General features: G+C 44.5%; 1 protein-coding gene across 1 annotated transcript; it reads left to right on the top strand.

Annotated features, from left to right (window-relative positions):
• The first annotated feature begins 2,863 nt into the window (after positions 1 to 2,863).
• TBL3 (transducin beta like 3) lies at positions 2,864 to 59,898 on the top strand. The gene is made up of 22 exons (XM_068246714.1): positions 2,864 to 2,981; positions 7,565 to 7,616; positions 7,717 to 7,812; positions 12,265 to 12,312; positions 12,821 to 12,962; positions 15,295 to 15,379; positions 17,874 to 18,044; positions 20,788 to 20,863; positions 21,405 to 21,501; positions 22,131 to 22,339; positions 33,311 to 33,452; positions 38,585 to 38,643; positions 40,614 to 40,720; positions 40,947 to 41,097; positions 46,508 to 46,738; positions 51,132 to 51,202; positions 52,738 to 52,894; positions 55,070 to 55,128; positions 55,211 to 55,314; positions 56,823 to 56,894; positions 57,739 to 57,897; positions 59,350 to 59,898. Exons 1-22 carry the CDS (start codon positions 2,950 to 2,952, stop codon positions 59,505 to 59,507), a joined length of 2,478 nt encoding a protein of 825 aa, XP_068102815.1. The 5' UTR covers positions 2,864 to 2,949; the 3' UTR covers positions 59,508 to 59,898.
• Positions 59,899 to 61,063: the final 1,165 nt, after the last annotated feature.

A 61,063-nucleotide genomic window follows, 5' to 3' on the forward strand; every position in this document is an offset into this window, starting at 1 on the left:
GTGCACACCAGAGCGGTTCTGGAACGATTTTAAAAACGCTTGCAGGCTGAAAACTGCTTGGGTAATTTATTTCAATGGGCTGGTGCACACCAGAGCGGTTTGTTTTTCCACAAACGCAAACTCAGGGGCTGCAGCATTTTTTAGATTTCTGAGGCGTTTCTGTCTCAATGTAAAGTATAGGAAAGTGGAAAACCGTTCTGAAAAACGCTAGATCAGAGCGGTTTTCCAGGTGTTTTTGTTACAGAAGCTGTTCAGTAACAGCTTTATTATAACAATATATGAAATCTGCTACACAAAAACGCTCCAAAAAACGCTAGGCATGTTTAGAAAACCTCTCTAAACATGCCTAGAATCACTCTGAAAATCTGCTTCAAAAACCTCTAGCGTTTTGCGGTTCTGCTAGAGGTTTTTGGTGTGCACTGGTGCTTCCTCTCATTGGCTACAAAATCTCCACAGTATAAAAGCTGCTCTCCTATTGGTGAGAGGAATTCTCCATCTAGATGTAGGAGGGAAAACTGCAAATAGCAAACTATGCAAGTAACAGTTTCAGAGTTGATTTCTTAGAACTACGAATCCCAGATCTGATTACACAGAGAATACACTTTGCACAGGCACTGAATAGCCATGCTGGCAGGATGGCTACACAATGTTTGAGGTAGGCAGGGCTAGGGGCAAACTTAGGAACTCCCCCTCCCAGAAAAAGTCAGCCCCCTCCAATGGTCTCTACCCAAGCGCTGCAGGGCCCTGCCAAGTGGTCTTTCCTCACTTCTCCTCGGGGCCAATGCACATGACATCATGTAGCTGCAGATTAATTACTCACCTGTCCTGGCGCTGCTCCATCCGTGCTGTCTCCAGCCATGCTACCTTCCTCTTCTCTATGACCCGGCACAGGTTACACATAACATGTTCTGGATGGAGAAGAAACAGGCAGCGTGGCTGGAGACAGCAAGGATGGAGCAGTCCCGGGAGAGGTGAGAGATTAATCTGCAGCTACATGTAATGTGCAGGGGGCACGGGGAGCAGTGAGGGAGACCACTTTGTGGAGTCTGTAGTCTGTCAGTGCGGGGGCCCTGGGCAATTGCCCCCTGTGCCTGAATGGCAGCCCCGGCCCTGAAGATAGATTTGGTCCTAGGTTGACCCAGTGTATCTGTATCCAGTTGTGTAACTAAGGAGCTTGGGGACCCAGTGCAAGTTTTACATGGGGCCTCAAGCACTATTGATATTGAGCGCCAAAACTTAGCAAGGGCAGCTGCAGTGTCAGAGAGGTGTATTTAGAGTAAGGTGTATTAAACAGTATACAGAGGCGCCAAAAGGTTTATAAATATATATTTTATATATATATATATATATATATATATATATGTATATATATATATATATATATATATATATATATATATATATATATATATATATATATATATATATATATATATATTTAAAATTATAAAAACAAGGGGAAGTAACATTTACCTCCCCAATGACGAGTTTTAGTCAATGTCATCAAAAAATATTTAATATGTACACCAAAATGTTGTAACGCGACTTGTGGGTTGCAGTCCACTTCTTCAAGCAATAAGATCAGGAGCAGCTTAGATCAAACTCATAGCCAGTGTGGCAATTCCTATTTAGAGTAAGGAAACAGTTTGTTAAGGATTACTACTTTGTAATGCACATAAAGAGGTGTTCATTACCAACATAGCACCAATGAAAAGCTAACAAGATGGATGAAAGTTCACTAACCATATAGAGAGACACAGGAAAAGCAATTGACTGTTGCTGTGCACATCTACGTCGAGCGCTGTAATCACAGCACAGGAGACTTGGGCGCACACTGAGTAACTTCAGCACCCTCAGAAGACAGAGCGCAGAAGTTACATTTTAAAACACTACAATTCGGCCTCTAGCAATAGCTGGAAGCCGAATTATATCATTCCCCACGTGGACCTAGAGGGGGAATAGTAATTAACATCGCCGGGACTTGTGCTGCAGCAGGATAAGCCATATACTGGCTGTATAGTGGGCCCAAGTCTCCCGGCGGCGATTACATATATACGCCTCTACGAGGTCAGTGTAATGACTGGCTGTTACCATGTCACCCGCGTGTGTGTTCCCCTATGTGGTCAGTGTAATAATTACCTGTTCCTTTGTCCCCCTACATGGCCAGTATAATGATTGGTTGGTCTTGTGTCCCCTTATGTGGTCAATGTAATAAAAGAGGGTCTCTAGTGGGCTCCTCTGGTCCAGGGGCACCAGTGCGGTCGCAACATCTGCATCCACTATTACTATGCCACTATCACATAGGCAGCACAGTGGTATAGTGAATGGCACGCTTGCCTTTCAGTGCTGGCCTGGATCCCTGTTTGCACCCCAGTCAGGGTGCAAAAAATGCAACTGAACAGAACTTGAATGTTGCATGTCTGCATGGGTTCCTTTCCAGACCCCAAAATCATACTGATCCCCTCAATGAGCGCTAGACTACAATAGACATATGACTATGGTAGGAATTAGACTGTTAGGGACAAGTAGTGACAAGACTACATTCTGCCAGCGCTATATAAATACGTATATTATAGAATAATAATATATAAATAAAATATATAGAATAATATCCAGTTCAGAGTCGACGTATTATGTACTTGTTACTTTAGTTCAGACAGCTATCAGCAGTCTCTCATTTCTGCACAGGGCAGTCTGTGTATATATGCAATGCAACATGGATGAAATTATAGCAACATAAGTTGCACACATATTATCACTGAGAGCTAGTCCTGGGTGTAGCAAGATGGCTCAGTTATACCTCCCTGGCCCTGCACAGTGCACAGTGCACATAGCGTGACGTCGAAGCTAAGCGCCGGAAGTGCCGACTGCTGAAGGGAACACATGTGTTGTTGCTGTTCGCATGTTTGAAGATTAGGGGGAACCGGGAGAAGACCGGGGCAGGAGACCATGGCGCCCCCCACTGTGCAGTTTAAGACCAAGTAAGGAAAAAGGCATGAGGAGACGCGCTGAGCTGCGTAACAACAGAGGGTCTCCATTGCTTGTGGAACTACAACTCCCAGCATTGTGCGGAAAGCACATAATGTGGACTGGAGCTGAAAACCACCTATGCTGGGTTTTGTGTTTCCTCTATGGGAGACATCTATAAGCTTGCGTACTCATCCTGCATTTAATCCTTGTACATCCCATGATTGTCCTTGTACATCCCATGATTGTGCAAAACTTTTTGTAAAAAAAAAAATTAAAAAAAAAAAATCCAAAAAACTTTTGTGTAGTACAGAAATAGCATTATATGGCCATTTATTAATAAATTGTTAGCAATTACTTGTTGTTTCTTGATTATTATTTTTTAGTATTATTTATATCTGCAGCTATGTACAGAGTATATTGTCTTGTCACTTAAAGGGGTTCTCTGGGCGGAGCAGTGCTTTTCAGCGCTGCTAGATTTGGGAGCAGCCAGCGCCGCCATAGACTATAAAGGGATTCAGTCTATAGCGGCGCTCAGTGAGTAACATCGGCGCCGTCAGAAGACGGAGCCGAGGTTGCTTAAAAATCATAATAATTCGGCCGAATTATTTCATTCCCCCACTATCCATGGCAGCCTGGAGGGGGAATAGTAATTAATTCGGCCCGGACTTGTGCAGAAACAGGACCAGCCATATAACAGCTGGATCCTGCGCCCAAGTCTACCGGCGCCAAATTCAAATGTACTCTCTCTGGGGGGGGGGGGGGGGGGGGGGGTTTGAAAATAAAATCTGACACTTAACCTGGGGCTTCTGTCAGCCCCCTGTAGCTGTCATGTCCCGTGCCGTCCTCTGATCACCCGTTCCCTCGCCACCAGCACTGGGCAATTATTCGTATAACAAGACGAATAATCAAGAAGCTTTAAATCCGCATGATACCATTTATTGGCTAACTAAAAATGAATAAAAATGAGCAAGCTTTCGACCTTGCAGCCTTCGTCGGGCTTATATCCTGTTAGTTTGCAGGCTGGTGGTACAGACAGCTTATATACATGCAACATCAAAAGGGAAAACAGATATTTTTTTCAAGCATAAATACATGTCATTAAGATGCCTTAATTCAAACAGACCATCTGAATGGGGTTAGAGGTTATTAGCTAAGATAAGAATAAGACGAATAATGCGCATCATCGGGAGCTTACTGCGCAGGCGCAATACAAATTTTTCTTGTACTGCGCTTGCGCAGTAAGCTTCCGATGACGCACCGGAACGAACACGCGTATGGCCGCGCAGCTGCAGTTGTATGAGATGCCGCATTAGACTGGGGCCGGCGGCAGGGAAACGGCGGATCGTTGGAGGGCGGCGTGGGACATTACAGCTTCAGGGGGCCGGTACAAGCCCGTTTTTAATTTCACCCCCCCCCAATCCCAGAGAACCCTTTTAACTGTCCCTCACAATCTAATGTCTATGTATGTATCATGTAGTGTAATTAGCGTGGTCCAGGTCCAATTTAGGTGGAAACTAATTAACTTATCTGTATGTTTTTGGGATGTGGTAGGAAACTGGAGTGCCTGAAGGAAACCCACACAGACACGGGGAGAACATACAAACTCCATGTAGATAGTGCCCTGGCTGGGATTCGAACCAGGGACCCAGCGAAAGCTAACCACTTCACCACTGTAATTTGTGGTGCTTTATAAATCAATAATAATCTGTCACAATCCTCCAACCTAGAATATAATACTAACTTTACCCTTTATATACCTACCCTTATCTATACTCCTACCATAGGCCCTACTGTAACTTCTAAACATTCAGTCTAAACTACTATCCCTACACTAAATACCCATACACTTAGCACTGTCTTGCCACTCTGCCAATGAAAAACCACCATTCATGATTGTTTAGCTGGAAGCCCTGTGACAATCCTAGAAACTTGACCTGGAGCATGTATGGAGGTATGAGAGAATGGGAAAGCAGGAGAATCTCTGTTGTGTCACAAAAATGTTCTGCCATTTGATCATCTCCATATTAGAAGGGCACAGAAGTTGAGCAATACCAGTACAGACATTGGACTGTTGGCTAAAATGTACACAAACACAATTATTTTCACCTGTAATGTTGGGCATACACTGTTCGTTTCTGCCACTCGATTCTCCTCTCGATCGTCTTTGCTGCTCGATTCTACAGTTGATTCTCTTATCTTCTGCTCGTTTTTCGTATCTTTTTCCATTCACTTCTATCACAAATCGAGCGGCGAAACGACAGAACGGGGGACCGGACATGTCAGAAATTATCTAACCATCTATCTGCCTCAAAAACGAACTGTGTATTCCCAGCATTAGGGTCAGGACTCATTTCATCAGGCAATAATTTGTTGCTGAGTTCAGTAGACCGTAACAAGCCTGCAGGCTAGCCATGTGTTCTGTTGCTATGGAGAGGGGCGGTGGGACCGCGGCAAAATTGATCGATAGAGGTAAGGAGGAAGAACGATGGACTTGGCTGGCACTCGGACTAATTAATTTGGCAGTCTGGATTTCACATCAACACATTTAGTGGGGGATTGGTGGGGCCACTTTATAAATAATAGATTCTTGGTAAAGGTGCTTCCTAAATCATCTAGCTTGTGTATACGGTTTTTATTTGGAAGTGATTATTATCTTTAAATTGGTGTCCTGTTCATTAAAGGGAACCTAAACTGAGAGGCATATGGATGTTTCCTTTTAATCAATACCAGTTGCCTGGCAGTCCTGGTGATCTCTTTGGCTGCAGTAGTGACTGAATCGCACACCTGAAACAAGCATGCAGCTAATCCGGTTTGACTTCAGTCAGGGCACCTGATCTGCATGCTTGTTCAGGGGCTGTGGCTAAAAGTATTAGAGACACAGGATCAGCAGTAGAGTCAGGCAACTGGTATTATTTTAAAAGGAAAAATCCAAATCCTTCTCAGTTTAGGTTCCCTTTAGACCAGCGAACTTGCATTAATGACTGGTCTAAGGCTACACGTATTCTTATGCAGCCAGCAATGATGTGCTGTGTTCTGCCATTTTTCTCTCATGGGCAGCCATACGTGTTTTTTGGGGGGGGGGTTTCAGTACTTTTTTTACTACAATCGTTCCTCTGTGGGATTGTATACACGAGGTAAAGCAGACACCTCCTGCTTAGAAAAATAATCTTTATTGCTTCCAAAAAAGCAACAATGAATCAATGTTTCAAGCTCACACAGGGTCTCTTTTTCAAGGCAACATACCAGTAGTAATCTCAATGGCAGTAACAAATGTTCACAGTTAGGAACTTTAAGACCACATGGAGTTGCCTCTAAGCACTCGCTTGAGCAGTGATGGCCTAAACGGCTGCTGCATAGTGCAAGTAAAGACTTGTCTGTTAAGTTACAACTTGTTCTGAGTTTTGTTTGTTTAAATAAAAATTCAGGTTTGGTTCGTCACTTTTTGTATTGCTGATGGATGTGTTTGGAGATCTCTGGATCAGTTAATCAGGTTGGTGGGATTTGAGCCTAGGACTCTATAGCACTAGCCCCCTAACCATGTTGTTGTCAGCAGGCTGTGGGACGAAGATCCTGGGGCATTTGCCTCCAAATGTGACTCCCTTAACCTATTGGCAACTTCAAAGGAATTAATCTTGTTTGAGATAAGTGCACTGCTTTTGACCTCAGCCGTAGAACTTGTTGAGCTGTAAATTCTTGGAATGCTTTGATGTCTCTCTGCTAGCAGAGGATATATAGAAACTGAAAGTCATCTGCTATTGTCTCACACTGCCCCCTAGTGACATGTGGCCATAAATACGCATTACAGCAGTACTAATAAGTAGCAAGGAGATGTAACAAATAAGAAATAAATAAAAATGTGCTAAAATAAATTTGCCTGGAGCACTTGCAATTCTGTAAATTGGCTTCTAAAGGGTTAAATGTCATCTGAACTGGGCCTACATTTTGAATTGTGGTTAACTTACAATCACGCAAAATGTGCAGTCATATACTGTATATAGTCACGTATAAGCCTAATTTTTCAGCACAAAAAATTTGCTGAAAAGTTACCCCCTCTGCTTTTATGCGAGTCAGCGGAGCAGAACTGATGGTGGAGCAGGCTTTGTAACTGGCAGAGGAGTGTAAGGATCGTGCACTAGTGATCCTGCTCTTATCAACTTGCGCCCTGCTGTGTCTGTGCCACCATTCCTGCAACATGGTGTGCAGAGTGCGCTGTTCAAGACTACCTGTGTCCCCTGGCTTGTGAATCGGAAGCGTGCAAGCAACATGTCAGTGGTGCAATGATCAGGGATTCTTCCTGTGTGGCAATCGCTGTCTCTCATATCTAGGAAGCCATCTGGTGTTGTCTGACACAGCTGTATCATCCTTTGGGCACATCTGGCTATGGAGAGGGGGGCTGACTTGTACTGGGGGAACATCTGGCTACTGTGGAGGGGGCTATACTGGGGAGGGGGCTTATACACAGGTCAATCACTTTTTCCTGCTTTCTGTCAGAAAAGTGGGTACCTCGGCTTATACACGGGTCTGCTTATATGCGAGTATATACAGGTAATTTGTCTGTACTGTATTCGGTAACTGTAATGTTTCTCTTTTCCAGTTATGCCGTGGAGAGGAAAATTGAAGCTTTCTATAAAGGTGGAAAAGTTCAGGTAATGGAAGGAATGCTTTTGTCCATCAGCTGAGACTTGGGAGAGTTACATGCTGCTCTGAGAGTTTTCTACATGTTTTTTTTTTTCCTTTTTCCTGCAGGTCAATAAAGATGGGACCCACCTGTTTTGTACCTGTGGGAATAAAGTCAATATTTTAGAACTTGTGACCGGTACAGTTGTGCGCTCCATAGAACAGGTAATGTATATGAATTCTGAAATTAAAAGAGAGCTCTGGCCTCAGCCACAGATGTCAGACTAGTAGTTTATATGATGCCACAAAACGTCTGTGAGGACCTTGGACTGGATACAAGTTTAAGGAACAATTGACCCAAATGAATACCATAAAAATAAACATATTAGCATAATACCCTCTGCAGATTATTTTTGCCATCTTCTTTCCTCCCTCCTTTCCCTGTTCGGCCGTGGCTCTGCTATGAAAACCAGCACCTTTTAAGGCAAAATGGCACAGACTGCAGAAGAACTTCACGATCAATGCTTCTTCTGCCCAATGTGGATGTGCACAGATTACATGGGAAGGCACCAGGGCTGTGGAGTCGGTACAAATATCATCTGGCTTCTCTGGTTATGAAAACCTCCAACTCCAGGTACCCAAAATTGCTCTGACTCTCCGACTCCACAGCCCTGGAAGGCACTTATTGGGATGGTCAGGGGGCAGGGAAGGGACGAAGTAACGTCACAAGCCAGCCTTTTCCTCTTTCAAAGTTCAACTTTCTCTGAAAATCAAAGTTTTCTGTCTGTAATCATAGAGACTGGGGGAGCGCACCAGTATATACAACCCTCAGTGCTTATTTTATATTATGTAGTTTGGATCAGGTACTACATAAGTCACAATACTAAAGCTTGGTACACACCATGCAATTTCCTGTCGGATAGATGGGTCGAATAGATAATTTCCTGACAGGTCACATCTGATCGGATCTGTCAGAAATGATCTATCGACCCATCTATCTGATGGAAAATTGCATGGTGTGTACCTGGTTTTACTCTGCTGGTCAGTAAAATTACACTTGCATTTCTTTTGGCATTAAAGGGACACTGTAGAAGGGTCAGGGGAAAATGAGTTGAAGTTACCAGGGGCTTCTAATGGTCCCCCACAGACATCCTGTTCCCGCGCAGCCACTCGCCGGTGCTCCAGCCCCGCCTCCGGTTCACTTCTGGAATTTCAGACTTTAAAGTCTGAAATCCACTGCGCCTGCGTTGCCGTGTCCTCACTCCCGCTGATGGCACCAGGAGTGTATAGCACAAGCCCTGTATGGTCTGTGCCTGCGCAGTACACTCCTGGTGACATCAGGGGAAGCGAGGACACTGCAAAGCAGGTGCAGTGGTTTTCAGACTTTAAAGTCTGAAATTCCAAAAGTGAACTGGAGGCGGGGCAGGAGCATCGGTGAGTGGCTGCACTGGCACAGGATGTCTGCGGGGGACCATTAGAAGCCCCGGGTAAGTTCAACTCCTTTTCCCCTGACACCCCCCCCCCCCCCCCCACAGTGTCCCTTTAAGTACCAAGAGAGAACCAGTATGTCCTTTAATATATGCTAGGATTTTTTCTATGTATTTGTTGATACGTTAGGATGTCCTGGCCATGTTTCGCTGTGAGGGTTAGTGATGTGTGACGTTCTTTGTAAAGTGATGAACGTTGGCATCATAGAAATGAAAAATAATGATTCCTCCTAAATATGATCTTGAACAATGGCTTGTCTATGGCTGTTGCGATAGCCATTGGGCTTACTTCATTTAGCAGCGCAGGTTAAAATGTCAGCACGCATGCAATGAGCGGTATTGCTGCGTAGCGTGCACTGGTAACTTACGCACGCTCCTTTTAAATAACTCCTTTAATCCTGCCCTGAGGCCTGTCGGGTTCAGTGGCTTTTCTATGACGTAATCCCTGCACTTTGATTAGCCCAATAGGCTGCCTGTCACTTGACCTTTATGTGGCCCAGGAGTAGGTCGGGAACAATTTTTGTTTCGTTAAAGGACAACTGAAGTTAGAGGTATATGGGGCCTGCCATATTTATTTCCTTTTAAACAATACCAGTTGCCTGGCAGCCCTGCTGATCTATTTGGCTGCAGTAGTGTCTGAATCACACCAGATACAACAATAATGTCAGAAACATCTGATCTGCTGCATGCTTGTTCAGGGTCTATGGCTATAAGTATAATGCTAGGAACACATGATGACAGATTTACTGTCAGATCAATTATTTCCAACATGCCCGATCTGATTTTCTGATCGATTTTTTTTTTTCAATTTACCATGCTTTTTTTTCTTCTTTTTTTTCCTTTTTTTTTTTTTTTTTTATGAAAAATCGATCAGAAATCAGATTTGACATGTTCGAAATAATCAATCTGACAGTGAATCTGTCAGAAAATTGCATTGTGTGTACCTAGCATTCGAGGCAGAGGATCAGCAGGATAGCCAAGAAACTGGTATTGCTTAAAAGGAAATAAATATGGCAGCCTCCATATCCCTCTTGCTTCGGTTGTCCTTTAACCAATACTTTAAAGGAGAGATGCAAGGTGATTAAAACCCAAAAATCTATTTACCCGGGCTTTCCTCCAGCCCCCGGCAGCCAGACTGTGCCCTCACCGCAGCTCCGATCCCAGCCGCAGGTTCACCTCCAGTGCAGATGCCAACAGGAATCTACTGCGCCTGCGCAAAAGCCACTCGCGGTCGTGGTGATATCATCTGGAGTGGTCTGTGCAGAACTACTGTGCCTGCGCAGTACACTCCACACCACGTCAGTGGAACCGCGAGCGGCTCTCGCGTATGCTCAGGAGATGCCAACCTGGTGAGGCCGGCATATGCACCGGATTTTTTTTTTAATTACCTCGGACCTTCCCTTTTTAAGTATCCCTCTCACTCTGTGATCACGAGGCCTGTGACCTCCTCCATGCACACAATGCTTTGTATGTGAATATACAGTATGTTGCTATATCTAGTTTAACCGATGATTGATGTTATTGCTCAATGAAGCCTAGCGTGAAGCCTCAAGTTTTGTAGCGATGCCTCTGGCTCCATGAAATGGAAATAACCCTAAAGCTGTGTTCTAGTCAGCTTTACTTACCAAGATGCAAGGCTGCCAGGATCCTTAAAATATTCTGTCCTGCTCCCCAGCTAGTCTTCTGTAGATGCATCTTTAGACAAGCGAGTCAGCCAGGGCTGGATTTACAATAAGGCACTGTAGGCACGTGCCTAGAGGCCCCTGATGATGGAAAGGCGGCTAACTCCCTTCCCCTGGTGCCTCCTTCCCTATGCAGAGACCTGAGCAGAGAGTAAATTAGAGGTTAATTGCCCAGCTCTCGGCATTCCTCTGATGAGATCTACTTTGTCGGGGGCACCACTAGCCACTTACATTAAGTAGCTAGAGGTACCTCAGCATTAAGGGACAGTCGTAGCTATGATGGGCAAAGGTGAAGTGACACCTGGGCCAGGCAGCACACTTGTGGTGCAGTTAGGCGGGGGTTTGTAGGCTCATGGAGGGCGAAGTCTAAGGTGCCAGGAAATCTGTGTCTATAGCAGGGGTCTCAAACTCAATTTACCTGGGGGCCGCAGGAGTCAAAGTCAGGTTGAGGCTGGGCCGCATAAGGGATTTCACGTGTCCCCGCCGTAAAACGAGGGCTGCAGAGCCCCCAAATCGCCCGGGGGGCAATCCGCCGGCATTTCCTGGAAGGGGCAGAGCTTTCAGCTTCAGCTCTGCCCCTCCTGAAGTCAATCGCGGCGGATTGCCGCCTCTGCCCGCCCCTCCCACTCTTCCTTCACAGAGAGGGGCGGGGAGAGGCGGCGATCCGTGCGGCGATTGACGTCAGGAGGGGCAGAGCTACATCTGGAAGCTCTGCCCCTCAGTGCATTCGTGGATGTTTGCCCGGGGGATTTGGGGGCTCTGCAGCCCTCGTTTAGCGGCGGGGATGCGGCGGATTACTTGGGAGCACTGAAGCGAACTATAAGGTAAAATAAGCAAAAATAGTTTGCTTCCGTGTCTTTTACTTTTGCCAGCAGGGCCACAAAATATTGTATCGAGGGCCGCAAATGGCCCGTGGGCCGCGAGTTTGAGACCCCCTAGTCTATAGGCTCCTGTGATGTAAATCCGGGCCTGGAGTCAGCAGATGCCAAGCCTTATGAGACCATGTTCAGACCTCTACATTGGTGCAGAGGTTATCGTGTAACGTGAGTGAGGGCGGTGCCCTCACTCAAAATAAGGTGCAGGCAATTACAACACTTACCAGTGCTCAGTGTAGTGGTGTAACAATAGCCCCCAAGATCCCCGCTATCGCAGGGGGGCTAAGGGGGCTCATTTTTGTGGTCGGATGCATAGCGTGGCAGCGGAATTGTCATATATTACTTATTGTTAGGAGATCTAGCAACAGGTCCTCTTAACTTCTCCACATCCGCACCTTACAATGTAACTCCTTACGGCTCTCGTCTCTCTGTGTCATGTGATGTGCATCAGGCACCACAAGGAGTTACACTGTACAGCGCAACTGAAGAGAGCGGTGAAAAGGACTTGTCACTAACTCTGCTGACCACAGGTAAAGTATGCCGCTGGGGGTGCAGGAGCCCAGACAAAATTTAACTTGTACTTGAATAATCCTAGTTTACTGGAAATAATAACCAACTGTATCTTTTTCTCAGGATGACCAGGAAGACATCACATGCTTTGTTCTTAGCCCTGATGATGAGGTGAGTGTAATTCTACTTTCTTTAAACCTCTCGCTCTCTCTCTCTCGTTACTGATTGGGATGAAGTTCAATCCTTGGTTATGGTTTCTCTTTAAAGCCTCATCTACACTGTACAATTTTCCAGCAGATCCAGATCTATTAGATCTTATAAGAAATTGCATAGTGTAGATGTCCAAATAGTTTAAGATTCAATTTCCAATAGATTTTGCTTTAAATACCCAAAATCTGTTACAACCGTAACATGTAAAAATTCACTTGTTGATGGCTTCCTGCACCAGCAGGAATGCGTAAAAATGTACGCATGGCGGCTGGCCAACTCCCAGTCAGCAAAAACAAAACTAGCTGGCAGTGGGAGACCAGAGGAACCATGAGTGACTACGAGGGCACAGGATGGCTGCAGGGGGCTGGTAGATGCCCCAGGTAAGTAAAACTCATTTATTTATTTATTTTAGAGTTAAGGTTCCGTTTAAGACTTTACTGGACTGATAGCCTGGTTGTGTCTTCCACAGATCCTGGTAACAGGTAGCCGCGCTTTGCTGCTAAAGCAGTGGTGTTGGCAGGATGGTACCTGTTCCCGCACGTGGAAAGCCATTCATACCGCTCCAGTGGCCAGCATGACCTTTGACCCCACATCTACTTTGCTGGTTACAGGTAAGTCCAGCATTAGAAAAAGATTGCAGCTGCTCTGTCAATTTATAACGCTGCAGAAAGGTGGCATAATGGCAGGATAATATACAAGTGTGAAATCAACTCTTGCCCATCATGTTTGTTCTTTTTTTTTTTTTTTTATCTGAAATGTGGTCTGTTTGCTGTTTGTCTTTTGCAGGATGAGCAGGACACGGCTTTAAAAATCTCTGAAATATTCAATTTATTTAAAAAAAAAAATGTAAATACAAATAGCTGTATACAGCTTACAGATGACTGCTGTTCTGTCTCATGTGAGAGAGCAGCTGAAAGAAGAACTGTCTGTGTTGTATGTTTGTAACCTGTACTACGTTAAAGGTGGATGTAACATCCATAAATAAAAAAATTGTCAGAAAATAGTTAGCGCCCCAAAAATATATATATATTTTTTTCTAAAATAGTTTCCCTTATGTCTTCTTACCTGGTCTGGGTAACTTTGCCTAAGTACAGGAACTGTGCAGTGCCAGCGGGATTGAGGGAAGTTTTTTTTTTTTTTTGGTAACTAGCTTTGTATTTTGGATAAGACTAAGACACTATGACCAGAAAATAATTGAATTCACCCTCCTTTTGAAGAGTTTACAGTGATGTGTGCTGTGGGTGGGGACAGCAAGCTGTGGCAGAAGGGATGGAAACTTAGCACTGAGATGGATTGATTAAAAAAGGAAAGGGGGAGATACCTAAAGAGAGGGAAGCCTCAGGAACCTATTGAGGCTTCCCTTGGTGTTCTGATGTCTGCTTTCGCATTCTAATGTCTCCCCAAGGCATTCTTGCTAGTCATATCGGGGCCGCAATCCTCTTCCTGTAGCGTGGCTGCGCATGTGCAGTAAGCCGGAGCCCTCCTTTTTCGAGCAGCTCTGCGCAGCGGTGCTCACGTGGCTACTGCACAGCTCGTAACAGAGGAGGAGCGCGGCCCCGATCTGGAGGGCAGCTGCGCTCTGACGGGGGATATCAGAATAACAAGGAAAGCCTCAATAGGATTCTGAGGCTTGCCTCTCTTTAGGTAAGTTTCTCATTTTGATTCCGAGCTTTGGCTCTGGATCACTTTAACCACCCTGGCGTTCTGATTAAATCGCCAGGGTGGCTGCGGGAGGGTTTTTTTTAAATAAAAAAAAAACTATTTCATGCAGCCAACTGAAAGTTGGCTGCATGAAAGCCCACTAGAGGGCGCTCCGGAGGCGATCTTCCGATCGCCTCCGGCGGCAAGAGATAACACGGAAGGCCGCAATGAGCGGCCCTCCGTGTTTCGCTTCCCTCGTCGCCATGGCGACGAGCGGAGTGACGTCATGGACGTCAGCCGACGTCTTGACGTCAGCCGCCTCCGATCCAGCCCTTAGCGCTGGCCGGAACTGTTTGTTCCGGCTACGCTGGGCTCGGGCGGCTGGGGGGACCCTCTTTCGCCGCTGCACGCGGCGGATCGCCGCGCTGCAGCGGCGATCAGGCAGCACACGCGGCTGGCAAAGTGCCGGCTGCGTGTGCTGCTTTTTATTTGGTGCAAATCGGCCCAGCAGGGCCTGAGCGGCAGCCTCTGGCGGTGTTGGACGAGCTGAGCTCGTCCAGACCGCTCAGCAGGTTAAAGCACACCAGAGGCAAAAATAACCTAATGAAATAAACGCATCTATCTTCCTTCTCCTAAAAATGACTTTTTAAGATATTCCAGTTTTATTTGATGTTGAAATCTACTTTTTACAGTTTTTTATTGTTTTTGCTCATTGACACATTCTTTGAACTGTACCAAAGCCTTAAATCTATGAACTATTGACCTTTTTATCTCTTTCCTACTCTCAGAAGCCATTTTCTGCTAGGAAAGTGTTATATAGTTTGAATTTCTTATCAGTTAGGGTCACACTGTAGTCACTTCCTGTCTGAGTCAGGACTGAGTCAGCCACTTACATACCTGATATTTGAAGGATACCCGAGGTGACGTGACATGATGAGATAGATATGGGTATGTACAGTACCTAGCACACAAATAACTATGCTGTGTTCCTTTTTTTTTCTTTCTCTGCCTGAAAGAGTTAAATTTAAATTAGGTGCTTGCACACTGCTACACTGCTACAATTGCACAGCTGTTATGTCGCTCATATTGTAGCAATCCTGACTATGGTGTGGTATGACCCAGCCTGGAATTGCAGAATCATACAGGATCCCCACTCTTCTGTAACCTTAGTAAACCAGGCCCTCTGTATTTTGGGGTTCCTCTAAAATGTCTCTCATTTATGTTCCCTGTAATGTAACTGATTATAGCTCGTAGACTTTGGCTTATGACATTCATTTGTATATTGTGTGTTTGTACCAACAGGAGGCTGTGACAGCACCATCAAGATCTGGGATGTACTGAAACAATACTGCACCCACAACCTCAAGGGCTCATCCGGAGTCGTCCAGTATGTTGTCTTGTCATTGTGAAATAACACAATTTAAATGGAAATACCTTTAAAAGTACACCTGTCACATGTTTACACAAAGTTAAAGGGTAACTTAACTGAGAGGGATATGGACGTTTCCTTTTAAACAATACCAGTTGCTTGTCAGTCCTGCTGATCTCTTTGGCTGCAATAGTGGCTGAATCACACATTTGAAACAAGCAAGCAGCTAATCCAGTCTGACTTCAGTCAGAGCACCTGATCTGCATGTTTGTTGAGGGGCTGTGGCTAAACGTATTAGAGACACAGGATCAGCAGGGGAGTCAGGCAACTGGTATTATTTTAAAAGGAAAAATCCATATCCTTCTCAGTTTAGGTTCTCTTTAAAGAGGAACTGAACTCTTGCAAAGAACAGAAGTAAAACATATAGAAATGCACCCTGTGTGTATTTAGAGGTTAATCTGTCTAATTCCTCCTCCTTTGTCACTGTAATTTGATCTCAGCTGTGTCTGCTCAGGAATCTCCTCTGCCGAGGCAGAGCAGCTAATTTGAAAACACAGGATCTCAACAATATGTCTGCTTCCATGAAAGCAGGAAGTAGACACACTGCAGATTTATCACAGGATTTATAGCCACTGTAATAAAGAAATGTTTTTCTTGAGTTTATTATGCTGTTGCATATCTTTTAGAGCAGATGGGAAGTTCTGAGTTCAGGTCTGCTATAAAGTGGTCCTGATATTTTCCACAGGACAGAAGGAAAAAATAGAGAAATGCACCCTGTATGTATTTAAAGAGTTTAGCTTTTCTTCCTTCTCCCCTGTGACTAACAACAACTGTAATTTGATCTATCTGCTGTGTCATCTGGCTGCCTCAGCAGAGCAGCTAATTTGTAAGCACAGGATGTTAACCCTATGTCTGCTTCCATAAAAGCAGGAAGTAGACTTCAAATTTATTGCCGGAGTTGTATCAGCTGTAACAAAGACATTTTTATCTTTAAAGGTCATTATGCTGTTGCTTATCATTTAGAGCAGAGAGGAAGTTCTGAGTTCAGGTCCGCTTTTAAAGAAGCTTCTGTCAGGCAGAGCTTTTGTCTTTAGAGAGAGCTCTTCCCAGCCATACTCCAAATAATCTGTTTTCCGCTTATATCCAGAACCCTTTAAATGGGCTAGTTAGCCTGCCAAAATTACACATTCTATTCCTGTTGATCACCCAATCCAATATTACTTTATGGAATGAGAAAAAGAGAGAACACCAAGAGCCCAGTATAGTGTAGTATGTACTGGTAATGTATAATTGGAAGAGTAATAATATTTAATACTCACAAACCAGGGTTACCATCCAGGCAACCACTGTCAAGGCAGGTGGGGAGATTGTCCTGACCCCACTCAGGAATAAAAAGTCGCTCTCTGTAGTAGGAGGAAGGAAGGGTACAACCCTCCACCATGGGTGGACTTGATGTACATAATCGGATAACAGAGGCACCAACAGAAAAACTACTAAAAGAACTTAAAAACCCATTTTGGTAATAGGAGGTAGTGATGGACTAACCTCCTCCAAGCAGAACATACAACTGTAGATTTTCAGTCAAAACAATTTGATTGGATTGGATACAAACCCGCTTCATCAGGCAATAATAGATAGGAGTAATCAGCATCTGCCAGTATCATCAACGCTGAGCGCCTGTCTTACTTTATGGAATGCTTCATTAACCCAGTTGGCTCAAATAGCTCAAAGAAAAACTGAAGTTTTATTAAATCTTCTTGTACTGGAAACATTAGACTCTCTTCTTTGCTATTTATGTTCTATTTCTTAGCTGTACTACACATACAATTCATTAACTCATAAGTTTATTTTTGCTTCAGGTTCAGGATCCGAGATAAACTTTTACTCATTGCATAATTGTGTTCCTTTCATATAGTTTATAGGCCCAATAAACTACAGTATATGAAAGGATAATATTGGGCATTCCTCAAGCCAAATATTTTATTTTGTTTTAACACTCTAATTCCCTATAAACTAAACAAGCCTCGCCCACAGTTCCTTCAGCGCCTAGGCACTCTCAGACTCGTGTAGCAAGGGCTTATAGGAGCTCAGTCTGGCCAAGAGGAGGAGGAGGTTACTAGCCAGAGATTGCAGAGGGGAGGAGGAGAGGAGTGAATTTACACACAGGCAAGCTGATAGCATCTCCAGCCCTCAGCCTGTGACAATGTGACAAACAGAATATGGGTGCCCTCGTTGTATCACAGGACGAAATAATCATAAACCGTTGAAGCTGTTCGCAGCTAGATTTGTTGTGGAAACTATCTAAACTTTTTAGATAAGATATATGGAAAAGTTACTTGCTTTAGTTAGTTTTTCATCTCGGATCCGCATTAAGTCTGTGTTGTAAACATGCTAAAAAATGGAAAACCTATTTTTCCCCTCATTTTTTGCAGTGGTAGAACTACATTTGTTGCAGCTGTCCAGTAGTGTAATGAATGGATTTGGCGTCTAACTCTTCCTGTTCTCTCTGCAGCTTGGTGCAGTTCCATCCTGACATCTCCCGCCTACAGCTCTTCTCCTCTTCCATGGATTATAAGATCCGCATCTGGGACCTGAAGTCCAGCAAGTGCCTGTCTATACTGGAGGCCCACTACAGCGCTGTCACCTCCCTCTGCTTCTCTCCTGATGGAAACACCATGATCAGGTAACGTACCTCTGACATTACTGAGAGTGGATGATAAGACCACCATAGCCATTGAAGCAAACCAATCACCTTTCAGAATTTCAGAGCGCTAGCGCCAGTAGAAGGGGACTATTGATTGGTCCTTTATTAGCCATTAAAAATTGATTTCATAAATTCTTATAGAGTTAATCTAAAGACATTTGTAGTGATGACCCATCCTCATAACTGGGGACATGGGTAGTTATGAAGAGCTACCAAGCCGCTTTCTTGGCAGACAGCGCTGGAATAATGTGCCAGGTGGAGGTACAGGAAGGCTTTATGCTATCCAGAGTCTTTCCCTCTGCTCAGGTAAGTATCAAACCTGACGTGAATTTTCTCACTTCAGGTTTGCTTCAAAGAAAATCTGAAGTGGAAAAAAAAAGTTAGATACAGCAAAGTCCCTGGTATCCAGCACCGGCGGGCATCGCCTGGTGCCGGGTACATGTTAACCACTTGCCGACCGCACACTCATACCGTGCGGCGGCAAAGTGGTAGCTGGAGGACCAGCGACGCACATCTGCGTCGCCAGGTACCGCCCTAATTAATCAGGAAAGCCCGCTCGCGCGAGCGACCGTTTCCTGTTAGATCACGGAGCGGGTCTCCGTGAATAGCCTGCGAGCCGCTGATCGTGGCTCGCAGACTAAATGTAAATGCAGGAGACGTTTGTCTCCTTTGTTTTCATTGAACGGCGCTGCTGCTACAGCAGCGCCGTAAGGCAGATCGGCAATCCCCGGCCAATCAGCGCCCCCCCCCCCCCGCAACATGCTCTGCCTGCAACCTGATCTGTGCTGGGGGCTGCAGAGCCCACCAGTAAGAAGATCGGGAATGCCTTTGTACGCTTTCAATGTCTCATAAATGTATTTCAAATTCACTGTAAAAGTTTACCGGAGGCACAGCAAGGAGTATAATAAAACACAGTTGCATAAGAAGAGGGACGCCTCTGGTCTGGATCGCTTCCCTCACCATTTTCCAGGACACTGTTGACACTAGCAGACCCTCAAAAGAAATCTGATAAGAGCATTCGGATTTCTGGTCGTGCCCACGCTTCTCTTCATGCATGAGCACGGCCATACTACTCTTGTGCTTGTACGGCCGTGCCTGTTCAGTAAACCGCTTATGCACTAGCTGCTTCATGCTACTGTGCAGGCCCACCGCGCATAAAGAGGAGTTCAGTCACGATCTTCAGGAGGCTCCCGGACAGTGGCAGTAGGGGCAAGGTGGTCATGGGAAGCCTTTTCTTAGGCAAGTATCAGTGTTTTAACCTTAGCTCGTCAGTCTGAAGTACAATTTAAGCAAAAAGTTCCTCCCTAGTTATTTTAAGCAATTAGGAATTGTTATATATATAAAAAAATAAAAAGCCAGATACTTAAGGAGAGGAAAGGCTCTGGGTCCTATAGAGCCTTCCTTCTCCTCTCCCGGTACCCTCATTGCAGAGGCAGCTCCTCTGTTTTAATACCCCGCTGCGGGGCACTTCGAAAGTCTTTGGGAGCAGAGTCCAGGCGGTTCCATACTGCGCATGCGTGAAAGAGGGTGCTCTCGTGTGCACAGTATGGAGCGGCCCGTCTTCGGGAGCACTCTGGCACTATCCTTTGTGGCAGGGAGAGAGAGAACAGTATTTGACCAAATTGGTCGAATACTGCTACCGGGGAGCCATCGCAGAAACGGAGACCGAGAGAGGAGTAGGAGGGTTCTATAGGCCCCAAAGCCTTCCCTCTCCTTAGGTAAGTATCTGGCTTATTTTTTTAAATTTTTTTTATAACTATTCCCATTCACTTTAAAGGACACCTGAACAGCGAGGGATATGGAGGCGGCCATATTTGTTTACTTTTAAATTATACAAGTTGCCCACCATTCCTGCTGATCTATGGCTGCAGCAGAATCTGAATCGCAGACCTGAAATAAGCATGGCACTAATCAAGTCGGACTTCAGTCAGAGAATTTGATCTGCATGCTTGTTCTGGGTCTGTAGCTAAAAGTATTAGAGAGAGAGAGGATCAGCAGGGCAGACAGGCATTATGCGTTGTTTAAAAGACAACTGAAGTGAGAGGGATATGGAGGTTGCCATGTTTATTTCCTTTTAAGCAATACCAGTTGCCTGGCAGCCCTGCTGGTCCTCTGCCTCTAATATTTTCAGCCATAAACCCTGAACAAGCATGCAACAGATCAGGTGTTTCTTACATTGTCAGATCTGACAGATTAGCTGCATGGTTGTTTCTGGTGTAATTCAGACACTTGTCGCATTGCGTTGAGCCGCTTGTGCCCGATCCACCATCAAGCCGCCACAAATTCAGCAGCGCGTTACCGGCCAACTTCCACAGTGACGCAGCAGCGGTGGAAGTAATGTGAGTCAGTGGGCCAAGCAGGAATTTAAAAAATATCAGCGATGCGCGAGCATGCACAGGATGGGAATATACGTCACTGAGTGAGGGGCATGGGGGGCGGTGCTATGCATATGACCCTGTCTGTGCACTCGGCCACAGGGTCATATGTTTGTCATTTTGTTCAGTGCGTCGAGGGCGGGACATCGCAACGCAAGCACACATCTCATGTGTAAAACAGGTGTTGCAACATATCTTTCAATACTGTTTTTCCCTTGATTATGGGAAGCTTTGTATTATTCCTAAAAATAAGTATTCCTGCTAATACAAAACTATATATAACTTGTAGTGAGTTTAAATTGCTTTTTAGATTGCAAACTAACCATGTTTTGTTCTGGGTTTTCCAGCTCAGGGAGAGACAAGATTTGCTCTGTGTGGGATTTGGAGACAAATACTTCTAAAAGGACAGTGGCCGTCTATGAGGTGAGAAAGTCTTGTGTGAGTGTGAATACTGGGGTGTCCTGGCAGCCGCTGCTGAAACAGCACAATTTGGGTAAAGAGGCGCCCTAGTGGGAATAAAATTGGATTAAAAACAAATTAAAATCGGAAAAAAAACGAGGTGACTTACCTCAATGAAGAAATCTTTGTATATATCAGAGATATTTATTTAGCACAGGCAACGCGTTTCACGGGTCTAAGCTCGCTTCCTCAGGCCAATAACAGTGCCAGTTGCAAATAGTTGATCAGCAAAGGGAACCTTTTGAGAGATAGGTTATACTGCAGGGAAGTTTAAACGGTCAAAATTTCGGCCTGTATGGTTTTAAAATTGCAAATATGACAGAATGATGCAATGTTATAAAAAAAAGTAGCTACTGGTGTATAACTGGAAATAAAAATGACTTTTCTTTACTATTAACGTTCTTTTCATTATCTGTACTAAATCGGTTTTTTTTTTCTGCTTCCGTTTTGGTTTAAATGTATTCTTACCCAAGGCAACAAACTATATTTGTGTTTTTGTTATTAGAGTGTGGAGGTGGTGTTGCTTCTCCCAGAATCCTCTGGTGTGATTAGCAGAGAAGATGATGACACATCGCTGCTCTTAATTACGGCTGGCAGTAAAGGTGAGCTCCTGGGACAGTTTAGATTTGTGAAACTTGTCACTGTTCAGTAGGGATGATCAATGAGATGCAAATATTTGAGTTTATGCAAACTTTTATGCAAATATATCCAGCTTGAAAATGGACCAATCAATTTAAACCTGGGTGGGACTTGATCTATTTTCAAGCTGCATGTATTTGCATATAAATTTGCAAAAACGCATAAGTATTTGCATATCATTGATCACCCCTACTGTTTAACTCAGGGCTGTGGAGTCGGAGCAATTTTGGGTACCTTGAAGTCGGAGTCGGTAGTTTCAGTAAACTGAGTCGTGGGATGATTTTTGTACCAAATCCACAGCCCTGGTAAGTATTAGACTAACCAGTCGAGGAGTTGGAGCAATTTGGGGTACCTGGAGTCGGAGTCGTGATTTCATAAACTAAGTCTGAGTTGGATGATTTTTGTACCGACTCCACAGCCCTGGTTCAGCTACACACAATTTGTCAGGAGAATTAAATTTGCTTGATGAAAAGGGGACTGGTGCAGGTTACCAATTTATACCAGGTAGATTGCATGGTGAAACTGCTGGCACTATGAGTATACAGGCTTACGCTGACAGCCGTGGTTCACCTTTTCTGTGCTATTATAACAGGTATTTTGCGGGTGTGGAATGCTGCCACCTCCAGTTGTGTCTACAGTCAGAGCTTACCGCACACCAGCAAGTTGACATCAGAGGAAGAGGCAGATGAGCACAGCCTGACCCACTGCCTGCTCCTGGCCAATCAGAGGAAGATCCTTACTGTCACAGCTGAACACAACATCCTTATATATGATCTGCAGGACCTGCAGCTGGAGAAACAGGTACAGCCAGGGAATTGTATGCAATTCAATCAAAACAATTCTATTCTTACAACATTCAAATCCTGTTTCCAGGCATCAATTTTGACATGTATGTTTATTTGTAAACTGAAGTGAGAGTGATATGGAGGCTGCCATATTTATTTATTTTTAAACTGGTTGTCCTGCTGATCCTCTGCCTCTAATCCTTTTAGTCATAGACCCTGAACAAGCATGCAGATCAGATATTTGACTGCATTTGTCACATGCCTGATTCAGGCGTGTGATTCAGACACTACTGATGTATGAATGATCACCAGGATGCCAGGGAACTGGTGTTTAACCACTTCCCGACCGCCTAACGCACAGAGGCGGCCGGGAAGTGGAGCCCTGAAGGACCAGCTCATGCCCAAAGGCGGCGGTCCATTTAAGGGCATGGGCGGAGCGATCGCGTCATCCGTGACGCGATCCTCCGCCGGCGCCTGTCACCGCTCGCCCGCCGCAACATCCCGCCGGCTATACGGAAGCGCCGGCGGGATGTTAACCCCGCGATCGCCGCATACAAAGTGTATAATACACTTTGTAATGTTTACAAAGTGTATTATACAGGCTGCCTCCTGCCCTGGTGGTCCCAGTGTCCGAGGGACCACCAGGGCAGGCTGCAGCCACCCTAGTCTGCACCCAAGCACACTGATTTCTCCCCCCCCTGCCCCAGATCGCCCACAGCACCCCTCAGACCCCCCCCTGCCCACCCCCCAGACCCCTGTTTGCACCCAATCACCCCCCTAATCACCCATCAATCACTCCCTGTCACTATCTGTCAACGCTATTTTTTTTTTATCCCCCCCCTGCCCCCTGCTCTCTCCTGATCACCCCCCCACCCCTCAGATTATCCCCAGCCCCCCCCCCCCCTCAGACCCCCCCCCCCCATGTACTGTATGCATCTATCCCCCCTGATCACCTGTCAATCACCTGTCAATCTCCCGTCAATCACCCGCCAATCACCCCCTGTCACTGCCACCCATCAATCAGCCCCTAACCTCCCCCTTGCGGGCAATCTGATCACCCCCCCACACCAATAGATTGCCCGCAGATCCGACATCAGATCACCTCCCAAATCCATTGTTTACATCTATTCTCTCCTCTAAACACCCACTAATTACCCATCAATCACCCATCAATCACCCCCTATCACCACCTGTCACTTTTACCTATCAGATCAGACCCTAATCTGCCCCTTGCGGGCACCCAATCACCCGCCCACACGCTCAGATTGCCCTCAGACCCCCCCCCCTTATCAATTCACTAGTGCATTAATTACATCTGTTCTTCCCTGTAATAACCCACTGATCACCTGTCAATCACCTGCCAATCACCTATCACCCATCAATCACCCCCTGTCACTGCCACCTATCAATCAGCCCCTAACCTGCCCCTTGCGGGCAATCTGATCACCCACCCACACCAATAGATCGCCCGCAGATCCGACATCAGATCACCACCCAAGCGCAGCGTTTACATCTATTCTCTCCTCTAAACACCCACTAATTACCCATCAATCACCCATCAATCACCCCCTATCACCACCTGTCACTGTTACCCATCAGATCAGACCCTAATCTGCCCCTTGCGGGCACCCAATCACCCGCCTACACGCACAGATTGCCCTCAGACCCCCCCCCCCTTATCAATTCGCCAGTGCAATATTTACATCCGTTCTCCCCTGTAATAACCCACTGATTACCTGTCAATCACCCATCAATCACCCCCTGTCACTGCCACCCATCAATCACCCCCTGTCACTGCCACCCATCAATCACCCGCTGTCACTGCCACCCATCAATCAGCCCCTAACCTGCCCATTGCGGGCAATCTGATCACCCACCCACACCAATAGATCGCCCGCAGATCCGACGTCCGATCACCTCCCAAGTGCAGTGTTTACATCTGTTCTCTACCCTAAACACCAACTAATTACCCATCAATCACCCCCTGTCACTGCTACCTATCAGATTAGACCCCTATCTGCCCCTAGGGCACTCAATCACCCGCCCACACCCTCAGAATGCCCTCAGACCCCAGCCCTGATCACCTCGCCAGTGCATTGCTTGCATCTATTCCCCCCTCTAATAACACCTTGAGACACCCATCAATCACCTCCTGTCACCCCCTAGCACACCTACCCATCAGATCAGGCCCTAATTTGCCCCGTGTGGGCTCCTGATCACTCGGCCAAACCCTCAGACCCCCTTCCGATCACCTCCCCAGTGCATTGATTGCATCTATTTTCCCCTCTAACCACCCCCTGAGACACCCATCAATCACCTCCTGTCACCCCCCTAGCACTCCTATCCATCAGATCAGGCCCAATACAACCTGTCATCTAAAAGGCCACCCTGCTTATGACCGGTTCCACAAAATTCGCCCCCTCATAGACCACCTGTCATCAAAATTTGCAGATGCTTATACCCCTGAACAGTCATTTTGAGACATTTGGTTTCCAGACTACTCACGGTTTTGGGCCCGTAAAATGCTAGGGTGGTATAGGAACCCCACAAGTGACCCCATTTTAGAAAAAAAGACACCCCAAGGTATTCTGTTAGGTGTATGACGAGTTCATAGAAGATTTTATTTTTTGTCAAAAGTTAGCGGAAATTGATTTTTATTGGTTTTTTTTCACAAAGTGTCATTTTTCACTAACTTGTGACAAAAAATAAAATCTTCTATGAACTCGCCATACACCTAACGGAATACCTTGGGGTGTCTTCTTTCTAAAATGGGGTCACTTGTGGGGTTCCTATACTGCCCTGGCATTTTAGGGGCCCTAAACCGCGAGGAGTAGTCTAGAAAACAAATGCCTCAAAATGACCTGTGAATAGGACGTTGGGCCCCTTAGCGCACCTAGGCTGCAAAAAAGTGTCACACATGTGGTACCGCCGTACTCAGGAAAAGTAGTATAATGTGTTTTGGGGTGTATTTTTACACATACCCATGCTGGGTGGGAGACATTTCTATGTAAATGGACAATTGTGTGTAAAAAAATCAAACAATTGTCATTTACAGAGATATTTCTCCCACTTAGCATGGGTATGTGTAAAAATACACCCCAAAACGCATTATACTACTTCTCCTGAGTACGGCGGTACCACATGTGTGGCACTTTTTTACACCCTAAGTACGCTAAGGGGCCCAAAGTCCAATGAGTACCTTTAGGATTTCACAGGTCATTTTGCGACATTTGGTTTCAAGACTACTCCTCACGGTTTAGGGCCCCTAAAATGCCAGGGCAGTATAGGAACCCCACAAATGACCCCATTCTAGAAAGAAGACACCCAAAGGTATTCCGTACGGAGTATGGTGAGTTCATAGAAGATTTTATTTTTTGTCACAAGTTAGCGGAAAATGACACTTTGTGAAAAAAACAATTAAAATCAATTTCCGCTAACTTGTGACAAAAAAATAAAAACTTCTATGAACTCACCATACTCCTAACGGAATACCTTGGGGTGTCTTCTTTCTAAAATGGGGTCATTAGTGGGGTTCCTATACTGCCCTGGCATTTTAGGGGCCCTAAACCGTGAGGAGTAGTCTTGAAACAAAAATGACCTGTGAAATCCTAAAGGTACTCATTGGACTTTGGGCCCCTTAGTGCAGTTAGGGTGCAAAAAAGTGCCACACATGTGGTATCGCCGTACTCGGGAGAAGTAGTATAATGTGTTTTGGGGTGTATTTTTACACATACCCATGCTGGGTGGGAGAAATACCTCTATAAATGACAATCTTTTGATTTTTTTACACACAATTGTCCATTTACAGAGGTATTTCTCCCACCCAGCATGGGTATGTGTAAAAATACACCCCAAAACACATTGTACTACTTCTCCCGAGTACAGCGATACCACATGTGGCACTTTTTTGCACCCTAACTGCGCTAAAGGGTCCAAAGTCCAATGAGTACCTTTAGGATTTCACAGGTCATTTTGAGAAATTTCGTTTCAAGACTACTCCTCACGGTTTAGGGCCCCTAAAATGCCAGGGCAGTATAGGAACCCCACAAATGACCCCATTTTAGAAAGAAGACACCCCAAGGTATTCCGTTAGTAGTATAGCGAGTTCATAGAAGATTTTATTTTTTGTCACAAGTTAGCGGAAATTGATTTTAATTGTGTTTTTTCACAAAGTGTCATTTTCCGCTAACTTGTGACAAAAAATAAAATCTTCTATGAACTCACCATACTCCTAACGGAATACCTTGGGGTGTCTTCTTTCTAAAATGGGGTCATTTGTGGGGTTCCTATACTGCCCTGGCATTTTAGGGGCCCTAAACCGTGAGGAGTAGTCTTGAAACGAAATTTCTTAAAATGACCTGTGAAATCCTAAAGGTACTCATTGGACTTTGGGCCCTTTAGTGCAGTTAGGGTGCAAAAAAGTGCCACACATGTGGTATCGCCGTACTCAGGAGGAGTAGTATAATGTGTTTTGGGGTGTATTTTTACACATACCCATGCTGAGTGGGAGAAAGATCTCTGTAAATGGACAATTGTGTGTAAAAAAAATTAAAAAATTGTCATTTACAGAGATATTTCTTCCACCCAGCATGGGTATGTGTAAAAATACACCCCAAAACACATTATACTACTTCTCCTGAGTATGGCAATACCACATGTGTGGCACTTTTTTGCAGCCTAACTGCGCTAAGGGGTCCAAAGTTCAATGAGCACCTTTAGGCTTTACAGGGGTGCTTACAATTTAGCACCCCCCAAAATGTCAGGACAGTAAACACACCCCACAAATAACCCATTTTGGAAAGTAGACCCTTCAAGGTATTCAGAGAGGGGCATGGTGAGTCCGTGGCAGATTTCATTTTTTTTTGTCGCAAGTTAGAAGAAATGGAAACTTTTTTTTTTTTTTTTTTTTTTTTTTTGGTCACAAAGTGTCATTTTCCGCTTACTTGTGACAAAAAATAATATCTTCTATGAACTCATTATGCCTCTCAGTGAATACTTTGGGATGTCTTCTTTCCAAAATAGGGTCATTTGGGGGGTATTTATACTATCCTGGAATTTTAGCCCCTCATGAAACATGACAGGTGGTCAGAAAAGTCAGAGATGCTTGAAAATGGGAAAATTCACTTTTTGCACCATAGTTTGTAAACGCTATAACTTTTACCCAAACCAATAAATATACACTGAATGGGGTTTTTTTTATCCAAAACATGTTTGTCCACATTTTCCGCGCTGCATGTATACAGAAATTTTACTTTATTTGAAAACTGTCAGCACAGAAAGTTAAAAAAATCATTTTTTTGCCAAAATTCATGTCTTTTTTGATGAATATAATAAAAAGTAAAAATTGCAGGAGCAATCAAATAGCACCAAAAGAAAGCTTTATTAGTGACAAGAAAAGGAGCCAAAATTCATTTAGGTGGTAGGTTGTATGAGCGAGCAATAAACCGTGAAAGCTGCAGTGGTCTGAATGGAAAAAAAGTGGCCGGTCCTTAAGGGGTAGAAAGCCCTAGGTCCTCAAGTGGTTAAAAGGAAATCAACATGGAAGCCTCCATGTGCCACTCACGTCCGTTGTCTTTTAAAGCCCCAGCTCTTAATTTGCAATGCATGAGGCTTTGTGCATTCCACTTAAAGGGAATGTCCAAGCAAAATAAAAAAATGAGTTTCACTTACCTGGGGCTTCTACCAGCCCCATGCAGCCATCCTGTGCCCTCCTAGTCACTCACTGCTGCTCCAGTCCCCCGCTGGCAGTTTGCCGACCTCGGAGGTCGGAGAGACACATTGCGTACATTTTTACGCATTCCCACTAGTGCAGGAACATTAACACATACAATTTTACGCATTACTGGTTCAATGCGTAAAAATGTACGCATTGAACCAGTAACGCGTAAAAATGTATGTGTTAATGATCCTGCACTAGCGGGAATGCGTAAAAATGTACGCAATGCGGCCCGCCGACCTCCGAGGTCGGAAAGCTGCCAGCGGGGGACTGGAGCAGCAGTGAGTGACTGCGAGGGCACAGGATGGCTGCATGGGGCTGGTAGAAGCCCCAGGTAAGTGAAACTCATTTTTTTTATTTTGCTTGAACCTTCCCTTTAAACCATTTTTTGTTTATTGATATTTTTTACTACCTGGCTTACTGAGAGTACAAAATTTGCTTTCCTGTGCCAAAGATGGATTTTGCTTGGCTTACCAGAAAGCAGTCAATCAGCTGTCCAAAATCCTCCTCCTTTCTGCATCGTCACTCAATTGAGGTAGACAGGGAGGAGCTAAAAGGGGGATCCTTTCAGTCTTTCACTGTTGGCACAGAACCAATCACCTGACTCCTCCCATCAACAGGTCAACCAATTAAAATCACTTAAAATACAGGCTACCTTTTGGAGCGCTCCCATAGGCTCACACATCTCCACTGTACATGCACTCCAAATTCACCCACTCTGGTACCGGTACCATGTGATATGACAGTGTCATCTGGAGGGGGAGAGAGTTGCAGGCAGTGTAAACCGATGCAGTTGTAGATGTAATGAGGCTTTCAGATTTGTGGATAAATTCAAGTGCACTTAGTCTCACCAGTGTCCATTAGCAAATTATGCCTCACTTCCCATCTAGGAGTTCTGAAATTTCGCCGAGTGGGAACCAGCCAGTCTTTCACTGCCTACACAGAACCAATCACCTGACTCCTCCCAATGACAGTGTTTCTGTGTCTCCGAAAGCTAAAATGTATAAACTGTTGACCTTTTATTTATCTATCCCCTGCACTCAGAAGCCATTCTCTGCCAAGAAAGTGTTTTATGGCTGGAATTCCTTATCAGGGTTAGTCCGACTGGGTCCCGACTGGAGAGAAACTGTCACTTGCATAATTGAATGTTAAATCTTTGACAGAAGAACACAGCCTAGTTATTTGTATCCTTGGCTCCTGTGCATATACAGTGGTGTGAAAAACTATTTGCCCCCTTCCTGATTTCTTATTCTTTTGCATGTTTGTCACACTTAAATGTTTCTGCTCATCAAAAACTGTTAACTATTAGTCAAAGATAACATTATTTAACACAAAATGCAGTTTTAAATGATGGTTTTTATTATTTAGTGAGAAAAAAACCTCAAAACCTACATGGCCCTGTGTGAAAAAGAAATTGCCCCCTGAATCTAATAACTAGTTGGGCCACCCTTAGCAGCAATAAGTGCAATCAAGCGTTTGCGATAACTTGCAACAAGTCTTTTACAGCGCTCTGGAGGAATTTTGGCCCACTCATCTTTGCAGAATTGTTGTAATTCAGCTTTATTTGAGGGTTTTCTAGTCATGCCACAACATCTCAATAGGATTCAGGTCAGGACTTTGACTAGGCCACTCCAAAGTCTTCATTTTGTTTTTCTTCAGCCATTCAGAGGTGGATTTGCTGGTGTGTTTTGGGTCATTGTCCTGCTGCAGCACCCAAGATCGCTTCAGCTTGAGTTGACGAACAGATGGCTGGACATTCTCCTTCAGGATTTTTTGGTAGACCGTAGAATTCATGGTTCCATCTATCACAGCAAGCCTTCCAGGTCCTGAAGCAGCAAAACAAACCCAGACCATCACACTACCACCACCATATTTTACTGTTGGTATGATGTTCTTTTGCTGAAATGCTGTGTTACTTCTACGCCAGATGTAATGGGACACGCAACTTCCAAAAAGTTCAACTTTTGTCTCGTCGGTCCACAAGGTATTTTCCAAAAAGTCTTGGCAATCATTGAGATGTTTTTTAGCAAAATTGAGACGAGTCTTAATGTTCTTTTTGCTTAAAAATGGTTTGCGCCTTGGATATCTGCCATGCAGGCCGTTTTTGCCCAGTCTCTTTCTTGTGGTGGAGTCGTGAACACTGACCTTAATTGAGGCAAGTGAGGCCTGCAGCTCTTTAGATGTTGTCCTGGGGTCTTTTGCGGCCTCTCGGATGAGTTTTCTCCGCGCTCTTGGGGTAATTTTGGTCGGCTGGCCACTCCTGGGAAGGTTCTTCACTGTTCCATGTTTTTGCCATTTGTGGATAATGGCTCTCACTGTGGTTCGCTGGAGTCCCAAAGCTTTAGAAATGGCTTTATAACCTTTACCAGACTGATAGATCTCAATTACAGTACTTTTGTTCTCATTTGTTCCTGAATTTCTTTGGATCTTGGCATGATGTCTAGCTTTTGAGGTGATTTTGGTCTACTTCTGTGGCCTCAATTCACGGAGCATTATCAAACGTTTATCAAACACTTTATCAAACGTTTGATAATTTACCTCATGGGTAAAATCTCATTTTGAATTCACTAAGGTGTTATATACTTGTTGAACGTTTTATCGGTAAAACATTCGATAAATATATAACACCTTAGTGAATTTAAAATGAGATTTTACCCATGAGGTAAATTATCAAACGTTTGATAAAGTGTTTGATAAACGTTTGATAATGCTCCGTGAATTGAGGCCTCTGTGTCAGATATCTCCTATTTAAGTGATTTCTTGATTGAAACAGGTGTGGCAGTAATTAGGCCTGGGGCTGACTACAGAAATTGAACTCAGGTGTGATAAACCACAGTTAAGTTATTTTTTTAACAAGGGGGGCAATCACTTTTTCACACAGGGCCATGTAGGTTTTGAGTTTTTTTTCTCACTAAATAATAAAAACCATCATTTAAAACTGCATTTTGTGTTCAATTATGTTATCTTTGACTACCGTATTTTTCGGACTATAAGACGCTCCGGACCATAAGACGCACCTGGGTTTAGAGGACAAAAAACAGGAAAAAAAATACTAAACCTGGTGTGTCCATGGTATCTATCTAATTATATCTATCAGCATGTAAGTGCATGATGGGCAGCAGATCTCTAGGCTGTGGTATGTTGGCTAGTATGTGGTGGTGGAACTGGTGAGCCTGCTGCAGGATGCCAAGGAGGTCCACACTGTACTTGTGGACTGGTGGTGCCATTTCAGTCTGAAGACAACATGTTACAGTAAATTGACCTGAACTTTTGCACAGGACAGGAGGAAAACTGAGATAAATGCACCCTGTATGTATTTACAGAGTTTAGCATGTCTAATTTCCCCTAATTTGTGTCTAATCACAAGTTGTAATCTGATCTCACCCCCCCCCCCCCCCCCCCCCCCCCAGGTCAGCAGACTGCCATGGCAGATAAGCTCATTTGAAAGCAATTTTGTAAACAATATGTCTGCTTCCATGAAAGCAGGAAGAAGAAACAGTGCAGAGTTAATGCAGGATTTGTATCAGCTACAACAAAGTAATATAAATCTGTAAAGGCTATTATGCTGTTGTGCATCTTTTAGAGAAGAGAGGAAGTTCTGAGTTTAGGTCCGCCTGAGACAACATTGCTGTGGAGACTAGGAGAGAGGAAGCAGGGAAATTACACTGCTCAAACGCTGCAGGCAGAGTGCAGGGGATTCATGGCAACGGGCTGAGTGATCCAGAGCCGTCTCAGCTGAAGAGTGTGTTACTTTGCAGGGAGACTGGATCAGAACGTCAGCCTCTCTTCTTTCTCTCTGGCTGGTTACATGTATCAGAGGGCTGTTTGAAGCAGCCGAGGGCTTCAGGTCACTCACCCCTGTCACGCTACTTGCCTGCTTTATGTCTGGTCACGCTTCACGTCCCTTCCCTCCGATGTATATACAGAAGCACATAGCGTCACTGACGCTGATTTCTAATAGAAGGACAGCGGCTCTGCTTCTGTATATACATCGGAAGGAAGGGACGTGAAGCGTGACCAGACATAAAGCAGGCAAGTAGCGTGACAGGGGTGAGTGACCTGAAGCCCTCGGCTGCTTCAAACAGCTCTCTGATACATGTAACCAGCCAGAGAGAGAACGACAGGCTGACGTTATGATCCAGTCTCCCTGCAAAGTAACACACTATTCAGCTGAGTCGGCTCTGGATCACTCAGCCCCTTGCCGTGAATCCTCTGCACTCTGCCCGCAGCGTTTGGACTTTTCCCTGCCTCCTCTCTCGCAATGGAAGTGGGGATCGTGAAAGACCATCCACATTCAGCAGATCTGTGAGGAGCGCGCTTTGAGGAAAAGCTGGTAGTTTTAAAATGCTTTTATTTGACTGGACCCGATGGTCTCGGAGGCGGGACCATGGCTCTGTCATTGGGCCAATCACTGTGCAGTGACTGCACAGTGATTGGCCCAATGACAGAGCCATCATCCTGCCTCAGAGACCATCGGGCCAGTCAAATAAAAGCATTTTAAATTACTGGCTCTTCCGCATAGCGGGATGCACTGAATCACCACTGAAATTTGCTATAATTAAGTAATAAAGCCTCCTCCAGTGCCGCTTCAGACTCAGCACTATGTGCTGATAATAGCCTATTGAAAAGCTGGGCATTCCGGACCCTACCCATGCTACATTTGGACCATAAGACGCAGTTACTTTTTTCCTCCACTTTTGGGAGAGAAAAAGTGCGTCTTATGGTCCGAAAAATACGGTAATAGTTAACGGTTTTTGATGAGCAGAAACATTTAAGTGTGACAAACATGCAAAGGAATAAGAAATCAGGAAGGGGGCAAATAGTTTTTCACACCACTGTACATGTCTATCTCATCATGTCGCTTGTTACTTAAAGTGGACCCAAATTAAAAATACAAGATTTCAGAAATAAAATCTATTTTCTAAATTATAATAATAAATAGCAGCCTTTTTTCAGCTGCATGATGACAAATATAAAATATTTTACATTTATTGGAGGAACTCCTCCCTTACTTTCAAATTGCCGGGATTTTTCCGGCAAACTGGTGGAGTAGATGGTGTCTGGCAATGGAGGAATTGCTAATGGCTGCCACCAGTATAACCCTAGTTATGCAAAGAGAAGGGTGAAAAGCATGCACTGAAATGCTCATAGGATTGAAGGAGTGTTTATTTATCTTTGTATGTGTCAGAGTGGTGCAACTAAATATTTTTAATAAAAAAAATGTTTGGTTTGGGTCCGCTTTAAGCACTTTAATGTCCTGTTCTCCCCCAGTTCGCAGGTTATAATGATGAAGTCTTGGAAGTGAAATTTCTTGGCCCGTCCGACTCTCACATCGTAGTGGCTACAAACAGCCCTCAGATTAAAGTTTTTGAGTTGGCAACCTCCAACTGTCAGATTCTGTATGGCCACACAGGTATGAAGCCTTTCTGTATTGTCGAGTCTTGTTGTTTTTCTGTAAGTCTTCCCTGTTTAAAAACCTTCAGCCAGAGTTGCATTAATGCACACAACTTTTATAAACCTTTTAGATAAAGTCTGGGATCTTGTGACCACATTGACCATTGCTCAGTGTAGAAATGTGGCTTGGAAGAGGCGTGTTATCCAGGTTAGAGAGATTTGACATGTACTAAATCAGAAGCGCAAGAAAAAGAGAAAAAAACCTTTAAAGCGGACCTGAACTCCAAACTTCCATTCTGCTCTAAAAGATAAGCGATAGCATAATAACCTGTACAGAAAACGTATCCTATTACATTTTATAGATCTCCTTCAGAGATGCTGCAGTGTAATTAGTTCCTGGTTTGCTGAGAGCACAGAAAGGGTTAAACTCCTGTGTTTACATATGAGCTCTCAACTGGGCTGACAGCTTGGAGCTACAGTTACACTAGGTTATTACTTTCTGAAAAGGGAGAATTAGACATGCTGTTCTCTAGAAACACTGGAGAAAAACTCCTATGCAAGATTTAAAAGAAAGGAACAACACAATCGAGAGCCCCCAATATTGTATTATTGATGATCAAGGAATGCCAAGGTAGCAGCAATTAGAAATATACTCACCAGTATGGGTTGCCAGGTTCAGGCAACCACTTAAAGCGGAATATAACCCAGCATTTCATCTTTGTTCTAAAACATTATTTACAGCATATTATATGCAACCAGCATTTTTTTTTTTTTACTAGACCAGCATTCGGAGGGTTTCATACAGAGCTTAAAAGTTCAGTGCAGTGAAATGTGGACTCCTCCAAAGTTGTAGATTGTTATCTTGTGTTTACTTCAATGTATCTAGTGAGGAATGTGACACATTCTCTGACTGTGCAGAAGCTTCTGGACACAGAAAGACACTCAAAGCATGTCTGCCTTCAATACATAATGAATAAAACCAGTTATTAATAAAATGCAAAGTCAGCTCACAAACCAAAAAACTGTACTTTTGGGAACCTATAATTTCTAAATGAATACTAATACTTGTGCACAAATGCAAATATGATAACTGTATGGCATATAAAAAGTAGGAAAACATGTTTTTATTGAATATTATGTCAGGGTTTTAAACCGCTTTAAAGCACTTATGGGGATGTTAGGCCTGTCCCCACTCAGGCTAAAAATTCACTCTCTGTAGAAGGAAAGAAGGGGGTGTTCACCCATCCACTAGGTGGATAACAATAATTGAAGTGGAAACAGAGGCACCAGCAGAGTAAAAATTTATCATAGGTAAAAACAGATAAAAGTTGGGGGGCAAGGATGGACTTACCTCCCCAAAACCAAACACAACCACTATGTATGGTTTAAACAAGATTTAATTTGTACTCCAGAATAAATGCAATGCGTTTCGCGGGTCTCTAGCCAAGAACACAACAGAGGCGCTGTACTGGGCAACACAACTTCTGAGTTACTCCTATCTGTAGTATTGCCTGAGGAAGCGTGCTAGAGACTCACGAAACGCATTGCATTTGTTCTGGAGTACGAATTAAATCTTATTTAAACCATACATAGTGGTTGTGTTTGGTTTTGGGGAGGGAAGTCCATCCTTGCCCCCCAACTTTTATCTGTTTTTACCTATGATCAGTTTTTACTCTGCTGGTGCCTCTGTTTCCATTGCAACTCCTGTGCAAGAATTCAGGTCTGCTTTAAAACTTGATCTTAATTTCTGGTAGTGCTGTAGTTTGGGTTCAGGTCGACCTGCACCCTAGTAACCTGTTTTCTTCTATTGATGCTTTAAACTGGCAAATCCTGTGCTTTTTTTTCCTCAGCTTTTTTGCATAAGAATTTGTGCGTTCCTTTGACTATGCCAGCTGTTCTTTGTGTTCAACCTGAACATTCACATTAAGAACCCAAGCAACAACTCTAGTCCCTGGCCTACCTCATTCCAGCTTCTGCATAGCGATTGGATGGGAGATTTGACCAGGGAGTAGGGGGAGGTTAGGGAAGACCAGTCTTCAGCAGCTTCTTTTTCTGTTCTGTTGCCGTTTATCAGCATTGGCTGCTAAGCGGCAATACACACGCCAGATTAAATTTGTCTTCAGATCTTAGGTGAAGTCTGACACCTGACCAACCCCCAAGCACACTGTTCTCCTACACGGCTCATCTTCTGGAAGCAATTCCGCCTCTCGCTTTGTGTCATTCCCCCTCCTCATCCTTCCAACAACAGATGTGTCGCTACCTTTTATGGTAGCAATAAGAACCTGAATGTTTACACATGCGGACGGCAGCAGGGGGTGTTAACTCTCCCTTGTAGCTACTTCTCTGGCCACTGTGTTCCAGGTCATGTTTCTGCACTCATATACTTCCTCCTTCACTCATATACTTCCTTTTTCTGGCTGTGAAGTAGGAAGTATGGAAGAACTGGGATGTGACGTGGAGCGCAGTGGCCAGATCTTGTGACAAGGGTGAGTTAACACCCCTTTCTGCAGTCCACATGTGTAAAGATTCAGGTTCTAATTGGAGGAATTCAGAATAAGGTTCTGAATTTGAACAAGTTGAAACTGTCAACACTACTTTATCTATAGAGAGGAGTGTGACCTATTTATACAGGATATATATTACATTTCATGAGTTTACTTGTTTTGTAGAAGTAACTGTGCAATTCTTTAGGTACATCAATAAATTACTGTCATTTTCCGTTTGTTTGATTATCTGCTGGCTTGTTGACACCCACTGGTGGCTGTTTTTCTATTTTATTTTTATTTCAGTAAATAGTTTAAAGAAAACCTGAAGCGTAAAAAAAGTATGAAATAATGAATTGTATGTGCAGTACGGATAATTCATAGAACATTAGTAGCAAAGAAATAAGTCTCATATTTTTATTTTCAGTTATATAGCTTTTTTTTTTTTATAACCTTGCATCATTCTGTCACAGTTGCAGTTTAGAAACCACACTGTCTTTTAAGCTATAAAACAAAGATGAAATAATGATTCTTTGAACTTTCCTGCAGTGAAACCTTATCTCAAGTTGTCGCTCACTGTTCCTTTGCTGTTTAAGTGATTCACAGAACAGAACTGTATTGGACCCAGTGGGTTAAAGAGCTCAGCTAAGCTCTTTTGCAAGATAACATTTTTTTTAACTCTTCCTGTACTGGAAAACAATATGAGACTCTCTTCCTTGCTACTAATGTTATAGCTCTTAGCTGTACTACACATACAATTCATTTCCTCATAAGTTTATTTTTGCTTCTGGTTTGCTTTAAAGAGACTCTGTAACACATTTTTCAGCCTTAGTTCTTCTATCCTATAAGTTCCTATGCCTGTTCTAATGTGCTCTGGCTTACTGCAGCCTTTCCTAATTGCACTGTCTCTGTAATAAATCTTATCTCCTTTCCTCTGTCGTGTCTGTCGGGCTAAGGCTTGAATGTGTGGAATGTGCAGGGCTGCTTGTGATTGAATAGAAGCGATACACACCCTCTGCAGGCCCCCTGCACGCTCTGTAGGACTCACACACTCTGTTTATGTGAGCCTATCACAAGCTGGTTAGTTTGTTTGTAAACACTGCCTAAAACTGTTAATTACAAGCCAGGATTGCAGCAGAGAGTGGCAGAAACAGCACAGAGGGGCCCAGGAGAAAATAAGGAATAGAATGGTATGCTTTTTAGTGTAAGAATATTAGAGTACAGATTCTCTCTAACTGTCACTAAATGTCACTGTCTGCTATGACCACAAGGTGGAGGCACATCACTTTGGAATCAAATCACTCTATCATTCTACTACAGTGCCCAAATAAAATCATGAACCATGGGAACCTCTGTGATGTTTAGATCTTTTGATATGCTTTTGATATGCTTTAGATACCTTTTTGATATGCTTTTGATATATTTTCTGATATCTTTCTGCTCCATGTTGTGCAGTCTTCAGTTTTTGTCAGTACAGTTAAGGTACACAGTACATCAGTGTAGTGGTGTTGTCACCACCATGGGCCCCCATTACAAGTGTTACACTTACCCCGCCCCAGTACTGTATTGCATGATGTAGAGCGCCAAAAGCACATCCACTGTGTGAACAAAGTGCTGGCATAGGACAAGCAATGCGTGTACCCCCAACCTGTCACCAGGAGCATTCTGCGAACCACAGCGACGAGATGGGGGCCGGCCCACGCATGCGCAGTGCACACTGACTGGCTCAACTAGAGCCTTAAAACTGGGCAGACTAAGGGAGTGGCCGGGGAGGACAGCGAGGGAGGCAAAGGTGTACATGTTCCTGATGAAACTAGACTTAGTAAAACCAGTCGAGTGTGGCGTTCTTTGCTGCTGGATTGGACGGCACTCTGCATCTTATTGAAACGCTGTTTATTCATTTGGGTCCCTGTAAAAAGGGCCCATATGTGAGTATTTGTTCATTTTTTGGGGATTTTATGAATATTAAACCATTGCGTTAGAGAGATACGCTTAGATCTGTTTATTATATTTTTAACTTGGTTTGAACTGCTGGAATCTGCTGTGTGGAGACTGACACATTGCTTGCTAATGTGGGGGAGGCCAAGCAGGAAATTGACCAGCTGCAGGCCCATTTAAGCGACACATAGACCCTGTAATCAAGGTCTATGCCCCTCTGGTAAGCGTGATCTTTGAATTCATTGGTGATGGTGGAAGGTTTTTCTCTAAAGAACAGCGCTGAAGTATTTGTTTGAAGTTTACAAAGCATTGCTGGAATTGCTGGACTTTTAGCTGCTGTTTAGATTGTGATTTGTACTTGAGCGCTGATATTTTTGGGATTAAAGGTGTACATGGGGCTGGTGGAAGCACCAGGTGAGTATCGGTTCTTGTAATTACTCCATCTCAGGTTCTCTTTAACCATTTTTCATAGAATATGAATAACACAAAAACTTTTCTTTCACTCATGGTTAGTAGTTGGCTGACACCATTTATTGTCAAACAACTGCTTTTACTATTTTTAAATTATAATCACCACACAAACTACCCAAATGACCCTGATCAAAAGTTTACATACCCCAGTTCTTAATACTGCGTATTGCCCCTTTTAACATCAGTGATAGCTTGAAGTCTTTTGTGGTAGTCGTTACTTTACTTACGTATTTGTCACATTGCTACTTGTATTTTTTAGAGACTGTTCTTGCACTGGATGTGTTCAAGAAAGGACTTCTGTTTGTCAGCTGTGGTAAGGTAAGTTCTCCAGACTTAAGGGCTGCAGCTGTACCTTTCACATGAGTTTGATGTGTTATTTCCCACATGGGAGTTCAGCTAGAGAGCTGCGTCTATTTATCACTAGCAGGTATTCAGCTCTCTTTGTACTTCATTAAATCAAAGCTAAGTTTCTGGATGTTGGTCACCTGTGCTTTGCCAACCAGGACTGCGAAGTTGCTGCAGCACATGCACGATTTCACTGTCCTGTTGTTGCTCGGGAGTCCCTCTTCTGATTCTCAGAGGGACTTTTATGGTCCTGTGTAAGAGGGTTGTCCAGAAAATAACAGCTGTTTTTCACCATGGGCAGCATAGTGGATAGCACTCATGTTCAAATCCCAGCCAGGGCACTATCTGCACGGACTTTATGTTCTCCCTGTGTCTGTGTGAGTTTTCTCCAGGCACTCTGAGTTTCCTCCCACAACCCAAAAACAGACAGATAAGGGAACCCCTTCTTAAGGACCAGAGACTGCTGGTACAACAAAACGGTACTTACCGGTTAACCGGCGCACATACCTGCCACTATCGCCAATCTCGCCACTCTGTACCCGCCGCAAGCCCCTCTCTCTGCCATTGTTATGCAGGAGCGTGCAGTGGGGAAGAGAAAATCTACGTCCTGTCTAAGCCGCAAAGCAACCTGCGAGATGTCGCTTTCAACCAACACGGTCTGGGAGCGGTTAAACAGCCTATTCAGTGTAAAACAAGCATTCTATGCATCCTCTCCCAAGCCCTGTGTCCCCGTCTTCTGGCACTTAGCCCTGCCCCTTAACAAAGAAGTGCCATGGCACTCTCTCTATCTTAAAAAGCGTGCCATGGAAGTGCCACAGCTGGGGGCGGAGCTATGCACTGGAAGTTGGTGTCCAAAAAGTGAGTTGGAGGAAAACGACCCTGCAAGTAATTATAGGTTTTATGAGAAGAGGATGCATAGAATGTTTGTTTTACACGGAATAGGCTCTTGGTGGATTACGGCTGTCATATGACTATGATAGGGACATTGGCAAAGGTAGGGATTCGATTTTGAGCCCCTCTGAGGACAGTCAGTGACAAGACAATATACTCTGTACAGCACTGTGGAAGATGTCGGTGCTATATAAATACTAAATAATTAATTAAGGAAACATTATATTTATTTTTAGACATAGTGTATCTTATGATTATTTCTCCACATAATCTCCTCCTTTATTTAAGCATTTATCATATCTTTTTAAAAGGTTTACAATGCCTTTGTAGCAGCATCAAACTCCTCCTTCATGTTAATGCTGCTAAACAAACAGTTACTGGCATTCTGCAGTCTAGTGACGCAGGAAGAGAAAAGCTTGACTGACAGATGCAAGTTAAATTACACTGAAGTAAAATAGCTGTTACTTTCTGGATGACCCTCATAGATTCTGGATCCAAACTACAAATTTTCCCTGACTTGGAGCAAAGCCAGGAACTGACAGTATTAATCCAGTGCCCACCATCCAGCTATGACTGACCACTGATGCTTTGTGGAGCGTTAGTACTGTTCTGTAGAATGGCAGGTAACACAGTGCTAAAGTTTGGCAATATTGTTAATTTGGTCACTATTGCAATCTGGCAGGTTGTCTCTAAGGGCCCGTTCAGATCAGAAATGCGGATGGCCATGCGTGCGGACCGCAACGCGTACGAACGCATGGCCATCCACGTTTGTGTGCGTTGCGTGGCTGATCCCATCACTGAAAAGTGAATGGGACAGCCACGCGTTTTTGCAAAATCTGCGTGCAGCATGCGTTCCCGGACCGCACAGGTCCGGAACGCATGCAGTGTGAACATCAGACATTGCACTCTATGCAATGTCTGATGTCGTGCGTTTTGGCCACCTGCACGCGTTTCCAAAACGCGGCTGGAAACGCGTGCAGTGTGAACGGGCCCTAAAACAAAAGTCAGCTTCTACCATATTTAGAATCTCTTAATGTTTTCTGACTTTTCAGGACCGCACTGTTAGAGTTTGGAAGATGTCAAAGACAACTGGAAAAGTGACCTGTGTTGGAATGGGAGGAGGCCATGCTAACGGCATTGGGTCAATTTCTTGTTCAAGGTAAGCAGTTCCATTCCAGAGGTCTCAGACCTCTTCATATGCTGCTCAGCTCTACAAGCCTCCAGGGGGGCGTGTGCACTTAGCTACTATGTTGCTGTCCTGTGATTTGGGCTTTGAGATACAGAAGGTGACTGGAGACAGAGTAATATTTGGGAGCATTAGCACAAGCACAGAAGGCAGTAGTCCACACAGCAGATTTTTATTTTTGTTCATTTTCTTCTGCCAGGTGGAAGGAATCTTTCCTAGTGAGCGGCAGCCAGGATTTGACATTGAAGATCTGGAAACTCCCGGAATCCATCACTAACAAGAAGACTAAAGGCCAGCTGGCAGAGATGCAAAGCCTGCATGCTGCGTGTACAGAGAAGGCCCATGACAAGGTGAGGTGTCCCTTTCAGATACCAGACGGATGTGGACATCTGGTATTCAGCTACGTCCCTGGGCCCCAGCAGAGCCAGATCCATGGGGGTGCAGAGAACAGTGCTGGGCCGAAATTACGCATTAGCGTAATTACGCATCGTAATTCACTACAAATGCACCGTAAGCGTTACGTGTAAGGTTACGGTATTACGCGTAATTAATTACGCGTAGACCGTGGGTTACGTTTTACGCGTAACAAATTACGCGTAAGACAGTAAACTCCCATTGAAATTACACAGTCTGCCGTAATCGCGTAATATTACGCTCCCGTATAATATAAAAAAGCCTCCGACTTTAAGGGTTAATAGCAAAGCCCCCTTAAGTGCTAAGAGCCTCAAATTTGGAGAATATATTAAGGAGATCAGAAGGAATAAGAGGAAAAAAATTTTTTTCAAAAAGACTTTATAGTTTTTGAGAAAATCGATGTTAAAGTTTCAAAGGAAAAATAGATACATTTAAAAACCCGCCGACTTTAACGGTTAATAGCAAAGCCTGCTTAAAATTTAGAAACACCAAATTTACAGGGTATATTAAGGGGATCAGTGGGAATAAGAGGAAAAAAATTTTTTTCAAAAAGACCTTATAGTTTTTGAGAAAATCGATTTTTAAGTTTCAAGGGCAAAAATGTCTTTTAAATGCGGAAAATGTCAGTTTTTTTTGCACAGGTAACAATAGTGTTTTATTTTCATAGATTCCCCCAAGTGGGAAGAGTTTTACTTACTTCGTTCTGAGTGTGGGAAATATTAAAAAAAAAACGACGTGGGGTCCCCCCTCCCAGACCTCTTTAACCCCTTGTCCCCCATGCAGACTGGGATAGCCAGAATGCGGAGCACCGGCCGCGTGGGGCTCCGCACCCTGACTATACCAGCCCGCATGGTCCATGGATTGGGGGGTCTCGGAAGGGGAGGGGCAGCCAAGCTTTCCCCTCCCCCTCCGAGCCCTTGTCCAATCCAAGGACAAGGGGCTCTTCTCCACCTCCGATGGGCGGTGGAGGTGGAGGCCGCGATTTCCTGGGGGGGAGGTTCATGGTGGCATCTGGGAGTCCCCTTTAAAAAGGGGTCCCCCAGATGCCCACCCCCCCTCCCAGGAGAAATGAGTATAGAGGTACTTGTACCCCTTACCCATTTCCTTTAAGAGTTAAAAGTAAATAAACACACAGACACTTTGAAAAAGTATTTTAATTGAACAAAAAACATAACCACGAAAAAAGTCCTTTAATATTCTTAATTAACCATTAATACTTACCTGTCCCTTTAAAAGCCAGTTCCCACGCAATATCCTCGGAAATATACTAATCAGTTACAATGTAACAAAGCTATTACAATGTAACAACTTTGTTACTTTGTAACACCACCGCACCCGACGTCACTCGCCGCCACCGCCGCGTCTGCGCTGACCCGACAGAGCTCTGAGCTATATAGCTCAGAGCTCCCTAAGCATCTTTGTATTTGGGCTCCAAGGAGCCCCATTGGTCCTTAGCAGACCAATGGGGCTCCTTGGAGCCCAAATACAAAGATGCTAAGAGAGCTCTGAGCTATATAGCTCAGAGCTCTGTCGGGTCAGTGCGGGACGCTAAGTCCCCGCCGCCTCCCGCTGTCAGCCCCGCCCACATCTGTCACCCACATGTCACCCACATGTGGGTGACATGTGGGTGACATGTGGAAGAGGCGGGGAGGACAGCGGGAGGCGGCGGGGACTTAGCGTCCCGCACGGACCCGACAGAGCTCTGAGCTATATAGCTCAGAGCTCTCTTAGCATCTTTGTATTTGGGCTCCAAGGAGCCCCATTGGTCCTTAGCAGACCAATGGGGTTCCTTCTGATTTAAAGGAACCCCATTGGTCTGCTAAGGACCAATGGGGCTCCTTGGAGCCCAAATACAAAGATGCTTAGGGAGCTCTGAGCTATATAGCTCAGAGCTCTGTCGGGTCAGCGCAGACGCGGCGGCGGTGGCGGCGAGTGACGTCGGGTGCGGTGGTGTTACAAAGTAACAAAGTTGTTACATTGTAATAGCTTTGTTACATTGTAACTGATTAGTATATTTCCGAGGATATTGCGTGGGAACTGGCTTTTAAAGGGACAGGTAAGTATTAATGGTTAATTAAGAATATTAAAGGACTTTTTTCGTGGTTATGTTTTTTGTTCAATTAAAATACTTTTTCAAAGTGTCTGTGTGTTTATTTACTTTTAACTCTTAAAGGAAATGGGTAAGGGGTACAAGTACCTCTATACTCATTTCTCCTGGGAGGGGGGGTGGGCATCTTGGGGACCCCTTTTTAAAGGGGACTCCCAGATGCCACCATGAACCTCCCCCCCAGGAAATCGCGGCCTCCACCTCCACCGCCCATCGGAGGTGGAGAAGAGCCCCTTGTCCTTGGATTGGACAAGGGCTCGGAGGGGGAGGGGAAAGCTTGGCTGCCCCTCCCCTTCCGAGACCCCCCAATCCATGGACCATGCGGGCTGGTATAGTCAGGGTGCGGAGCCCCACGCGGCCGGTGCTCCGCATTCTGGCTATCCCAGTCTGCATGGGGGACAAGGGTTTAAAGAGGTCTGGGAGGGGGGACCCCACGTCGTTTTTTTTTTAAATATTTCCCACACTCAGAACGAAGTAAGTAAAACTCTTCCCACTTGGGGGAATCTATGAAAATAAAACACTATTGTTACCTGTGCAAAAAAAACTGACATTTTCCGCATTTAAAAGACATTTTTGCCCTTGAAACTTAAAAATCGATTTTCTCAAAAACTATAAGGTCTTTTTGAAAAAAAAATTTTTCCTCTTATTCCCACTGATCCAATTAATATACCCTGTAAATTTGGTGTTTCTAAATTTTAAGCAGGCTTTGCTATTAACCGTTAAAGTCGGCGGGTTTTTAAATGTATCTATTTTTCCTTTGAAACTTTAACATCGATTTTCTCAAAAACTATAAGGTCTTTTTGAAAAAAAATTTTTCCCTCTTATTCCTTCTGATCTCCTTAATATATTCTCCAAATTTGAGGCTCTTAGCACTTAAGGGGGCTTTGCTATTAACCCTTAAAGTCGGCGGCTACCTAACATTGATCCATGCGTCAACTTTTCCGCTTGGCAGCATGACCTTACGCATTAATTGCTAGTAGGAATTTACGCGTAAGCCTATAACGTAACAACTTGAATTACGGTATTCTTACGCGTAATTGCGTAAGGTCAATGCGTAATTACAGACATGTACCGAAATTGAATGTCTATGCCGTAAGCGTAATTTCGTAATGCGTAATAGCGTAAAATTACGCGTAATGATCCGTAAGCGTAGCTTTTTCCATTACGATCAGCACTGGCAGAGAAGCCAGCCAGGTCCCAGACAGCAGATATGTAATGATGCTTTACATACCAGATGGTGATACACTCTTCATTAGTTGGGAGACAGTAGACATGGGTAGAGGTGTGTGTGCGTGCGTGCGTGCGTGCGTGCGTGCGCGCGCTCATACACACCAGTCCTAGTCTTATACTCCTGCCATATTCTAAAGCCAATTCTTGGGGAGATGCCATTTAAAGCGGACTTGAACTCCAAACTTCCTCTCTGCTCTAAAAGATAAGCAACAACATAATAACTTTTGAAGAAAAACATTTCTTTGTAACCGCTCCTAGAAATACTGCAATAAATCTGCAATGTGTCTACTTCCTGCTTTCATGGAAGCAGACATAGGGTTAACATCCTGTGTTTACAAATGAGCTGCTCTGCCGAGGCAGTCAGCTGAGAGATCAGATTGCATTTGAGGGGGAATAAGACAGGCTAAACTCTAATACATACAGGGTGCACCATGGTGCAGAGTGAAGTTTTTTTTCTTCTGTCCTGTGCCGGAGTTTAGGACCACTTTAACCTACTAGTTACTTTTGGGATGCGAGAGAAAAGTTCAATGTCTGAAAAAATTTAAAGGAGAACATAAACCACAGTACTAGATAGCCTTCAGGTCAGGAGTCTAACCTCAGACAAGAGGGATAAGCAGTACGCCACAACTAAATAGCCAAAGCAGACAGCAGTCCCTGACAATTGTTATTACAACTTCAAAGCTTTGATTCAGGTAAAATGCCTGGTTTATGGCAGGTTCTCTTTACACTACATAAATCTATGCATACTGAATATGTAATTCTTGTTGATTATCAAGACTTCATGTTTTTTTTAATGATTTTTTTTTATGACCAGAAGTTAGCGGTATATGGCGGCTGCCATATATAGTTCCTTTTAAGCAATGCAAGTTGCCCGGCAGCCCTGCTGATCATCTGCCTCTAATGCTGGGGATACAAGGTACGTTTCTGTACTGTGCATCGACCAGCTGATCCGGCCAGCTAATAATATTCAGCTGGCCCGATCAAGCTGCTCAACCTGCGCCCGCTCGACCCCCGCCGGCGGACAATGGCAGGGAATCGAGCGCTGATAAGGAAGCGCCGGTGGCAACCAACGGTAATCGATACGAGCGGGGACGCGGCTGGGGTCGATCCGGCGGACGGATCGACCCGTGTATTCCCAGCATAAGACTCTGAACAAGCATGCAACAGATCAGATACTGACTGAAGTGTGGCTGGATTAGCCACATGCTTGTTTCAGATGTGTGCTTCAGGTATTACTGATGCTTTAATGATCAGTAGGGCTGCCAGGCAACTGTTATTGTTTAACCACCCTGGCGTTCTATTGAGATCGCCAGGGCGGCTGTGGGAGGGTTTTTTTTAAATTAAAAAAAACTATTTCATGCAGCCAGCTGAAAGTTGGCTGCATGAAAGCCCACTAGTGGGCGCTCCGAATGCGTTCTTCTGATCGCCTCCGGCAATCAGAAGTAACAAGGAAGGCTGCAATGAGCAGCCTTCCTTGTTTGGCTTTCCTCGTCGCCATGGCGACGAGCGGAGTGACGTCAGCCGACGTCCTGACGTCAGCCGCCTCCGATCCAGCCCTTAGCGCTGGCCGGAACTACTTGTTCCGGCTGCGCAGGGCTCGGGCGGCTGGGGGGACCCTCTTTCGCCGCTGCACACGGCGGATCGCCGCAGAGCGGCGGCGATCAGGTAGCACACGCGGCTGGCAAAGTGCCGGCTGCGTGTGCTGCTTTTTATTTTATCAAAATCGGCCCAGCAGGGCCTGAGCGGCATCCTCTGGCGGTAATGGACGAGCTCAGCTTGTCCATACCGCTAAGGTGGTTAAAAGGAAATAAATATGGCAGCCTCCATATCCCTCTCACATCAGGTGTCCTGTAATGGGCCTGATTCATGTAGTGCCTGCGCACTGCAATATTGATGGTACTAACAGCAGCACATTGTCCATTAAGAAAAACATTGTGAACTGCTCCAGGGTGGTTGTCATCTTGTCTTCCTGACTGGCATGGATCCTCATTGCTGTTTTCTGCACACAGGACATAAACAGTGTGACTGTATCTCCCAATGACAAGCTGATCGTCTCCGGCTCCCAGGACAAAACGGCCAAGCTGTGGTCAGCAGCAGACCTGTCTCTGATGGGGGTTTTCAGAGGACACAAAAGGGGCATCTGGAGTGTCCAGTTTTCCCCAGTAGACCAAGTGGTAGCCACATCTTCTGCAGATGGAACACTCAAGCTCTGGGGACTGCAAGACTTCAGCTGCCTGAAGGTAAATATGAGCTGTGCTAGTTACTCTAGGCTTGGAGTCAGTACCTATTTAGTAAAGAGTCCTTGGGCAAAACTCTTTAACCACTTAAGGTTTACTGTCCAATTAAGTTCCCTTTCTGCATGGTTACACTGACCGTTTTTCTACATACTTTTTTTTAATTTATTTTTTTTATGTGTTTGTGTGCAATTTTTCGTGTACCTTTTTAATGAAAGTTAATGGGAAATTGTATGCTTGTTTACACTTTTATTTGATACTATTTTACCATAACTGTTTTAGATTGTGGAACGAATTGACTGGGTTTCGATTAATTCTTATGGGGAAATTCGCTTTGATATAAGAGGGCTTTGGGTGTGGAGTCAGAGTGGAGGAGCAATTTTGTGTACCTGGAGTCGGAGTCAGTGGTTTCATAAACTGAGGAGTCAGAGTAGCATGGTTTTTGTACCAAATCCACAGCCCTGCTAAGTATTTGGCTAAGGAGTCGGAGCAATTTTGGGTACCCAGAGTCTGAGTCGGTGATTTCATAAATGTTTTTTTAGGGGAAACCAGAGAGCCAAAATATATCTTATGCCACTCCGTGAGGAGGAGCCTGCCTGGTCCAAATCATTATTATCCAAAACGCTCCACCAGGGTTTTCGATTTCATAAACTGAGGAGTCCGAGTTGGATAATTTTTGTACCCACTCCACAGCCCTGCATGTTTCTGAAATGAAATGTGCTCGCAAACCAAGGTTCCACTGTAAACTGGTTACAGGGGAACACGTTCTAATTGACTTACCTGGGGCTTCTTCCACCCCCTGGAAGTCTTGCTGGTCACTTAGTTTCCACCCATTGCATTCAGTAGATCAGCTGTGATGCTCTGAAAGATCGCCCATCACGGGCTACTACCCATTTGTGGCCCGGGTACTTCTCGCTTCTGACTGGTCAGCAAACTTTTGAAAAAATAAAAAATTCAGCTCTTAATTAGACAATCATTAAAATTATATTTTCGACAGCCCACCATTTCATGGCAGGCTGTCAACAATGTAATTTTAATGATTTTTCCAATAGAGTTGAAATTTTTAAGTGGTGCTGGCCCCTGTGGACCAGTGGTAAGAAAATTATAACTTTTTTCCCATGACAGGTACACTTCAAGGACAAATAACTGGTGGTCACAGAAATCCGGCTAATGACAAACTGGGGCCCTAATGGCACCTGGATCCCCATAACTGCCACTATGGTTACCATGGGACTATTACTACACCTCTAAGCAGAGATGTGTTGTCTCTGTTTGTATTTCTTCTGTCAACTCAAAAAAAACAAACTACTGATGGGTACATAGCTTCACACCCCTCCCACTTCCCCTTTCCTGTCCCAAAAGTATACCTAAACAGTGGTAAAGGCAATGAATTGTGAGCTCCTCTGAGAAACAGTTAGGCACCATTCACACTTGCGTTTTGCCTTGCAAACGGACCGGATCCTGATCGGATCAGGACCTGATCCTGATCGGAACCATACGGTTGCGATCAGGGTTGCCAACCCAATTTCTCATTTTTCCTGGACAAAATGGTCAAAAAATCTGGACAGCCCAAATTTTGGCCGGACAGGGGGCGGAGTCAGGGGCGGGGTCAGTAGCTGGCTTTTTAGGGAACTTCTTGTGAATTTCGGGAGGAAAGAAACATACTGTAGCTGGAGCAGGTGATTACTGCATATGGCTCATGTGAAACAGCCCACCTGAACTGAGAAGGCTTGTTTCCCGATAAAAGAAACATGATGTCCGTACTATATAAATACATAATAATAATAATATGGTAGGCCATTAGACTATGACTATGGTAGGATTAGATTGTGAGCACCTCTGAGGACAGTCAGTGACATGACTATGTACACTGTAAAGTGCTGCAGAAGATGTCAGTGCTATATAAATACATAATAATAATATGGTGGGACATTACACTATGACTATGGTGGGATTAGACTGTGAGCTCCTCTGAGGACAGTCAGTGACATGACTATGTACTCTGTAATGTGCTGCAGAAGATGCCAGATCCTCTGGTCCCCTGCAGCGCCTCACTTTTGGTTCCGGCACTCAGCACGTTAATAGTCACTGACTGCACCTGTACGACACTGTCTGGCTGCACAGGCCCAGTGGCCCATTTACCCGCTGAGTCGCTGGAACCAAAAGTGGGGCGCTGCAGGGGACCAGAGGATCTGTTTGTGACCGCGCGGACTGAGTCGGGCAGAGAGCGGCTGGAGGGAGGGGGCCAGTAAAAGCCCCAGATAAGTTACTCTTGCTTTTTTTAGGTTCCCTTTCAAGCAGACCTTAACTCAGAACTTCCTCTATGCTCTGAAAGATAAGCAACAGCATAATAACCTTTAAAGAAAAAACATTTCTTTGTTACAGCTAATACAAATCCTACAATAATTCTGGAGCGTATCTACTTCCTGCTTTCTTGGAAGCAAACATATTGTTAACATACTGTGGTTTAAAATGAGCTTATCTGCCATGGCAGTCAGGTGACACAGGGAGAGATCAAATTACAAATTGTGGACAGCATAGTGGCGTAGTGGTTGCAGCGCTGGGTCCCTGGTTCCATTCCCAGCCATGGGAAAGAGTTTGTATTATCTCAGTGTGACTGCGTGGGTTTCCTCCAGACACTCTGGTTTTCTCCTACACCCCAAAAACATACAGATAACTAAAAATTGGCTTCCCCTAAAATTGGCCTATTGTATTGACATACACGATGGAGGACACATAACTACAGTTGGGATTAGAGTGCGAGCTCCTCTGAGGACAGTTAAATGGCATGACTATGTACTCTGTACAGTGCTGCAGAAGATGTCACGCTACAGCAATACTAAATAATAATAAATAGACACAAATGAAGAGGAATTAAACAGGCTAAATTCTCTAAATACATATGGGTGTATTTCTCCACACTTCCCTTCTGTCTTGTTCAGGTCACACAAACACTTTTAGGAATGTAAGAACTACGTTGCCCTCCTCACCTCACAGTGCAGTAGAAAGCTGAAGCTGTCCCTTCCCTCTGCATCGCCTGCTGTCTGAATACAGGCATGATGCATGAATGAACTTTGTGACCTGGTGGCCAGTGGTCACAATCAGCCAGCTGTCAGACCGGAGCGAGGTGAGCCCTAATGAAACATGAGATGAGGGAAAGCTATTGCACAGCCTACTGCCGCCATGGAGTTCAGCGAGCCTGGGACTGTCTTTTCCTTACCTGTTAACTGGGATGGCATGTGCTCGGTCGGCTGCTGCTGATCTGCTCCTGCTCGGCTCTGCTGCGTGGCTCGGCGGCTGTGTCTGTGTGACTGAGTGCTGTGCTGTCTATGCTGCGACCTCAGCTCCGACCTGGCTGCCGCCCGTGTGACACTCTCCTCGCTGGCTCCTCCACGTGACATTCGTCTCGCTGCTGTGCTCAGTGGGCTGGGCCGGCACACTGCATCTCTTATTGGACAGCGAGTCACCGGCTCCAACTGAGGTTAGCTGATTGGAGGGGACACCCAGGGAGGAGAGGGCAGCTGAGGGGAGACTCAGGGAGGGGGGAAAAGAGCGCGCATAGCGAAAGGCGCATGCGCAGAATAGATTTTAATAATTTATGCACTTTTGGACGGACGACTGCCCAGGAAATATGGGCAGTACGGACAGCTCTATTTTAAGAGCTTCTGTACGGACAGTCCGTCTTTTGACGGACGCTTGGCAACCCTGGTTCCGATCAGGATCCGATCAGGATCCGGTCCGTTTGTATCAGGCATGCATCAGGCTGCCATCAGGATCCGTGGGCAAAAAATAGCGAAATTAAATAAAAAAATGTTGGGGTCAGCAGAAGGTGCACCTGTAGAATCAGGTTCCTCCGCTGTAGGCCTCACCTCCACCTCCGACATTCTGCCAAAACAGCTCCAGCACGTCTGTCACTGCTGATCCACTCCAGACATGCTTGGCCCATGTGTCCCCATCCGAAATGGCCGCTTGGATACGCATAGGAAGTGGGGTAGAATGTCAGGTTTTTGTAGGCAGTGTATTCTGTGCCTTCCGTTCCCCATTGGTTTCTGTGTGCCTGATGGTGCTGTCAGGCTCCGGTCAGGATGCGTGGGCCGGAGATCCGGACCCAAAAAATAGCGCATGTTGGAAAAGAGTCCGGATCCGATCCGGCTCCGGTACGTACGGAATGGACGCGTGTGAACGTCCGCATAGACATTACATTGCTATGCGGAACGTACGTTCCGTTTGTACAGTATGCGTTCCGGATCCGATCCGGAAAATCCTGAAAGCGAACGCTAATGTGAACCGGGCCTTAGTGATACTTCTGTACCCCATAATGCACTGTAAAAATGTCAGTACTTCTTGTTGAGTGCTAATCCAGTCTTCTCTTTTGATGCGGTGTTTTTAATATTTCCAGACATTTGAAGGCCATGATGCCTCTGTTCTGAAGGTCATATTTGTCAGCCAGGGCACCCAGCTCCTTACAAGGTAAATGACAACTGCTATATCTGCTGTATGGGTTGACTGTTAATAAGACCTAATAATAACAGATGCGTGTAAAACTACCCGTAACAAAGGAGCTGTCAGGAATTCATGAATGAAAGACACTCATGAAACACTTGGTAAATATACTTTTATATTGGGATGCTTGCATGAGAATTCTCATATCACAGAAGTCATAGGAGACCCGCAGTAAATAGAAGTAGTCACATCCCGCAGTCTATATGCACTAAAGTACTAAGGACCCTTTCCCAGCAGCAGTTTTCACTGATTTTGAATACTTTGACATAAGACACTCAGGCCGTCAGTATTTTTTTTTTGGTACAGTAGAAGCAGTAGAGTATTGTACTGTGTTAGCCATCAGTAAAAGCAAGGAGTTTTGAATCAGGATGATACCATTTATTGGCTAACTTAGAGATGAGTAAACGGTGAGCTTTCGGCTTGAAAAACACTGCTTCTATGCACTGACATACAGAGGAGAAACATTCTTTAGCAAACATAAATGTAATTAGATGCCTTAACAGTTAAGGCATCTAATTACATTTATGTTTGCTAAAGAATGTTTCCCCTCTGTATGTCAGTGCATAGAAGCAGTGTTTTTCAGTTTTGGTCAGGAACCAGTCCGACGAAGGCTTTTTATAAGTCGAAAGCTCACTGTTTACTCATCTCTAAGTTAGCCAATAAATGGTATCATCCTGATTCAAAACTTCATGCTTTTTTGGGTACAAAAGGGTATTTTACATTCATTAATTGTGTTACTTATTCAGGAGAAAGGTAACTTTAGAAACTGTACATACACTTTAAAGTGGTAGGAAACTCCAGAATTATGAAAAAATTAAAAATCATCCAATAAGAAATTTACTTATTTGGCTTCCCTATCCTGTTGTTTTTAATGTTCATTGTCAGATGTAGGAGAAATGTGATATGAAAAAAAATATATTTCTGCTGCTTTCTTTGTTTCTCTGTGATGCCAAAAGGGACATCACTTCTGCCCATTTTTTCATCCCAGCTCAGTGTTATTAATTTTTCCCTCCCTACTGCCACAGCTTACTGTCCCTGTCACAACAAGCTTCACCTAGACAAAATGCTTTCATCACTATGTAAATTGTAAATACCTTATCTTATCCAAAATGGGACGCTTTCTGTTACTTGCATGCTGAGATAAACTGGTTACTCTTAACAAGGGAAAAAAAACTCGCCATCCCACTGACACAGTTCCTGCAGCTGGGCAAAAGCACCCAGACCAGGTAAAGGGGGGGGGGGGGGGAGCAATTAGGGATCTATTTTAGGGGGGGGGGAAGAGTTTACATACATTTTTGTCTCACTATTTATTTTTTTGCTTTTTTTTGGATGTTAAAACCCCCTTTAAGGATAATCCAGTGAATAGATGCTGGCACTATTGGCTGCTTGTATGTAAATTTGTGAAAGTGCTGTAATTTGCTACGCTTGGGTTGCCTGCACCATTCACATCTCATTGAGGTGAGTGGGTTATCACCCTAACTATACATTTATTCTGCTCCCAGTGGCTCAGACGGACTGCTGAAACTCTGGACCATTAAAACGAACGATTGTGTAAAGACCCTGGACTGTCATGAGGACAAAGTGTGGGGTCTGCACAGCAATAAACAGGACAATGCCCTGGTGACAGGATCTGCAGACGCCAGCATCATCTTGTGGAAGGTGAGAGAAGGGTTACATTATTGGATGAATATATCTCATACGTTACACTGAACATCCATATGAATGTTTTCAAACAAAACCTGGAAAGAGAGAAGTATGTACTTAAACCACTAATCAGGTTGCTGCTCTGTACTGTTCAACGACTTTCGAAAGGCGCCCATTAACTGTGTAATTTTATATAAACGATTCTTTCTGGTATTAACCTCCTTAACGTATGCTAAGTATAAGCAGCCAGTGAGCCTCCCCCCAAATTTAGGAAGCTAGAGTGACCCCAGTACGGGTAGCCAGAGAATGTCCCCATTATAGGTAGCCAGAGTGCTCCCCCATAGATAGCCAGGCAGAAATTGCCCCCGTTATAGGTAGCCAGGCAGTGTGTCGTATCCCCCCCCTCACCGTATAGGTAGCCAGGCAGTGTGCCGTATTTTCCCCCCACCCCATTTAGGTAGATAGGCAGAATGCCCTCCCCTGTTTTTGGTAGCCAAAGACCACCCCCCTGGTAGCCAGAGTGCCTACCCCCCATTCATTAGTGGCCACCAGTGAGATTCCCCCATACACTAAGCAGAGTGCCCAGCAAAATCTAAATCGGTCACCTCCCCGGCCACATGCTGCAGTCTTCCTCCTGTTCTCCTGGGGGCACTTTATCTCTATGCTGAGAGCGCCATCTCTCTTCATGTGACAGATGCCGATCTCCGCATAGAGGTGGGGCCCCAGGAGGGCACAGAGAAAATGGGCTGCTGGGGCTGGATCCTGGGGAGATAAGTAATCTTAAATCTCTGCTGCACACTCAGCACATGGCCCTCCTAGCGGTCTCCACCGGTGTAGCTCAGGGCTACCGCAATTTGCAATTAAAAAGTAGCCTTTAGTTACACTTGGGAATGCTGTTAAAGCGGATCATAGATGAAAAACTAGCTATAACAAGTAACTTGTCTATATAGCTCAGGGGTCCCCAAACTTTTTTAGTCAAGGGCCGGCGTCAACATACTTTAGACTGCTGGGGGGCTGGAGTGTACATAAAATCATAATATGATGTAGAAAAACATTACATTGAACCTAGGTAGTGTAAACAGCGCCTGAAACACAATCCCTTTACACGCAAAGCAATTAGTGTTCAAAATACATATTTTCAAAAGTCCCCCCAAAACAATCCTCTTTCCCCAGTAATTGCAAGGACTGCAAATTAACCACCCCTGCACACGTGTGAGCACACACTGCTTTTATATCACCTCTAACCACCGAACCCCCACTACTACCACCACCACTACTACCATAAAGTTTTTGCGCACCAGACAGTGAAGCATACCCAGGTGACAACCTGCCATACAATTGGACAACAGTGCCACCTAATGCGGAATTGGATTGGAAGCCAGCAAATTACTTCTTGCTGGCTTCCATGTGGAAATGTGGTGCCAGCACTGCTGCCGAATCTATAAGTAATACATTTTGTCTGTGGAGGGCCGGTAAAAAAGCTTCAGGGGGCCACATTAGTTTGAGGACCACTGATATAGCTTATCTAAAGTTTAGATAGTTTACTCAGCAAATCTAGCTGCAAACAGCTTCAACAGTTTATGATTATTTATTCCTGTGATACAATGAGAGCGGCCATGCTCTGTTTGTCACATTACACACAGGCAAGCTGCTGTGCATCTCCAGCCCTCAGCTTGTGCAAACTTCACTCCCCTCCTCCCCTCTGCCTCTGAAATCTCTGGCTAGTAACCTCCTCCTGCCCAGACTGAGCTCCCATATGCCCTTGCTACAAAGGCTCAGAGTGCCAAGGCACTCTGGAGAAGCTGTGGGCGAGGCTTGTTTAGTTTATAGGGAATTAGAGTATTAAAACAAAAAAAGTATTTGGCTTGAGGAATGCCCTATAAACTATATGAAAGGAACACAATTATGCAAGGAGTAAAAGTTTATCTCGGAACCACTTCAAGGAGGATAAATGTGTTTTTTCTTATGTGGTAGAGGAAGCCCCAGGTATGTATTTTTTTTGTTTTGTTCCTGCCCTATCTCAGGTGCTCTTTAAGTAAAAATAAAGCGAGCCATTTTTTTTCCAGTGGCCCATTGCTTATATTTATTACATTTGGACATCTGTGATTCCTCAGATAATAACGGAATGTGTTGCATTGTATAATGAGCACCAGAGACATATTAACCATAGAAATGTTACTTTCCTGACAGGATGTCACAGAGACTGAGTTGGCTGAAGAGCGGGAGAAGAAAGAGGGCGAGATCCTGAAGTAAGTGGTGTATTCATCTCATGTACTGTCAGATTACTATGTGTTTCCGTGCACTATAACATGGTTTGCTCCTCTGCTGCAGACAACAGGAGCTGTCTAATCTTCTGCATGAGAAGAGATTCCTGAATGCCCTGGGCCTGGCCATCTCCTTAGACCAGCCTCACACTGTACTCCGCGTTATAAAAGGTGGGCGGACACTGAAGTCTTCTTCTGTTTATAACTTGTATAGCTAGACATGTATACACTTCTATTATTTCACTGACATAGCGGGTGTGTGCTATCCTTAAAGCAAATCTGTAGTGACATTAAAAACCGTCAGATACCTATAGAGTGAGAAAGCTCTGGATCTTATACAGCGCTCCCTGTACTCTCTCAGAGAAATCGTTCTGTTGTTGTCCTCCGTTCAAATGTGCCACCTCCAGGAGCCCTCGGAAACACTCATGTACTGCTCATGCGCTAGTATGGAGCTGCCTCTATACAGAAGCACTCGGTGTGCTTCTGAGGGCTCCCAAAGGCATTCATGACCAGTTGGTCGAATACCTGGAATTGGGGTGACAGCGCTAGAAAGGGGACCAAGAGAGGACAGGGTAGGCTCTATAGGATCCAGAGCCTTTCGTCTCCATAGGTGAGTATCTGACTTTTTTATTTTGCTTCAGTGTTACTACGGTATAATTGGATAATGTATAAGATTAATGTCTGCCAAGTGATGGGGGGAGGCTTTGATCACGCAATGATTATCTATTCCCTCAAAATGTCTGTTAGATCGACTCCAGCCAGAGAGGAATCTGTCATTTTGGGTGGAAATCTATAAGAGTATGGCTTAACCTTTTCCAATCCAATTTCTGCATCACTCACGCACCCTCCCCCCCCCCCCCCCCCTCACTGCGAGGAGGGGGGGCAGAGCAAGAAGGTGATGCAGCACCAGGGGGAGGGTCTGAGGCCAGCATTCGCTCATGTGCTGCAGCTTCACCCCTTCCACATGTGCCATCGTTCTTTCTTAATCATGCAGCACAGCATGGTGCCTGACTTTGTGTGATGCTTTAATCCACATAGGGTGACATCGTGCCAGACTAGTTCAGGCAGCTGCGCCCCTTGTGAATAGCTGCAATGCGCCCATGTAATACTTTAAATTACGTGGCATAGTGGCGGAGAATGTGCCAGATTTTATCCTGCAACAGCGCCACCTAGCAGCAGCCATTTTTTCCTATGAAAGAGGAGAGAACGGGGAGGAGTCCTCATGTCCACGGCTACCCTCGTTCACCTCTGTCCCACTCCGTTCTCTCGTAAGAGCCATCAAAAACTGCTTCCAGGGTCAGCAGAAGGGCGCAAGCACTAGGCCCGGTGGCGCGTGTCATTGATTGTTCTACACATGTGCACTACATAACGACTCTTAGTGTGCATGTGCAGAGTGCTCCAGGCCATGGGAGCGCAATCAATTGATGTGCACTGCTGCCGACTTGGAAGCAGCTTCTGATGGCTCTTACAAGATAACGGAGGGGGTCAGAGGTGAGCGGTGGACATGAGGACTTCTCCCTATACATGCCTGCTGCCCCGTTTTGACAATCTTCTTCACCTTGGTTATTCTTTAAGTCATCTGACTCATTATAGAAAAATACACACATCTATATTTAAAGTGTCTGTCCTCTGAACTGACTGCATCTTACACAACATGGTCCTCTTATATCCTGTTTTAGCCATACTGCAAGAACCTCAGGGAAAAGAAGATCTGGAGAAAAACCTGCTGCGACTACGCCATGACCAGAGAGGTAGGGGGAAAAGTCATAAAATACTCTCCTAAGATGTGGGTTTTCAACATGATGGATATTGCCAAACCCCATAAAGGCAACATGGCTGACTCTACATGGCATCCGACAGCTTTGGTTCTCAATCTATGGCTACAGCCACATATAATATTCGTGTTAATGTTCTAATATGTGGGTTTCCAACACATATTATACGCATATGACATTTTTCTGTACCCTGTGAAAGTAAATATAAACTCACTCGCAGACTCTCTTCTTGTAGTGCCAAGGTACAGTGGAATCTTTATGTATTCCTGTGCCAGCTTACAAAGGCAGAGTTCTGAACTCAACCTCACCAGCACAGAAAAGCAAAGTTCCTTCCCCTTCAGTCTGTTTAAAACCCCCCTTTAACATATTCCTCCCTTTAGGCAGTCTCTTTCTGTCAGTCCAATCATTACCAGCAAGTGGTAGCTTGCACCTCCTGACTGGGTGGGCCTACTGTGTCTTTCAGGATGACCTCAGAAGAATTCCTTGTAGGATAAGTTTTAACTTTCGTTTCTTGCTTGACTTTTGATTTCTCCTTGAGAGATCTTTGTGTTGTTCAGCCACTCCAGAAAATACCAGTATAGGCCAGTTCTGTGTCTTCTTCAGGAAACTCTTGATATAAATACTGAAAGCACTACTATAGCATACTCATTTGGTCATATCATAATAATTCTTAAAACAATACAGTAATCATATTCTTAAAGCATCACTCTCGCACACTAGTTTGATTATATCAGAGCGATACTTTCAGCAGTATAGGAATATAAAAGGTATACACGCAATTAATTATAAAACCTTTATTGATTCTTTCCACAACCCCTAGAGTCCATTCTGCGATATTGCACTGTCTGGAACACAAACTCCCGGAACTGTCATGAGGCACAGTGCGTGCTGAACATTCTCCTCACCCAGGTGTCACCCGACACTCTACTTCAGTACAGCGGAATCCGAGGGAACGTGGAAGCACTTATTCCATACACAGGTGAGAACGGAATATACTAAAGAAAATCTCTGGGCATGCAGTTTAGAGCAACCTCTTCGGTTGAAAACACTATTTTACTCCCCATAGAGTCTTCCTCTAACCAATGGACCTTTTTATCCTTTAACTGGCACCTTCTCAAGGGTGCATATGATTTTTCCAGTGAGGATCTTCATATACCTCCAAGATGGCCTCTAGGTCCCACACTTTCCTGGAGGCTGCACTGTGTGACAGATAAAGGAGTCTCCTTGATTGATAGGGTGTGTATCGTTTATCAGTGACAAGCTGTGGGCAGTACGACCCTAAAGACTCTTACCTGTCCAAAGTTCACATTGGTACCGAAGAAGAAGTGGTGTCTTGAACAAAAGTGACTCCATGGAGAGGTAGAGCGTTGCTTAAAGTATACCTGTAGTGGTAAAAAGTACCCCAAATTGGTACTCCTCTCAATAGATGGAAGCCTTTGGATAATCCAGTCTTCCCCTGCCCTTCACTGGCCTATTCCAGTGCTGTGTCCTCCAGAAAACTGCTGACAAACCTTATTGATGGCTTGTGAATGCACAGTAGCACGGACCCGATCGGGCTCAACTTTCTCTGCCGTATCCCAAGCAGGTCTGTGCTACTTGGCAGTGTGGCCACACTCCTCCTCATATGGGAGTGTGGCCGTGGGAATCAGGAGGACACAGCTCTGGAAACGGCAAGGTGAAGGGAGACGGAGGAAGCCTCTGGTGGATCCAGAGGCCTCCCTCTTCCGAGGTAAGTATCTAACTTTTCGCTTAAACCCTACAGGGTTGCGTTAGGAGTTTGTGAACCCTTTAAAGTTGTCTATTTTTTACATGAACATGACTTAAAACATCATCTGATTTTCAATCAAGTCTTAAAAGTAGAGGGAGAAAAATTAGTTAAATATGTGAGTTAAAAATTGTTTAGTCAAGCATTTATTGAACAAAATTTGATCATGATTCCTTTTCAATTTTCACATTTAATTGTGACTTTGTTAAATTTGAAGATCTCCTTGAAGTGCACCTGAGATTAAAAAAAATATATATACATACTTGGAGCTTCCTTCGGCTCCCTTCAGGCTCATCGGTCCTTGGCTGTCTTCCCAAATCACCTGGATCCTCTGCTAGATAGCCAATTCAGCCAGTTGTTGCAGGCGCAGTCTGGGTGCGCTCCCCCCTCCTCGTCGCACTACCGTTGCCCAGAACGCTCCCTGCAACAAGAGCTTGATAGGGTGCATGGCTGAGCCACGCATGCGCAGTTCCCCATTACTGGCTTAATTACCGGAGGATCTAGGCGGCCTGGGAAGATGGCGAGGGACCAATGGACTTCAAAGAGGCTGGAGGATGCCCCAGGTATGTGTGTATGTATGTATATATTTCAAGCCAACCTGTAACATTAGAAACAGAATATGTTTGAAACTTATCCAAGAGTTTATTTCTTGTCCTTTTTTCCTAGAGCGACACATGCAGAGGATGGCCAGGCTACTGCAGGCTTCCATGTTTGTGGACTTTATGTGGCAGCATATGAGACTGAGTGATTTGCCAAAGGAGGAGAGCAAATCCACTTCTATTCCCAGTCTTCCTGTGACTGTGCAAGAGGATGCCAAGGCGTGATGACATCACACAGGAAGAGCCTTCCTGTGACTGTGCAAGAGGATGCCAAGGCATGATCACATAGGAAGAGGTCTCCTGTTCAAGTCCACAGCAGGCTGCTCTGTTTACTGATGCAGAGCACAGGGTTCTGGTACCACAGAAGTGGCAGCCGGATCCTCATTTCAGACCACGTTACTGAGGGCAGATAGCTACAGAAATGGCTGCAGTCTCATGTACTGGACTGACTGGTTCCTGAATTCTATAGTTATTTATCTGACTCAGCATAATGGACTAAATCAGAACCTGACTGCATCTGTTGTTGTTCTTTTGTATAGTTCCAGCCTTTATTATTCTGGCTTTTTGAATACTTGCTATGATATCTGTTTAAATAATACAGTTATTTCTTTTAGTATTTGTTGTTTGTCAGCATTATTTCAAATTATCTGTTCTAAAGTAGGGCTTGAAACAAATGTCCAAGGGAAATTCCAATTGCCATAAATCTGGATCACTGCCATGCTAGACTTTACATAATTGAATCTGATTAAAAACTATCTTCTCCGTTCAGTTTTCAGCTAGCTGAGAATTTTTAGAATTTGCAGTAAACTCAGGTTCTTGCAACCATGGCAATCGTACTGTAGCTGGCAACTTTGGCACACCTATTTAAAGTGGCACTATGGCGAAAAATTTTAAAATTTAAAATATGTGCAAACATAGACAAATAAGTATGGTTTTTCCAGAGTAAAATGAGCCATGAATTACTTTTCTCCTATGTTGCTGTCACTTACAGTAGGTAGTAGAAATCTGACAGAAGCGACAGGTTTTGGACTAGTCCATCTCTTCATAGGGGATTCTCAGCAAGGCTTTTATTCTTTATAAAGATATTCCCTTAAAAGGATTTAAACAATGACGCTGGCCAGCTACCCTGCTCACTACACAGTTTTTTGACAGTTGGACAGAGCAACTGCCATTCACGAAGTGCTTTTGAAAATAAATCCCTGAGAATCCCCTATGAAGAGATGGACTAGTCCAAAACATGTCGCTTCTGGCAGACTTCTACTACCTACTGTAAGTGACAGCAACATAGGAGAAAATTAATTTATGGCTCATTTTACTCTGGAAAAAACGTACTTCTTATTTTGTTTATGTTTGCACATATTTTCAATTTTACAATTTTTCACCATAGTGCCCCTTTAAACGTTTCTGATAGCAATACCGTAGGATGGGTGTGTTTTATATCCACATAAAAACAAAATAGGGAAAGTGAAATAATGTTTGCCAATGATCCTAGCAATATATGAAGCCAATCTGAACTGTTTATCTCCACAAAGCTGTAATGTAAAAAGGTTATACCAGCAGCTGGCTAAAGAAACAGGTGATATACAGTATGTGTCTAATCTATTAGTGAACAACAGGAATCATGTCTAGCTTGTTTTGTGATCTAAGGCAGTGTTTCTCAGCATTTTATTGGTTTGTACCCACTTTGAAAACCTGGGCTGACCAAGTACCTAGTGACATATGTAGCAATAGAGGTCACAGAGGTTGCGACTGCACTGGGGCTCTTGGGCAATAGGAGACCT

The sequence above is a fragment of the Hyperolius riggenbachi genome, chromosome 7 (genome assembly GCF_040937935.1).
Source record: "Hyperolius riggenbachi isolate aHypRig1 chromosome 7, aHypRig1.pri, whole genome shotgun sequence".
NCBI lineage: Eukaryota > Metazoa > Chordata > Amphibia > Anura > Hyperoliidae > Hyperolius > Hyperolius riggenbachi.

What these genes read in the sequence shown, in the direction of transcription:
- TBL3 (XM_068246714.1), top strand. Translation starts at nt 2,950, where the DNA reads ATGGCGCCCCCCACTGTGCAGTTTAAGACCAA. An exon ending in ATAAAGGTGGAAAAGTTCAG is followed by an intron (nt 7,617 to 7,716) that starts GTAATGGAAGGA and finishes TTTTTCCTGCAG; the next exon opens with GTCAATAAAGATGGGACCCA. An exon ending in ACTACGCCATGACCAGAGAG is followed by an intron (nt 56,895 to 57,738) that starts GTAGGGGGAAAA and finishes CACAACCCCTAG; the next exon opens with AGTCCATTCTGCGATATTGC.